Genomic DNA, 72,089 nt, shown 5'->3' with positions numbered 1-72,089 from the left:
ACATGTCTCTTGGCATGACGATCTCACGTCTTTGTCACCAAATAACAACAGTGTCTACAGGGATTGGTGGGATGGGTGACAAACAGTTGGTGCCATGTATTTTTGTACAAGAGGTCATCTCGGGATTATCACAGATAACGCAACCTGGTGCCTTCATTGCTAAAGGTGGATATATTATATCAACATCAACCAGAACGTAATCTGAAAGCAACACGGGTGTGAATAAAGTTTATCTGCCGCAACCCGTATTATTGTTTACTACATATTGATACTTTTGATTTACACTGGGTGCAATACCTATGGAAGTATACATGTCAACGTCATGAAAGCCATATCTGAATCCATATTTTTCAAACTACAGTAAACTTCGTTTATGACAAACACGCTTATAACGAACTGACTGATATAACGAACTGTATTTTGGTCCCGTCAATTTTCTTGATTATATGCTTATAACGAACTACGGTTACAACGAACTAAAAGTAGTGGTCCCTTTGAGTTCGATATAACCGTAGTTAACCGTATTTCAATTTAAGTAGTTGGTTATAACTGAAGGATGAGTGCACTTTAAAATAACTTTAGTAGAATACCTTAACCGTTAAGAGTGAGTTAGTTGTGTATTTACGCCGCTTTTAACATTCCAGCAAAAATATCACGGCGGGGACACCAGAAATGAGCTTCACACATTGTACCAATTATGGGAATCGAACCCAGGTCTTCTGCGTGACGAACGAACGTTTTACCCATTAGGCTACCCCAGCCCAATCTTAACCGTAAAGAAAAAAAGTACGAAACAGTATGGGTTATCTGTAAGTCCATGCCTTCATTGCGTGGGTATGTCATGGGCATCTATCAAATTAGGTTACACAGCAGGTCAGGGGTTGTGATATATATATGCACCTCATCAGTTTGTCACGTAATACTAAAATACTAAAATAAGGTTTAAAATCAAAATAACCATCTCTGATTAAAAAACAGCATATTTGACGGCCTAATCACCGCGGAGGCCAATATACATATATATATATATATATATATATACATATATATATAGAGAGAGAGAGAGAGAAGAGTATATATATATATATGCCTAAAGAAGAGTTTTCATATATATATCGTATATATATATATATATATATATATATATATATATATATATATATATATATATATATATATATATATATATATATATATATTTATATATGAAAACTCTTCTTTCCGAATCAATTATGATGTGTACGATAATAGGGTACAAATGAAGCACTGGATTCAGCCCATTTTATGGTAGAATAGTATCTACAGGTATCATAGCTGCCTCCTTATTAACATTTTAGTCGACTTGATGTGGTCCTAAATAAAACAACTACTCCTGGTAAATGCTCCCTTTGTCAGTTACATCTATGCAAAAACGAATCGGCCAAATATACTACTAAGATTTTGTAATACGACCAACTACATGTAATTAAAGGGGTATTCACCCGGTACAAGTTGTACCAACTAGTTGTACCGTGTTAATGCTGCTTAGGAAAATATTGACTTTAAAGTATCCTGAAATATTCTGAACTAAAAACGCGCTATGTGTCTTTACTGGCATTTATTATACATGCACAATGTTTCATTCTTCTCCTGATGAAGGTACACGAAGTAGCCATGAGTGAGTTCGGTTTAACGCCGCTTTTAACAGTATTCCAGTTATATCACGGCGTGTCAGCTTAATTTCGGAGGAAAGCCCGAAGAGATGCAGGTCTCAGACGTTTACCACTTCGGTGAAACCAAAGAGCACGGGTATGGTGCTGACAAACCTAGAAACATAATCGGGGCGAACCGGGATTTGAACCCACAATCATAGGTTTCTGGTGTGCCCAAGGGACGCAACTCTGCACAGCGAATCGCCACCCGTGCCCCCGACGTAGCCATGAAGTGTTCTGTATGTAAACTGACGTCCAATAGAAACTTTACCAGAGTTGGAAATCACTCTTGCTAAAAAACAACAAAACATACATGCATGAAGTAAAGTGTATTGAGAAGATCAATATATTAACATGATCAACACTGAAAATGACAATCATACCGCGACCGAGAATGACGTCAGAGCCCCCAAAAGTTGGGTGTGATACAAAACTCGAGCTGTCAGAATCATGGACAATAGGCAGAGTACATAAACAATCGCTCACGTTCAATAACAAGTCATTAGTAGCGTGTGTGACCACCAAATGCCTCAATGCACGCAAAAACTCTTCGACGCACAGAAAAAGTCAGTCGTCTGATGAGGTCACGTGGGATTTGACGCCATACATCTTGGAGGGCCAAGATCAGTTCTTGCCGGTTGGCTGGAGAGTGTGGTCGTTGTCGAACACGACGATCCATCAAGTCCCAGAGGTGTTCTATGGGGGACATGTCGGGTGAGCGTGCAGGCCACGGCAGGACGTTGACGTTGTTGGCTGCTAGGAAGTTGGTGACAAATCTTGCTGTATGGGCTCTAGCGTTGTTATGCTGATAAATGACACCAAGTGGCTGCTGTTGGAGAAATGGTGGGAAAACTGGACGAAGAATGTTATCCATGTAACGCTGAGCAGTCAAGTTTCCGTCAACGATGACCAGCGGTGTCCTCTCCTGCCCACAGATCCCTCCCCACACCATTACACTCCCTCCACCATATGGTACGACCTCCTGCACGCAACACGCAACACTCCCTTCGGCGGTAAACACGTCGTCTTCCATCAGCCCTAAACATACAGAATCGACTTTCGTCAGTGAAGACAACCCTCTGCAAGTCACGTCGTTGTCAACGTCGTACAGTCCAGGCCCATCATCATCGCAGACGACGATGTTGCGCTGTCAATAGCTGTCCTCTGTATGGTCTAAAAGCCCTGATTCCATGAGCCATGAGTCTCCTGGCCACTGTCCGTCGACTAACCCTGTGACCTAAGGCATTTGTCGCCGATGACGTCACTGTCAGGAAGCGATTTCGGAGGTGCAAGGTACGCAAGTTACGGTCATCATAGGGCGTGGTCACCCTGGGTCCGCGATGTCTGTCTGTAACGTTGCATCACGTTGGTAACGGCAACACGGGAGCAACCAAAGGTTCGTGCAATATTGGCGTGGGTGGCTCCCATCTGTACCATACCCAAGGCTCGTTCAGGTTGTTCGACTGTGAGTCGTGGCATTTCTTTCGTGGTTTTTTTTATCACTGTGGATGTCTGAATTGCCGTTGCAATCGTTTTATACCCTTACCCGCACGTGGATTTGCAGTTGCCCGTGGTGCACGTGTTTTTCACTTTTTCGCGTGTTATCTCTCAAAACATGTAACAGACGATTAACATTTTCTGCATACACTATTGTTGTATTTAGGTTATGTGTTTTAGATAGACTTCATCGAAAAAAAAATTATACTTTGTCTGAAATTTATATTTTCAGTTGGTAAAGTTTCTTTTGGACGTTCTTAAAGAAGTGTGGCGTTTGTTTGCTGGTTTGTTTGTTGTTTAACGCCGCACTCAGCAATATTCCAGCTACATGTATATGACGGCGGTCTGTAAATAATCGAGTCTGGACCAGACAATCCAGTGATTGATATCATGAGCATCGACCCACGCAATTGGGATCGATGACATGCATCAACAAAGTCAGCGAGCCGTTAGTCGCCTCTTAGGACAAGCATGGGTTGCTGAGGACCTGTCCTACCCCATATCTTCAAGGGTGGGTGGCGCTAGTAGCTCTGAGTAATGACATCGATAGCTCAGTGTTATGGTACTGGTAGTTCATGGTTGCGGCGCTGGTTCCTCGGAGTTGTGAAACTGGTAGCTCAAATGAGCTTCTATACCAAATAATTTTGTGATGTTCATGAGTATGCCAGCACCATGCGCGGACTTTCAACCGACATTTACAAATCTCATAACATGACATGACAGTGGGGCACATGTGACACTTGGCACTGGGGGGGAATAGCATTATTTAACTAAATTTATATGATTTGCTTCACTGTGACAGGAACTTTAGCAATCCAACCGAACGCTCTCTGTTTAAGGCATGTATGTGATTCAGTCTGGACAAATGTTAGGTCAGATGAAGACAGAGTTGACTTTTTTCAAAATAAGTGCTTGCTTGCACACCAACATAGAATCGCATGTAAGGTGAAGGTCAAGCAAATCTTGTACCAAATTCAAAAGTGTTTTCATAAAACACGTTTCAATCAAGTGACCTTGAGATCATTAAAGACATACAGTTTAAGCCCAGGCCCTGAAGATGTCGTGTACCAAGTGTCATTGACTTTCTGTAATTGCTTCTCCAATTATCAGGTAAACAAACCTTGAAGCTCTTTACAAGTGACTACTGTGTGGAAAATTTATTTGATTTAAATGGAAATATCATTGACAAAATCATGTCGATTAATAAATAGTATGGTACATTAATTGTCCAAATAATTCCAAGTTACAAAAACTAAACCCGCGGTGACGTTCAAATTCCAACAAAACGTTCCGTCTTCAGAAGGATTTATTAATACTGTGCGACGTCAGGCAATTCAATAAACAAACTCGTAAGAGGCGACTAACGGGATCGGGTGGTCAGGCTCGCTGACTTGGTTGATGCAACTCATCGATCCCAATTGAGTTGATTGATGCTCATGATGTCAATCAATGCATTGTCTGGTCCAGACTCGATTATTTACAGACCGCCGTCATTTAGATCGAATATTGGTGCCTGACCACCATCAAACCAAATCAGCGAGCCTGACCACCCGATCCCCTTAGTCGCCTCTTACGACAAGCATAGTCGCCTTTTACGGCAAGCATGGGTTGCTGAAGACCTATTCTAACTCGAATCTTCACGGGCCACAACAGTCAAAGCCTCTGTAAAGCAATTGTAGACGTATGGTGTTTTGATTTGACGGATGTCATTTTTTTTTGGTGTGAAATGTCATATTTAGTTCCCGTTGAGTTCGGATTTTGCAAAGAGTAGGGAAAATAACCCTATGTCTTGTCATCTTTCCTAAACTATAAATTTATTTCGATTTTAAAATTATGACACCTCCCCACCACAACCACCTAATCCCAACAACCACCAACCCACCCTCCAAACCAGTACTTTTTTAAGAATACATTTTATTAGTCAAAGTTAAGTTAACCTTTATATTCGACCACAAACTCAACGATTTATCTAAAAACTTGGTAACCCAATAAATGTAAAAATGGGCCTTTGTTCTCGTCACTGACCCAGTGGTCACAATGTAAGAGTTGACACACCTGTCTGTAATCAGTCTCAGGTTTAGTGTGCCCAATATCTGACCTCATTCCCGCCGCGTTTGCGTGGTAATACTTCTACTTTGAGTCTAGAGTGCATGAAGTTCGGGATTAAAAAACAGCATTAATTCTATTATCTCTCAACGTTAGATAAGGGGAATCAGGGTGTCCAAGACTGAGCTACTCGCTGTACAGAGTTGCGTCCCCCTACACTTCCAATATTCGCCCCGATTATACTCGTTGGTTTGCCAACACTAGTACTATAACCATGTTAATTGGTGTTGAATTGTGAACAACCTGTGGCACGTTGAGTCTCTATTTGTTGGATCTGTAGAATGCAATCCTTATTAAGAGGAGGAAAACACGCATATGTTAAAATATAATACCATACATATTGTAGAATATAAATATTTCAGGCCAAAACAAAATATAATTGTTGTTTTCAAACTGATCAGCAAACGAAATTATACCTCTCAGCTGATGTTATATGTTTGATTTATAATTGAAAATATCTTAAGTTAGCGATATCATCAACTGAACTGTACAGTACTAGCGCTGTCAGCACTCAAATAATACTTCTACATGGTTTTATTTTTATAAAATACAATTTGATTTAAAACTTTTAAATATTTTTAAAAAATTCTCACAATTCCCAACTGGTGATGGATATGTTAGATAACGTACCTTTGACAATCTTTTTATCGTTGTTGTTTTCGGCAAACATTTAAAACATTCCAGACACCTTAGGGGTCATGTGGATGCACATTCATTTCTTACCCGAGTTTTCATTGAACCAATTAAGTTTTACACAAAATTACCCAGCCAAAGGTTACTTATTTACAAACTGTTGATGGTTAAAATAGACTTACTCAAATTTAACCAGAGTTCTTTGAATATCCATTTATTAAAAAACACTCCATGTATTATATTTCCCCCCTTAGTTTATAATACTATACAGTTTGGAGAATAGACAAGTATATAAGATAAAAAGAACATTACATTGTTCTTTACAGATTTGGAAAGTTTGGGTTTCAAACCTGAAAACAAGTGTTCCAGAAAGAATATAATTCTTATTCTCCCAGGGTGCATTTAAGGAGGAATTCTCAACTCTAACAACCCCAGCGACCATGTTACAAGTGGTTTTGGTATTGGCTATTGGTAGCAAAAACACAATACACAATGTTAGCTCGATGAAATGTTTTTTTGTTTTTTTTGGCGACATACTGACAAGCGCATAAGAAATCCATTGTAGCGTTTTAGGCTAGGTGCTACTTTAGGTCTTAAATATTATCTCAATAATTATATTCCCCTTATAGGCAATGTTTAAAAAGTATAGTGAAAATCAGTCATAATCGATCTACCATAGATATTAAAAATTTCCCTGACGTGACATTTTTGCAGACATTCTATATCCATGAGAACTGGGCAGATGGGTGTAGATATCAGATAAGCCAAACGATACCTTCTGATCGGAATCGATACTGCAAAAGCCGCTGACAACCTACAGCTGGGTTCCGTGAACCAGGACAAATTAATTGTCAATCAGAACTTTCACTTTACATAAAATACCTTTTTAATTTTTAATACCTTTGTAACCTCATCGTAGTCACCGCCAGTGAGAAGTCAAATTATATTTGTACCGACTCTGATAACTTATTGTGGTAAACAAGATTTTAAATATTTGAGAGACAAACCGTTGACTTGCTATGGACAAAAGCACGTCATCTTTTGTTTTTCTTGCAATCAAATCACCGGCATTACGTTAACCGAGATAACTCAAGCATTATATTTGACAAGAACAAAATGTTTTGATTCGACAGGTTTTGGAAAATCCATAAAACAAGCTATAAAGTAAAAGCCTAACACTTATGCCCTGTTAACACACAGTGAGTGATTCAGATATGAGAGTGTATTTCTAAATAAGATCTTTAGAAGAGGATAGAGCGCTGATCAGGATATATTTTTCACAGCTATTTTGCCCTTCATGTTAGGGCATGCCATTTGTCGAAAACTGCCAGACATCAACATTGTGGTACTCAACCTGCTAGCGCAATATTGTTACAGTACTGTTACAACCATATCTATTGTACAGCGATGGTGTTTCAACGATTTCAAATTCAATATTACTGCAGTAGTTCAAATGTCAATTCAAGATATATTGAAGTATTTGCCGTTTAAGGGGGGAATTCATAACATGAGGATATTGTAGGTGGAATTGTCCTCTTACATAATCAAGCTGAATGAGTACTTGTAAGGGAAGTAGAAAGGGATATAACAGTCAGTGCTGACTACAGTTGTAGAGAAGTATGGTTGTGTATTCTTGTTGCAAGGTAAGGAAATCAACTGTAAAGTGTTGCAGGTGCAGATTGAGGAATATTGTGGTGTACTTGGGACAACAGAGATGAATAATGGTGTGAGGGGATATAAATAAAGCGACAAAACTCTTTCCATATCCAATATCTGCGTAAAGCGATTCCGACTATGTCATGAGCATGTGTTTATGAGTTACAATCAAAAAGTGATGATACTAGGTGTTCGCGAACAGGTGAGCGTATCCTGCCCCACTGTTGGCACCCATCATAAACACATGCAAAGGCAAGTCAATTGTTCACCTGGAAAAACACATGTCTACAATAAAACTTTTTGAAAGCTTTACTGAAGTCTTGAATGTTGTATCCTTGATCAAACAACTTCTGAGCAAGAGTGGTATTCAGAAAGCGGTAACATGGCCTTCGAAAGGGAATGTCATATGCTTTGAGGGGGAATATGTCTGATTCAAGATGGACTGTAGTTATCTGTAAGTAGATAATGCTTAACACTTTATTCTTCTGAAATGAACATATTCTAAAATTACATTTTGTCTTATAACATGTAATAGAGAGGACATCGTAGAATCTCTTCTTTCATTGACTGGAATTTGTTTTTGGACACTTTTGTTTCAGGGTCTGTATCAGAAAGTAAAGACATATACTAATGCTACTCCATGTTCATGCAGGAACACCAATGCCAACCAATGGGAAATGCGTCTTGGGCGCCATGACCTTTCTGCCACTGAGACCAGCACAATGCAGCACATTGGTGTAGATCAGGTCATCCACAGCCCTTCCTACAGCTCGAACACGTTGAGCTGGGACATTTCCCTGCAGCGGTTGGCCTCCAACCCAACTACCAAAGACTACGTGAGGCCTGGATGTTTCCCGATTGGTGACATAAGTCCTGGGGAAAATTCCTTCGTCAGCGGCTGGGGCGCCCTCACAGAGGGTATGGATCTGATCAAAAGTCATTCAAACTTAGTCCATTTCCCGTTTGTGAAAGTTCCTTTATATTAATCACAAAGCACAGAAAGGCTTCCAGGACGTCTACGAATAGATGGTGGATGTGACTCCGTAAAATGTCTTGTTAATCTCCAAATGTTTTAATCTTTTTGACTAGATTAGTGATCGGGTGAGTTTCGTTTTACGTCACTTTGAACAGCGTGTCATCCCTGAGGAGTGAGTGATTATGGTTTTACGCTGCTTTTAGCAATATTCCAGCAACATCAGCCGAGAAATGGGCTTCACACATTGAACCCATGTCGAGAATCGAACCCGGGTGTTCGGCGTGACGAGCGAACGCTTCAACCACTAAGCTACCCGACCGCCCCAAGCCCTTAGGAAGGAAAGCCAAAAGTTTCCCCAGATCGTAGATGTTTACAGTGGTACGGTTGCTAACCAACCAAGGAGCGAATTAGCGGCATTTGACTTTATATTCACTATAACTTTCAAATGATTTAAAGCCGACATTGTTGTTGCAGCTGCACGTTTGGTTACTCGCAGAAATAACGAGAGATATCGAAGTCGCGGGTTTTCTCCTAAATGGATACAATGTGTACGCCATTCTTGGCCGTGTGATATTGCTGAAAGCAGCGTAAACTCACTCACTCACTCAGGCACGCACGACGACTTTAATTTTGTTTCGATTCAGGTGACATGTACTTCTGTTTAAATTACCGGCGGTTCATCACCAGACAAGCTTCAGGTTGTGAATAAGCCTATTCTCACCCACCAGACATGCAGAGACCAACTGGGTTCCAACAGCTACTACGACAGCAACATGCTTTGTGCCGGTTTTGATGCAGGCGGTGCTGATGCCTGCCAGGTAACATCTGGAATCCGCACCCGACCTCCATGTCCTCTCATGAGCCTAGATGCGTGTGACACGAGGAATAATGTCACCAGTGACATACTGTAACGATCTGTGTAGACTGCTCATTTTTCGTTCTTAGGCCTCAAAGTGAGATCGACCATTCTGCTAACCTAATATGACATCGCATACGGCAGCTAAAGACACCATGACTAATAATATGACCATGTTGATCAGTTCCGAGAGTGTATGTAATTGATTCAACATTTCTGATAAATAAATGTTATGGATGAAGGCCCCTCGTCTGACATGTTTGCAGGTACAGATATTATTTGTAATGTACAGGCGGTTCACTAACCCATTGTCTACGTTATGTACAGGCGGTTCACTAACCCATTGTCTACGTTATGTACAGGCGGTTCACGAACCCATTGTCTACGTTATGTACAGGCGGTTCACTAACCCAATGTCTACGTTATGTACAGGCGGTTCACTGACCCACTGTCTACGTTATGTACAGGCGGTTCACTGACTTCTAATCATGGACCCTACTCAAGTTTCTTCTAATAATGGGTCTCACTGAAGTCACTTCTAATCTTGGATCATATTCAAGTTACTTCTCATCATGGACCCTTCTCAAGATACTTCTAATCATGGGTCCTACTCAAAGTACTTCTAATCATGGACCCTACTCAAGTTACATCTAATCATGGACCCTACTCAAGTTACTTCTAATCATCGGTCCTACTCAAGTTACTTCTTATAATGGGTCTCACTAAAGTCACTTCTAATCATGGACCCTACTCAAGTTACTTCTAACCATCGGTCCTACTCAAGTTGCTTCTTATAATGGGTCTCACTAAAGTCACTTCTAATCATGGACCCTACTCAGCGTACTTCTAATCATGGACCCTTCTCAAGTCACTTCTAATCTTGGGCCCTACTCAAGTTACTTCTAATCATGTACCCTTCTCAAGTTACTTCTAATAATGAGTCTCACTTAAGTCACTTCTGATCTTGGGCCCTACTCAAGTTACTTCTAATCATGGACCATTCTCTAGTTACTTCTAATCATGGACCCTTCTCAAGTCACTTCTAATCTTGGGCCCTACTCAAGTTACTTCTAATCATGTACCCTTCTCAAGTTACTTCTAATAATGAGTCTCACTTAAGTCACTTCTGATCTTGGGCCCTACTCAAGTTACTTCTAATCATGGACCATTCTCTAGTTACTTCTAATCATGGACCCTTCTCAAGTTACTTCTTATAATGGGTCTCACTTAAGTCACTTCTGATCTTGGGCCCTACTCAAGTTACTTCTAATCGTGGCTCATACTCAAGTTACTTCTAATCATGGACCCTTCTCAAGTTACTTCTTATAATGGGTCTCACTTAAGTCACTTCTGATCTTGGGCCCTAGTCAAGTTACTTCTAATCATGGACCCTTCTCAAGTTACTTCTTATAATGGGTCTCACTTAAGTCACTTCTGATCTTGGGCCCTAGTCAAGTTACTTCTAATCATGGACCCTTCTCAAGTTACTTCTTATAATGGGTCTCACTTAAGTCACTTCTGATCTTGGGCCCTAGTCAAGTTACTTCTAATCATGTACCCTTCTCAAGTTACTTCTTATAATGAGTCTCACTTCAGTCACTTCTGATCTTGGGCCCTACTCAAGTTACTTCCAATCGTGGCTCATACTCAAGTTACTTCTAATCATGGACCCTTCTCAAGTTACTTCTTATAATGGGTCTCGCTTAAGTCACTTCTGATCTTGGGCCCTAGTCAAGTTACTTCTAATCATGGACCCTTCTCAAGTTACTTCTTATAATGGGTCTCACTTAAGTCACTTCTGATCTTGGGCCCTAGTCAAGTTACTTCTAATCATGTACCCTTCTCAAGTTACTTCTAATCATGGACCCTTCTCAAGTTACTTCTCATAATGGACCCTTCTCAAGTTACTTCTAATCGTGGGCCCTACTCAAGTTACTTCTAATCATGGACCCTTCTCAAGTTACCTCTAATAATGGACCCTTCTCAAGTTACTTCTAAACATGGACCCTACTCAAGGGACTTCTAATCATGGACCCTTTTCAAGTTACTTTTAATAATGGGCCTCACTGAAGTCACCTCTAATCATGGATTATACTCAAGTTACTTCCAATCATGGATCATACTCAAGCTACTTCTAAGCATGGACCCTTCTCAAGTTACTTCTAATCATGGATCATACTCTAGTCACTTCTAATAATGGGACAGACTCAAGTGTCGTCTAATCATTGATCCGACTGATAAACATGTCACAGCGGGAAACACCTGAATGGGCTTATCTCCATGTGGAGAATCATCTACACGGTTATCTCGCTCGGGTTACTATCTCTCCAGTTAGGGTTAGTTAAATGTGTATAGTTTTCAATATTTCACAGTCCTCACTTCGCCACTCAAGTGTCAGAACCTGACATATTTTTGATATTACGGCCTGTCCACAAGCAACGGACTTCACACGTTGGACCCATGGGAGGAATCAAACCCGGGCCTTCAGCATGACGAGCGAACGCTCCAACCACTAGGCTACCCCACCGCCCCAATATAATCTTGGGTTGGAAGTCTTGAAAATGATCTTGGCTGACACGACAGACATGACCAACGAATTTGCCATCATTGGCTATCAAACGCAATGTCATAAACCGTTTGTTTATAAAAGTAACTTTCACAGGAATATAAAAGGTCCCTCATACAAGATACAGTTATCCTCCAGACGTGAGACTGGTTATATGCTTCAAGTGAATTCCTGATGAAGGTCCGTAGAAAGATTAAATTTAAAACGTCTCAATTATCCTACAAAACAGATTATGTTGAGCGCAAAAGGCGAAATAGCGGTGAAAGGCCTTCAGCGTGACGAGAGAACGCTATTACCACTTGGCTATCCCACCGCCCAAATATAGTCTAGGGTCGTTAGTCTTGAAAATACCCTTGCTGACACGAGAGACATACATGGCCAACGAATTTGTCATCATTTTCTATCAAACGCAATTTCATAAACCGTTTGCTCATAAAAGTAACTTTTACGGGAATATAAAGGGTCTCTCATACAAGATACAGTTATCGTCCAGCGGTGGGACTGGTTTATGCTTCATGTGTATTTTTGCTGTAGATACGTAGACATCAAGGCGGAAGAATAACCAGTCTCGATTATCCAACAAAACAGATTTCATTGGGCGTAAAAGGCTAAATAGAGGTAGGCATCGCATGACATCCGTGATGACACCTTCAAATAACTTGTCCTCGGATTTACCCAAGAAAATAACTTGTTCATTACACGTTCGGTGTTCTCAAAGTAAAAGTGTGTTGTGGCATCCGTGATGACACCTTCAAGAAAATAACTCGTTCATTACACATGCTGGATGTTCTAAAAGTACAAGTTTCCTAACCTCAGACTTTCTAACCCTTGTCACTTCGATCTTTTATATTCGCGTGTAATTATGCAGGGTAGAATTCAGATATCCACGTGGTGTGTACCATGTAAATATTAGCGACAAAACCCTTTCCATTTTTATCAGAAAGCTCTACCAAAAGCAATGTCGATTGTATGATTCCGACCATATATACCATGAGCATATGTTTTTGAATCCATATCAAATAGTGCTGAAACCGTTTGAGCGTATCATAGTTTTATAGGTCTGTTTGTATCTACCTGAGAAAACGTCAGACGGAGCCGTGGCTGTAATGGACCAATGAACAGCGTGGAAAAAACATTACGGCTATAAATACGATACTCAATACCATTCCGTGTGTTTCAGGAATAAGGATTAACCTGTAGACATGACCACGTACTGTCTCATCGCATTCCTTGTTGCGGCAGGTGAGTTGGGACAGTGGGGAGATAGGCCATTGACAAAGACAGTGTCAGATTTCAGTTTTGAGAAGAATGTTTACTTTCAGTGAGGGCATTTTTTGTTTGACAAATTTTGAAAAGATTGAAAAGGTTCATGAGTCATATTTCTTGCAATTTGAAAATTTGCTTCGAATAATGGCAAACATATATCTGATGTCAGAACATTTTCCTTTGGTTTTTCCTGTTAAGTTACCCAAGAACTAGAATTAGTTATCATTTGATTCTACCTTTAAACAAAGACTCATCGATATTTCTGTTCAAGGTTTGTCAGAAAGTATTCGATCTCGGTTTCTTTCAAACTATGCTTCCATAAATTCTGTGTTTGAATCTTAGAAATATTCAATATTAAATAACAAAATCATTTCTACGAGCGATTTGTAAGTTTAGAATTTCTTTACAAAGAAAACAATGTTTGCTACATACTTACGTCAATCACCAAGTGATGTACAATTTACTTAACTCCAAGTATGTAAATACCTTTAAGTCGGTAGCTATCTTATCAAACACATGTTCTATAAGATTTCTAAGCGTTGTTAGTTCAGTAAATGCCCCGTCAGTTAGGTGACTACAACTATTTTTTTGTTTATACAATCGTAATCAGGGCCACATGCCCGAAATAGTGAATAAACACGTCTGTCTCAAAGAAAACAGCTGAGTTTGAGAATCTGTTTGAAAATTCAGCTGTCAATGTATTAATAAGAGCTAATTATTGAAGGGTGATAAATATTTCTGTTACTTCATCATGATGTTGTCTCACAGTTTGTTATTTCTGGCAACTATTTGACCTACACAGCCAACTCTGCCTTCCGATGATACTGTTCCTATAAATATAAAACGACAACACCAGAGAATACCCAGTCTCGATTATCTGCCGAATTAGGTTCCATTGGGCGTAAAGACAAAATTGTGGTGAACATTATATGAATGGATCACTTAAATTAGTGATGTCAGAAGGATATTAAAATCATTGTGTTATATACACCGTGTCATCCCACACCAACATAACCACTACATCTACGCTGAACCCTATTCTTTGGGCTAAATATGTGTAAATGTCGTTAATATATATCCAAGATATTTTTTTACTCTAGCGGAGTTGCCTCCCATAGCCCTACCAGGATCTGTTGGGCATGCGTTCGAATCTAATATTGTCAGCAACACACTCGCTGTACAAAGATGGTACCACCAACAGCCTTGGTCGAATTGGTCTTTAATTCCACAGAAAGTCTCACACCGTCACATATTGTTACCTGAACAGTGGTTTGATGCTCACACTATCAACCACTGGGTTGTCTGTAATATTTAAGAATTACCTAATTTACCTGCACATGATTACTTATTGAAGGTGGTAGTCATTTTATTTTGTTTAAATCTATCCCCACATAGAGTAAGTGTTTGATTTGTGTAAGAGATTATTCTGCTTGAAGATATCTTGTTCTTATCTTCTAAGCGTTGCTGAGACCCATGTTTCAATGTCGTTGTTGTTGTGTAACCGCGTCAAATAGATGGCGCTGTCAAGGACAACTTGGAGCGCTGGTATGAGCTGGTGTTGCAATACCTGAAACCATCAATGTGTGATTTTGCATCAACATATACATATGAAATGTAGATTATGCAATATATTTAATGAGATTGTCCAACACATTGTCAGTTGATGCCCAGCTTTGGCACAAACACAGCCTCAGACCTATCCAGACCAACAAACCTGATCTTGTCCTTTTCTATAAATCCAATGAAGTCATTTACATCATTGCGTTTTCTGTCTCTTTTGACACTAATGTGATTGACAAGATTCAGGAAAAACATGGCAAATATGCGGACCTCGCTTACGAAATGTCACGCTTGCATCTCAAGTACCAAGTTGTCCGACTCCCCTTTGTTCTTGGTACCTCCCAATCTGTTGACTGGCTTCGGGAGAGTACCCGGGTTTGCTACCAGGAATACAGCCCTTCTGACAATCTGATTTATGCAGAAGGCTGCAGTGTTGGGGAGTCTTCACATTCTCCGAAAAGGTCTCGGTGGATTTGACTAGGCAGCGCTTCCTGGGAGAAGTCCCATTCGCTGTCTGGGCTGCGTGTATAGAGGGCAAGGGCCCTGAGCTGATAATGAGCCTGACCAGCCTGACTGTCAGGATCACCCAAACCCTCTTTGCTGCATTTTTTATATTTATCTGTAAATGATAATAATAATCAGTGGTATATGATGTAAATACTTTCCATTTGAAAATGTGTTTCAGTCAGCACAAAACACACGATTGTCTGGTCAAGACTTGGTTAATACAGACGGTCGTCGTATAAAAGAAAGCATACACTTTGGATTTGACCCAACATTTACAAACATTATTTGACGGAAAACACTGCAAACTTTATGTCTATAAAACACAACTATAATACCCGTATGAACTACATCACCAGCAAATGACAACGTCTTGCTTGTTTCATTTTGAGCCACCATTAAACATGGCTGTATACTTTCTTTTCTCCGGCAGTTTAGGTGGAATATGTTTGAGTACGGCATTAAACAACAAACAACGAACAAACAGATCAAAACATTTTATATGGGACTAACACCACATTATTTGTCAGCACATCCAGCTTGAGAAAATGAGAACAAATAATATTATACAGAATTTTCGGGAACAGATTATTGTTAATCCCAGTCCCTAAGCCCCTTACTCAAGCATATAACAGTCGTTTACATGTCACAAGACAGCCTTGCGACAGTCTTTACCCAAAAGTAAATGTTCAAAGTGTCCAAAGAAATTCTATATCTTATTTCGTTTTCAGTAAGCAGTTTCCCAAATTGACCGTTATGTTCTGTGTAGTTATGTGAATACGGTCGAGGTTTTCAGCAATTCGTTGAGTAACACTTCTCCACTGCTGCTTTTGTAAAGGATACATCCGGGTAAACTGGAGTTGTAAATAAAAGCGACAATACCGTAACCACAAGTAATCTCTGCTAAAAGCAGAGTGGATTGTACATTTCCGACTGTGTCATGACCATGTGTTTATGAATCACTATCAAATTGTGATGATACCAGGTGTTGGCGAGAAGGTGAGCATATCATGGTATATAGGCCGAGGCATTGCTGAAACTTTAGCATCAGTTTGAAGATAATTTCGAAGGTACATGCATCTCCTTCGTTGAACATGTGCTTAAGTAGACGAAGCGTTACGGTGGTTCTTTGAAGCAAAAGTAAATGAAGCGTTTCAACGTAACGGATCAGATTCCAAAAACATCATTTCTTTCCATCGGCAGCGCGCGTCTGTCTACATTTAGGTGTAAGTTTTCAAACCTAAGTGAGATGCATTAAAATACATGGGAAAATTTGAACCCGGTATCGGCGTGTAAAATAGACACTTTAACCACAAAGTAACCGCTTATCTAGTTATAGTTATACATGTATGATGTGACATAAATAAGTGCAAAACACTAAACAGTAACCAATGTGGTGTGTTATTTACAATTTGTAATAAAGATATAGTGTCCAGGAGGTCACTTCAATTATTTTAGGGCCTCGGTTCTTCATCCACTGAAACTCATTGTATTACATCTGTGGCGTCTTCTGTTCGGCAAACAGAATGAGATGAGACTGTGATTACAGAGTCTTCCAGTCCCTGATAGTCACTTTGTGGACACTTCATGGAGTTGAGAAGTACAATAAGATGTGGACTGATCCTGATCCTGTAATAACTGTTAGCGCTATGAGCATAAAACATAAACGCAGCCATTTGGAAAATTCTCTTCCAATTTATGTTCTATGAGAAATGTTTATATATGCTGTGAAAACAGATATAGGGTTGCTCTTATTAATTTTTAATTTCTCTTTTCATATCTGAATTCTAATATTTTCAAATCTTGCTTCTCTACTCAATATGTGTCTGATGTTACTCGATTAAATCTACTTTTACCATTATAGACAATGCATGGAGTTACTTTTATTTGGCTTGCAGAAAAGTTTGTTGGGTTTAACTTTTTAACCCTAGATAGAATACATGAACCCGAAGTAATGAAACTCATCATTAACTTGCCCGGAAACAGCCACAAATGCACCAAAGTGGAACACAAGCCTAAAATTCACGATACGATCAACTGATATGGCTACATCAGGGTGAGAAAACACTGTACTGATGACACTATGTTATTTTCACAGTGTCAGCCGCGCCCTCAACGTGGGACATTAACGCTCCTGGTTGCGGCAGTAACGTTGTCAGCTACAAGTACCCCGACCACTACATTGTAGGTGGGCAAGAGGCTGCCAAACACGCTTACCCATGGATGGTGAGTGTTAGAATTGTCAAACATTTAGCTAGAAGTTGGTCACTACAGCTTCCTTTGAATGTGCCACAAAACAGACTAAGTGCATGTTCAAACAGTTATAAACAGCTTGGTTATGGAAGTAATGTTGTCTGTCATGTTTGCCACGGGTTTGCTGCTGCAAAAACAAGAAACGAGGGTGAATCTGACATTGGAACTCATGATATCTTATCTGAATTATATCTTCCCCCAAACAACAATGTTAAAAACAAATTATACAAAGCGAAATGCGGCTTGTGGTACCAACCTATATGTACGTATGTCTCAGAGTGTTAACAAAATGGATTTAATAAGGTAAGATCAATATTATCAGATCCAGCGTGGGTAAGGGACAAAACACTAGACAGCTAGTTGCAGCGCCTTAGACCACTGCAAATGAATCAAGTGAGTAACTCTTTAACGCTTTGGACAGTATTCCAGTTATATCAGGGCGTGTCAGCGGAATGTGGAAAGCCCAAAGTGATGCAAGGGTGAAATCTGCGAGGACAGGTTATGGTGCGGCCGAACCTAGAAATATAATCGTGGTGAACAGTGATTCGAACCCACAATCAAAGGTTTCTGGCATGCCCAAAGGATGTAACTCAAATAGCGGTACCGTGCCCCGAAAATGGACCAAGAGGAAGTTTGGTAATCAGCACTGTGTTTCCTTTCTAGGTCGCCATGTACTACCGTGGATCCTTCAGATGTGGAGGTAGTCTGGTCCAGGGAAGTGGCAGCAGAAGCTACGTCCTCACAGCAGCCCATTGCACAGTGTAAGGAGATGTGACAAGTTTAGAACGGATATTGAAATGTATAGAAAAGAAATCCGTGCCTGTGTAAATGGACATTGCAGAGTTGGAGGTTGAAGGGTTGTAGGGGCTGGTCTGGTAAGTCCTGAACTGATTACGAGTGTAATTAGAGTATTATGGGTGCACGTTTAGTGAAGCGGGTGTCGGGGTGTATTACATGTATGTAGGGGTGATTGCAGGTGGGATAGGGGCGGAAGATGTTACAGATCGAGGGGAATGTTACAGGTGGGAGAGGGATGGTCACATGTGTGAAGTGGTACATGTGCATCTGCATCTCTGAAGTGAGCAGGAGGGACATTGTGATGCTGGTATAAGATATATTGTTAATTGGGTATTAAGTAACAAATATAGCTGTTTCTGTATTGTTGAAGTGGAAACCAACAGGGACTTTTACTGAAGTGGTGAAAGACTTTCGTGACATTCTCCATGCAAAGTTCCAGCGTCAGTGCTCATGTGGTTTCGAAAAGGCAGAACCAGATGAGCTCAACCTGACCCAGAAAACACCTTCTTCTGAATATGCTTGCAGGAACACCAATGCCAACCAATGGGAAATGCGTCTTGGGCGTCATGACCTTTCTGCCACTGAGACCAGCACAAGGCAGCACATCGGTGTAGATCAGGTCATCAACAACCCTTCCTACAGCTCCAGCACGTATAACTGGGACATTGCCCTGCTGCGGTTGGCCTCCAACCCGACTGTGAACGACTACGTGAGGCCTGGATGTTTCCCGATTGGTGACATAAGTCCTGGGGAAAATTCCTTCGTCAGCGGCTGGGGCGCCCTCACAGAGGGTATGTTATTCATTCCACATTTCTGACAAACAAATGTCATGGATGAAGGTACACCATCTGACCATGTTTGCAAGTGCAGATATTATTTGTAATGTACAGGCGGTTCACTAACCCACTGTCTACGTTATATATAGGCGGTTCACTAACCCATTGTCTACGTTATATATAGGCGGTTCGCTGACCCATTGTCTACGTTATGTACAGGCGGTTCACTAACCCATTGTGTACGTTATATATAGGCGGTTCACTAACCCATTGTGTACGTTATATATAGGCGGTTCACTAACCCATTGTCTACGTTATATATAGACGGTTCGCTGACCCATTGTCTACGTTATGTACAGGCGGTTCACTAACCCATTGTCTACGTTATATATAGGCGGTTCATTAACCCATTGTCTACGTTATATATAGGCGTTTCACTAACCCACTGTCTACGTTATGTACAGGCGGTTCACTAACCCAATGTCTACGTTATGTACAGGCGGTTCACTAACCCATTGACTACGTTATGTACAGGCGGTTCACTGATCCATTGTCTACGTTATATATTTGGGCCCTAAATATTTCGTTACCTCCCAAATATATAGGCGGTTCATCACCAGACAAGCTTCAGGTTGTGAATAAGCCTATTCTAACCCACCAGACCTGCAGAGACCAACTGGGTTCCAACAGCTACTACGACAGCAACATGCTTTGTGCCGGTTTTGATGCAGGCGGTGCTGATGCCTGCCAGGTAACATCTGGAATTCGCACCCGACGTACATGTCCTCCCATGAGCCTAGATGCGTGTGACACGAGGAATAATGTCACCAGTGACATACTGTAACGATCTGTGTAGACTGCTCATTTTTCTTTCTTAGGCCTCAAAGTGAGATCGACCATTCTGCTAACCTAATATGACATCGTATAACAACAGCATAATGGCTTTTTAACACATAATATAATGTTATAAACAGTTCTTGAACAATGGCAGTGTAAGTGTATACCAGTTCTCAAAAATTAACAATTTGGATGTTTAACAGTTCCTAAACAAAAGCGATGTAGAAGGTTAACAGTTACTGGATAATAACAGTGTATCGTGTGTGTGTGCGTGCGTGCGTGCGTGTGTGCGTGCGTGCGTGCGTGCGTGCGTGCGTGCGTGCGTGCGTGCGTGCGTGCGTGCGTGCTTGCGTGCGTGTGCGTGTGTGTGTGTGTGTGTGTGTGTGTGACCAGTTCTTTATTAATAGTATGTATGTGTATAACAGTTCCCTCAAAGATGGCACTGTCAGTTAGTATATACCAATTCTCGAACATCAACAGAGTCAGCGTATGCCAGTTCTTGAACAATAGCAGTGTATGTGTATTGAAGCTCTCGAACGATAGCAATGTGGGTGTTCGTGAACAGTTCGTGAACAATTACATTAACATTAACAGTGAAGATGTTCACCTGGGTCTATTTCCAGAAAGCAACCTTAGCCCTACGACTGTCGTAAGTCTATGTAAGTGGGTTAGGATCGTCTTAGTGCTAAGGTCGCTTTATGGAACGGAGCCCAGTCCTTTAACATGGTAAGAGTTAGAAACAAATGAAAGTCTCTGGTATGTCCAACGTAAATAAACGTATGTCTCTGTACTTTACTTATTCTGGCGAGTTCTCTGAAATGATAAGCTACCAGCTAGGCTTAAATCGATACATGAACGCGCAATTACGTTGGAAATCTTTTCTTTATCTATTCCCAAAACACAAGACGGTACATATACACTGTCTGCATTTTTTTCGACAGGGAGACAGTGGTGGACCTCTGATGGCAATCCGTGGCGGAAGAGTTGAGATTGTCGGTGAGTGAGCCATGCATCGATACGTACCTTTACGCTATATGAAATTATGAAATTTCTTGAGCACTAATCCAAGCACTGCCGCTGAAGAATAGAGTGACGCTTATTCGGAAGGGTAATTTTAAAGCAGAATAAAAGGGAAACCTTAAACGTTTGGTCTGAGGGACCATTCGATATTCGGGGTTGAGGGTGTGTGTGGGGTGGGGTGGGGGGTGGGGGGCGGGAGGGGGGCGTTGGTAGGTGTAAGGGTGAGGGGGGATGTTTCCGATTTTGTATGCAGACTAGATATTTTTAAGCTACAGCTGCAACCAGAATATCAAACGGTCGGACCCTAAACAGGTGAAAAGATGCATTCCTTAACCAAATGGCATTATGGGGATAAATGCCAAATTCCAAACTCTCTGTTGTCTCCAAAACGTAAATACTTTCCCTTTGTAGATTTCTGTCGTGTTTTCTGCACAAAATGTATTGCCACACATCCTTTGAATATTGTAGTAAGTGCATCCGTGCATTTTGTAACCTGTAATTGTAGATATAATTATTTAAATATGCCTACCGACAATGACTGAAAATAGTACTGATCTATGAATATTAGCTTCCGCGGTGATTCGGCCGTAAAACCATCTGTTTCAATCAGAGGGGGTTTATTGTGATTAAATAGCCTCTGAATGACCAATCAGAATCGAGTAAATTCCAATTTCCTGGTAGAATGTTTCTTAACTCTCATATTTGTTGGATTTGTTTGAAACTACTGACTGTAGTACGTGTGCCACGTACGTGTGCATGCAGTCTGATCGTGATGAACCTGAACAATTCCCTTATGATTTCTCCAGGTGTCGTAAGCTGGGGATACGGATGCGCCAGACCCGAGCGTCCAGGTGTCTATAGCAACTCGGTCAAGTCCAAGAACTGGGTTAGCGGCTACATCAACGGCAACTAGAGCCTCACTGTTATCACAGATGATAAATTATTCACCTCAGAATAGTTAGTTTTAATTCTTGTATGACATCTTGTGTTACAAATGTACAATACTTATACAGTGTATAAGTCATCGTATGTGCTAACTGGATATTGAATATTGGAACTGAATATGATTTACACCGTGATTAACAATATTGCAGTTGTATGATAAATAAAAGTAAGAATGAGATATACGGATGAACAACTTCTTTATTACAATTAGGAGCGATGTTTCAGTGTAGGTTCTAACGCGGTTATCAAGCAAGTGATGTACAGAGTATGGTTGACAAGTTTATAAACAGGATAGGAGGTAGTGTTTATACAGTTGAGTAGGCTTAATTGTAATAAAGAAGTTATTCATCCGTATATCCTATCCTTACTTTGTACTAGAACTTCTAAATGCCTCTCAAGGAAGATAAATACAAGTGAGTGAGTGAGTATGGTTTTACGCCGCTTTTAGCAATATTCCAGCAATATCACGGCGGGGGCACCAGAAATGGGCTTCACACATTGTACCCATGTCGGAAATCGAACCCGGGTCTTCGGCGTGACGAGCGAACGCTTCAACCACTAGGCTACCCGACCGCCCCAAATACAAGTGAAAAAATAATTTCCATTGCCACAAGATATCGAGAGTCGAGTGTACGATTCCGACTATGTCTTGGGCATATGCTCATAAATCACTATCAAAGATCTAGAGTGATTACACAAGGTGTTCGCGAAAATGTGAGCGCATCCTGCCAAACCACTGGCACCCGTCACAAATACATGTAAAGGCAAGACAACATATGGTACAAGTCAAACTAGGGAATTGAGTCGGATATCATTTTTGTCACTGATGCGTCAAATTTGGAAATGTCGTCCACATGTCTACCAGAAATCACTTTGAACGTTTTACTCAGGATATAATGGCAATGTCTCAAACAACTTTGGAGCAAGAATCATATGACGCTCCTTGAAATCTTCGTAGAAAGAACATGATCGATTGTGCAATGTAGACACCAAGGGCTGGCGCTACGACAGGGAACTCTAAATACTGGGTTCACCACGAACGTTGAGAACACAACCCTGGTTTGGGACACTATCAGCGAACCAAACTTGCCCACCTTTAACATATGTTTTATTTGGGATTACATTTTATTCAATGTCATTTAGTTATCGAACAAATTCTAGAACTTTTTAAGGTTGAGTCCCGTCCCCATCTTTGAAAACTAATGTAGTGTAAAGTAACTTTTGTAGAAGTGTTCTTCTTTGACGCAGAGTTGGTTTCTCAAGTCGGGCGATTAGTACCAGAAGGGATTTTTCCAGTGACATAATGAGTGTGCGCATGTACATGTAGTCTATTCTTTAAGGTTTAAAAAGACATAAGGTTATTTAAACAATATATATTTCCAAAAGGAATGGGATTGGTAGACAGGAAAAACGTATTTAAACATCTCCCTACAAGGTCATTTAACAATTAATAAAAGTAAACTTTTCATGAATAATCAATTTAGATTAACTGTACCTACTGTTACGAATATCAGGATCCAATTATAAACATCACACATACATACACACACGCATATACCAGCACACAACCAAACCGGTACATCCATGCGCATAAACATATACACACGTGGCTCCATATACAAACAACTATTAGATTGATGTAATTGTGTTACAATAATCAAGCCAACAGATTGTATAATAACAAGATTATTATCAGTAGATAATTTAGCATTTCCATATAATACTGAATAAAGCTATTATCATTTTATGTAGAGGTACATTTTATTACGAAGATTACAATACAAATACATTACAAATGAGTGAGTGAGTGAGTTGGGATTAACGCCGCCCTTATTAGTATTCCAGTTATATCGCGGCGTGTCAGCTTAATGTGGGAGGACGTTAACCACTTCGTTGAAACCCACGAGCACGGGTATGGTGCTGACAAACCTCGAAACATAATCGGGGCGAACCGGTATTCGAACCCATAATCATAGGTTTCTGGCGTGCCCAAGGGACGCAACTCTGCACAGCGAATCACGGCGCCACAGACGACTGGGCCACCCGTGCCCCCAATTTCAAATGAAAAAAAGTAAGATCGTCATAATGGTATCCCCAAGAGCAGGTAGTAGAATCATGAACATGTATGTAAAATTTGTGTACATTTAAATCACTGCATCCTTATTTGGGGCGAGAGAGGAAACGGGTACCACAGTCAAATTTAAACCCAAAAGTTCTGATGGAAACGATTTGGGGAACAATGGAAAATATTGAGAAATTAGCTTTACTGTCAGTACATTTGAAAATACCCCGCTTACAAGTTCAACACGTCAGAATCAAATGTTGAGATTTGTTTGTGTGCATTGTTTCCAACATGTATTTGGTACACAAGGCTGGGAACCCGTGATAGCATACCATTTACTGTGTCTAAAACTAAGCGTTCTCCCATTCATGTCCATCAGTATATTTTTAGATTTTCAGATGGGGTGTTAATTCTGGTGAAACCATAAACACTATTTTATTTTTTTTATTTTTTTTTTTATATATATATATTTTTACCTTCAACAAGAGGGCGGTCGGGTAGCGCTCGCTCGTCACGCCGAAGACCCGGGTTCGATTCCCGACATGGGTACAATGTGTGAAGCCCATTTCTGGTGTCCCCCGCCGAGATATTGCTGGAATATTGCTAAAAGCGGCGTAAAACCATACTCACTCACTCACTTCAACAAATACATGAAATGCAGAACCCATCGCTCCTTTATCCAACTGATGTCAATTGAAATTAAGAGAAAGCTCACTGATATGATGACAGATGTTAGATATGATGAAACGCTTTGCGTACTGGCCGAGGGACTCAAATAAATAGAATATGACTTCTTTTAGAAGAACAATACAAAACAGAAGAAGCAGTCACAACCTGGGACATCGACGCTGACAACTGCGGCGACTGTATATACAATACAAATACAAATACATGAAATGCAGAACCCATCGCTCCTTTGTCCAACTGATGTCTAATATCATTTGAAATTAAGAGAAAGCTCAATGATATGATGACAGATGTAAAATATGATGTAACGCTTTCCGTATTGGCCGAGGGACTCAAATAAATAGAATATGACTTCCTTAAGAAGAACAATACAAAACAGAAGAAGCAGTCACAACCTGGGACATCAACGCTGACAACTGCGGCGACTGGGGGCAGGTAGCCCTGTTCATATCACATTCCTATCCACCGGGCCGCCTCCGTAGTCTTGTGTATAGAACGTCTGACCGTAGAGAGGAAGGTCGGCGATTCGATCTCCGCCAGCGTCATACCAAAAGGGTATAAAACAAGCACTAGTCTTGTCGGAGTCGGTCTTTAGTGTCTGAGTGGAATATCTATGTTAAACTGCGGCATGGTATCACATTGGGCTAGCACTATATAACCGGCATTAGCCCGGACTAGTACAAGCAGCCGCACACACACAAGTATGCACGTCGCTACATGAGAGTAATAATCTTGAAGGCGACGTTTTCTCCTTACCACCTTTCCACGGATTCAATGCCATTTTACTGTTATTTAGTTTTGTTTATCATTTCGTAGTTTCAAAATACGTTAGCAGTAGCTGTAAAGCGGAAAGGCCAAAGAACGAATACATCCGGTCTGTTTCTGGCGGTTGGCCTAATGGTCGTGATTATATACACGTTAGTGCAAATGTCCCAGAATTCAAATATATGTTGCTTGTAGGATCCTAGATTTGGACTATGTACTTGTGCAAAGGTTTCTAATAGTCTTCGATATAGGTTACTGCGAGCTTTGTGTGAAACTAAAGGGTAAAGCGTGGCTCGAGTGCTATATGTTAGGTATTGTAAAACCCAAGAGTGTGTGTGTGTGTGTGTGTGTGTGTGTGTGTGTGTGTGTGTGTGTGTGTGTGTGTGTGTGTGTGTGTGTGTGTGTGTGTGTGTGTGTGTGTGTGTGTGTGTGTGTGTGTGTGTGTGTGTGTTAAAATGTATATACTTTCATTTTTGTGCTTAGATCCAAATACGAAACAGATTTATATGTATTGCTAATTCAGGTGGGTACATCAGTGTCAGGGCAAACGAATAAGATTTGACAAAAACAATACAAACGTAATCAAAGCTTTGATTTAAGCATAATTGTATACGTGACTCTTAATATTACTCATGAATATTCATGACGAGATTCAAAACGAGGCGGACTGTGCAAAATATACCGGAAGTGATTGAGTTGAAATGGCGCGCACTTCGAAAGAAACACCCACCGATCTTCCATGTGTTCCATAGCTTACATTTGCTCTATGTCGAGAAGTATCTAGACGATAATTGCAGAAGTTCGGGGGGAAAGAACCTGGACAAAGGATTTATGTACTATAGCGAAGGATATATACGTAGCATACGCAGTAAGTAAATGTCATCATGCTGCCTAGTCACTTCTGATATTCACGCGGGTACGGGTTCCATATCTCCCAAAACGCACCCTGTTTGGTTGTGTTTTACGGTGCTAGGTAACGACGAGGTGCAGACAGTTCGCTAAAACAACGTTTCAAATCAAGGTCTTGGAATGCATGAAATAATCCAGTGATAAGTGATACAAACATTCATACGATGGGCTCGTCAACCCTGTTTCAAACAACATAGCTGCTGTCAACATTTAAGAAATGACGGATGTCTTGTGGCTCTAAAACTTCTCATCACCGGTATCTGAAACAGTTCGTCTGCTTGTTTATGCACATGTGTTGGACATATCACATATATTATGTAATCGCAATTCATTGGCCCAGTGTAGGTCAAAGGTGGTTTATCGATTAGATCCCTAAAAAAATGGCCGCCGGCAAAGAAGTTCCCGAAGGTTACCCTGTCGATAGAAGAAATGATGTTGACTGTTCTTTAAACATTGAAGTCTAGGCATGTATATTGAGAGTTTTAGAAACACATTGTATAACAAAGAAACACTGATATTGTCTCCGGGAAAAGTTCACTTATTTTCAAATTCTATTATCTTATCAGAAGTAATGTAAACTGTGATTAATAATAAATTTGTAAATCATATCAAAGTAAATGGATTTGAAGTCAGTTATTAAGAAATCTAGTTCACAACTACCTACATCTTTGACAACAATGACATTAAATTAAAATATTGACCTCTTATTTAACTTTGCAATGATAAGACAAACATTCTTATATTAAATAACATTTTAACATATTTAAAAAGAAAATTGCTCTAAATATTCTGATAATGGTGAAAAGGTAATCTGAGTAATCTATGACAGTGAACAGAATTATTTTCATTCATATTTTTTCAATGATTAACTTGACAGATAAAGATACATTTGCTAAGCAACTAAAGACTTCAAGAGAAGGCATCAACTTGAGAGTTGGACTGGATAATGAACCTGTTGCAGAACTTGCATACTGTCAGGTAGCAGCAATGTCAAACTATAACCATAGTTATTGTCATTCATTTCAACTGGTTAAGTAGATTTTTCCAAATACATATCAACATATCCAACAATCACATTAAAATCAGATCTTAGCTCTCGCTATCGCTAAACAAAGATCTGAGGACATCCCATTACGGGTTACGTCAGAACGACCTTTCACCCAACCAATCAGAGCGTGGCTTACCAGATCATGAAAGAGACGGCCGGGATGTGTTTTCTAATCAACCTCGAAACATGTAACAGAGAACATTCCGAAGGACAGTTACGTTTTTTTAGTATATCCTTACAATCTAGGCACATCTATAAGTCATTCCAGAATGTTCTTTTCATCAGTTTTATTTTTATGTTTCGTAACAGTTTGAAACGTGTGTCATAAAGCTCGAGAAAGGTGCCTTCTGATTGGCTAATGACGATTTCTTGTCAGTCATTTCATTGATCGGTCAAAGTTCGAGAAAGGTCGTTCTGACGTGACCCGTTCTGGGATGTCCTCAGATCTCTGTTTAGCGGTAGCGAAACCTAAGATCTGATTTTAATGAGTTTGCAATGTCAACAATCATCAAATGTGTCCAATTTATGAGTTGTCTCCCTTCCACAGTGAATATGTGGTTTTTTCCTATGATGCACTCCATTTCCAATTGCAGTAATGAGGATGTGTATCTGAATACAAAGGGTTTTTTTTCTACGTTCCTGTAAATACATTTATTTTTTAACAAGGAGGTCAACATCTACCTATGTGGCATTGTGATTCAACCCAAGGGCTATTGGCTTGCTGCATGTCCTGATCGGAAAATATATCACCCTTTCTCTGACCCCCCTTTTGGTCTCTTGGCGATAAGTGTTGTTGATCCTAACTTGGACAATGTAGCATATTTGGACAGGAAAATGTCTTTAAAACAAAACCACAATCATTATTTCCAGGATCACATCGAGCTGGCTGGTACAGGACTAAAGTGGTGTGATTTGTTTGGTCCCGACAGGACATTCGTCTGGAAAGAATAGCATTTAATTCTGATTGGCGGTGCAGCACTCAAGCAAACCTTGATGCATTTTGCCTTGAGTGTCATTTGAGCAAGGCATTTGTATACTAAGAATTTTTAATTCGGACGAAATATCCAGTGCTTTTTATTTGTTCAACTAGTAATTAACCATTCACTGTCAAGTCTTCAGGCATCCCATTTATCCTGAATACAGTATAGCTTCAATACTATATTAGAGTATTACTATAGAGAGAGATAGACTTCATTTGAGGATATTCATACATTTTTAACAGATACCAATTTTATCTCACCATGTGAAAAAATACTATTTTTTGCCGGAGTGGCAAAAACGCTTTTCTTCACTCCATAACATAAATGTGATACCATTATTTGTTTTGGTGCAGTTATTCCACTGATTCTACACATTTTGTTAGGGATTTGATATTCCTGTCATCAGGTAGCGACATCTATTGTTTGCCGGCATCATTGTAGTTGAAACAAGGTTATTGTTTCTACTGTGGCGATAGCTGATGTCACGTTGTCGTCATTTAACAGATAATGATTGTTACATTCACTGATAATTTAGGCTATTGCACCACCAAGTATGTGATAAAATATACACTTATGTATTTCTTTCAACAACAACCTATTCACTCTAGGTGACCACCAGCGGTGGTACATGAGCAGTACTTAATCATATCAAAAGTATATTTGATAATTGATAAACTTTTTAAGTTTGCTAGACTAATGACCGCCTAACGCATATCTGTTATCAAGCAATTATCGAAGTTCGTCGTATTCCCGAATATTCATTTTAGTGGACGATAGATCCATTGTGTTGCTTGTACCTTAGTAACTGACAGATTATAGTTGCTCGCAAAAATAAATAATACACTTGTCCTTATTAATTTTCAAAAAATGGGAAAATATGACCTACAAGATCACTTACTGTTATTGCATAACATATTTTCTGAAACAATGTAACACTATTTGCATTATGTTTAGAGTTCTATGTTTGTCTGAAAATTATTCGTTGCAGTTTATCCCAAAAGAATTAGCTCAATCATTGTGTTTATGTACTTATGCCGTGGCATAACACAAGTATTCAACCACGCCTTCTACAACTGACGCTGAAATAACCAGTGTGCATCATGCCTACTACATGCATTACGTGTGACGCTGACATGCCAGTATTCAATACTATTTACTGCCATTGACAATAACATACCAGTCTTCAATCATACTTACTACCATTAACACTGACGAACCAGTATTCAATAATATTTACTGCCACTGACGTTGCCATACTGGTATTCAATCATACTTACTGATATCGATGCTGACATACAAGTATTCAATCATACTTACTGCTATCGACGCTTACATAGTAGTATTCAATCATACTTACTGTTATCGACGCTGACATACTAGTGTTCAATCATACTTACTGTTATCGACGCTGACATACTAGTATTCAATCACACTTACTGCTATCGAAGCTGACATACTAGTATTCAATCATACTTACTGTTATCGACGCTGACATACTAGTATTCAATCATACTTACTGTTATCGACGCTGACATACTAGTATTCAATCATACTTACTGTTATCGACGCTGACATACTAGTATTCAATCATACTTACTGTTATCGACGCTGACATACTAGTATTCAATCATACTCACTGTTATCGACGCTGACATACTAGTACTCAATCATACTTACTGCTATCGACGCTGACATACTAGTACTCAATCATACTTACTGATATCGATGCTGACATACTAGTATTCAATCATACTCACTGTTATCGACGCTGACATGCTAGTATTCAATCATACTTACTGCCACTGACATACACGTACTCAAGTAACTTCTAATCATCGATCCTAAAGTGACTTCTAATAATTGATCTCACTGAAGTTACTTCTAATCTTGGTTCACACTGAAGCTGCTTCTAATTATAGATCCTACTCAAGTTAAATTCTTTGAAGGGCATTTCGAAGTTATAAAAACATGAATACATGACACTTTTTATGGATACCATTTTCTCTTATTCTTTGTCAGGGTGTTTCATAACTACTGCTTGCTCCTTTATCGGGTGAATGCTGAGTGAACACTCAAGTTACATCAAATAATGGCTCATACTCAAATTACTTCTTAACATGGATCCTACTCAACCTACGCCTAATCATGGGTCCTACTCAAGTTACCTCTGATCATGTGACATATTCAAGTTACTCCTAATAATGGGACACACTCAAGTGATGTCTAATCATGGGACATACTGATGCGTATGTCATGGAAAGCAACTTCTTTTATTCTTCGTCAGGATGTTTCAGAGCTACTTTATGCTCCTTTAGGGTGGCCCTGTCGCCTAAGACGCCGCGATTCTCTGTGCAGACACCTATGGTTGTTGGTTCGAATCCCGGTTCGCCCTGATTATGTTTCTAGGTTTGTCAGCACCATACCCATACTCGTGGGTTTCGCCGAAGTGGTACACGTCTGAGACCTGCACCACTTCGGGCTTTCCTCCCACATTAAGCTGACACGCTGTGATATAACTGGAATAATGTTAAAAGCGGCGTTAAACCCAACTCACTCACTCGTCCTCCTTTATCGAGTGAATGCTGATGGAATACTCAAGTTACTTCAAATAATGGGTCATTCTCAAGTTATGTCTAGTCATGGCACATACTGATGAGTAGGTCATGCGGGAAACAGATGAAATGGGCTAGACCCCATGTGGAGAACCAACCACAAGTTTATCCAACTGTCTCGAATCGGTCATTGACGTACTGTGTGTACCGAGTAAAATGCAGTGAAAAGTCACACAGAAAGAAATGCTCGATAGTTGTCTGTGAAAGTAAACATATTCCAGTTTGTGAGTTGGATTTTAAGCCGCTTGTATCAGTATTCACAGTGGGCAACGCCAGCAATGGGTTTATTTTCATCCAGTTCAGTAGATGATGTAACATACTTTCACATAAGTAACATGACATGTAGTATTATACTTATATTCTGATAATTCCTCTCCAATGCAAGTGGGATCAATTTTGTGTCTTCTCTAAAATGTCTCCAATACATCTTTACAGCAAGGGTTAGGTAAGTGTGTGTAGTTTTCAATATTTATTCCCAATATTTCAAAGTCCCGGCTGTGCCACTCAAGTGTCAGATCCTCACATAATTTGATGTTACTTCCTGTCCAACAGCAATGGACTTCACACATTGTACGCATCAAACCCGGGCCTTCAGCGTGACGAGAGAACGCTTTAACCACAAGGCTATCCCACCGCCCAAATACATTCTAGGGTCGATAGTCTTGAAAATACCCTTGCTGACACGACAGATATACATGACCAACGAATTTACCATCATTTTCTACCAAACGCAATTTCATAAACCGTTTGCTCATAAAACTTTCACGGGAACGTAAAAGGTCCCTCATACAAGATACAGTTATCGTCCAGCGGTGGGACTGGTTTATGCTTCATGTGTATTTTTGCTGTAGACATCAAGGCGGACGGATAACCAGTCTCGATTATCCAACAAAACAGATTCCATTGGGCGTAAAAGGCGAAATAGAGGTAGGCATCGCTTGACATCCGTGATGACACCTTCAAATACCTTGTCCTTGGATTTACCCAAGAAAATAACTTGTTCATTACACGTGTTAGGTGTTCTCAAAGTAAAAGTGTGTTGTGGCAAAAGAAATGGTTTCAATCCTCTTTCGATGTATGTTGTTTAATCTCAGCCTTTTAACCCTTGTCACTTCACTCTTTTATCTTCTTTTAGTTATGCGGGGTAAACTTTTGATAAACACGTGGTGCATTCCGCGTCAATTAAAGCAACAAAACCCTTTCCATTTTCATCAGAAAGCTCTACCAAAAGCAGAATCGATTGTTCGATTCCGACTACATGTATATCATGAGCACATGTTTTTGATTCACGATCAAATAGTGCTGATAACGGATGTTCGAGAAAAGGTGAGCGTATATTGCCCTATGTCCCACCGTCGGCACCGTCACACACGGAAACATATCGTAAAGGTTTTGGTTTGGTTTGGTTTGTTGTTTAACGCCGCACTCAGCAATATTCCAGCTACATGACGGCGGTCTGTAAATAATCGAGTCTGAAACAGACAATCCAGTGATTGACAACATGAGCATCGATCAACGCAATTGGGACCGATGACAGGCATCAACCAAGTCACCAAACCTGACAACCCCGATCCCGTTAGTCGCCTTTTACGACAAGCATAGTCGCCTTTTACGGCAAGCATGGGTTGCTGAACACCTATTCTACCCCGGAACTTCACGGGCCTATAGTAAAGGTCAAAATAGGGTCAAAATAGGGACTTGCATCGGACATCATTTTGGTCACTGATGCAAATGCAAGTCAAATGTTCACCTGCCAAATATATATTTGTTGTTTAACGCAGCACTCAGCAATAGTCCAGTTATATGACGACGGTCTGTAAATAGTCGAATCTGGACCAGACAATCCAGTGATTGACATCATGTGCAGCAATCCAACCAATTGGGATACGACGGCATGCAAGATCAACCAAATCAGCGAGCCTGACCACCCGATTCCATTAGTTGCTTCCTACGACAAGTATAGTCGCCTCTTACGGTAAGCATGGGTTGCTGAAGACCTATTCTCTACCTGGATCTTTTCGGGTCGAGTTTGAAATGCCAATAGTGGGAATGGTTAAGTTAACCATTGTGCGATGCTATTTTTAGTTTAAATGACTTAGATAAGATTGCATAACGTTGTAAAGTAACTATGTTTTACATAATCTGTCTGTATCTACCTGAGAAATCGTCAGAAGGAGCCGTGGCTGCAATGGACCAATGAACAATTTGGAAAAACAATTAGGGCTATAAATACGACTCTCAATACCATTCCGTGTGTTTCAGGAATAAGGATTAACCTGTAGTCATGACCACGTACTGTCTCATCGCATTCCTTGTTGCGGCAGGTGAGTTGGGACAGTGGGGAGATAGGCCATTGACAAAGACAGTGTCAGATTTCAGTTTTGAGAAGAATGTTCACTTTCAGTGAGGGCATCTTTTGTTTGACAAATTTGGAAAAGATTGAATAGGTTCATGAGTCATATTTCTTGCTATTGGAAAATTTGCTTCGAATAATGGCAAACATACATGGGCATCTGATGTCAGAACATTATTATTTTATTTTGTTTTTTTCCTGTTTTAATTGTCCAAGCTGTTGGGGATAACCTATTGATTCTACCTTTAAACAAAGACTCGTTGATATTATCGTTCAAGGTTGTTCGGAAAATATTTGATCTTATTTTCTTTCACATTTTGCCTCCATTACATCTGTGTCTAAACCTGGGTAGTATTTAACATTAAATAACAAATTCCTTCTGCGAGCGAGTTGTAAATTTAGAATCTCTGTCCATTGTTTAAAAATAAAAGATATTAGGAAGAACAAAGACTATTCCAAGTTTATTTGTACATGTTGTTAATATGGGTGTATTGAAGACGGGTTTCAAGCCTTGTTAATCTGCCATGCCCTTGCTTCCCAAAGAAAGAAATGTTTGTCACGTTTAGAAAATACTTACGTAAATCACCAAGTGATGTACAATATATTTAACTCAAAATATATAAATACTATTAAGTCGGTAACTATCTTTATCAACCACATTTTCAATAATATTTCTAAGCGTTGTTAACTTAGCAAATGCCCTGTCACTTACGTGACTGCAACTTTATTTTTTTTATTCATTAGTACTCAGGACAACAAGCCTGAAATACTGAATAAACACGTCTGTCCGTTTGACTGTCTGTTTAGCACGAAAATGTGTCTCAAAAGAAAACAGCTGAGTTTGAAAATTCGTATCGCACTGTCACGTAATGTCGCCTACAATAAATAAGAAAAAGAAGAAGAATCATGTCAGAAAAAAGATCCCACCACCCTCACTCTTCCCACAATCGCTTAAATTTACCAATCATAATGGGATCACGTGGTTTGATTAATGTGGAGGCTCTTCGTGACAGATTGTATTGTGCACTTTGGCACACATTTATTTGTCTTATGATCCTCTTGTGAAGCATGTGAAGACTCATGATGAAAACAAGTCATTCCACAGTTTTCTTAACGAGCCAGGTATGCGGGACATAATCTCAATGTCAGTATTGATATTGTTGATGGTTCTGTACTGCTGGACGGTACAGAAATGAGTGTCAACCAAGCGAAGTGCCATATCGGCCCAGACTATCTGAACGACCACTGCATCGAGTTTATGTGCAGTGAGTTGAGAAGATCAGCAACCCAGCAGTGTCCTTCGCTTGGATGAAGTCGGCTAGCCTGAAGAGTGAAACAGAAGGCTCTCTGTTTGGTGCTCAGGACCAGTCACTGCCCCTTCGAAACCGCCAATGTGTGATTTTGTTTCAAAATGTAAATATGAAATGTAGATTATGCAATGAATTTAATGAGACACAACACATTGTCAGGTCATGCCCACAAACACAGTATCTTAATCGACAAGATGGACTGGCTCGATCATTTTTTACCGTCTTCGCCATGCTTGTGGTTTAGTCACAGAGGTCCATCTATGGTACGGCCCGGAATATGTAGAGGGCATCATGGAAAATAATAAATACGAAATTCTTTGGAATAGGCCCTCATACCTATCCAGGCTAACACACCCGATCTTGTCGTTTCCGATACATCCAAAAAAATCATTTATAGCATTGAATTTTCTATCCCTTTCGGCACTAATGTGTCAAGATTCAGGAAAAACATGGCAAATATGGGGACCTCGCTGTCACGCTTACATCCCAAGTACCAAGTTGTCCGACTCCCCATAGTTCTCGGTACCTTAGGTTTGGTACCTCCCAATCTGTTGACTGACATTTGGAAAGAAGAGGCGATTGTAAATTTCCGACTGTATCATGATCATGTGTTTATGAATGACTATCAAATAGTGATGATACCAGGTGTTTGCGAAAAGGTGAGCATATCATGGTACAGTAAACTACGGTTATAACGAACACGCTTATAACGAACTGACGGATAAAACGAACTTACTTTTTTGGTCCCGAATATTTGCTGTAGTTATTCTGTATATATGCTTATAACGAACTACGGTTATAACGAACTAATATTAGTAGTCCCCTTGAGTTCGTTATAACCGTACTTTACTGTATATAGGTCGTACATTGCTGAAACTATAGCATCAGTTTGAAGATAATTTCGAAGGTACATGTATCTCCTTCGTTGAACATGTGCTTAAGTAGACGAAGCGTTAGGGTGGTTCTTTAAAGCAAAAGTAAATGAAGCGTTTCAACGTAACGGATCAGATTAAAAGAAATCATTTCTTTCCATCGGCAGCCCGCGTCCGTCTACATTTAGGTGTAAGTTTTCAAACCTAAGTGAGATGCATTAAAATACATAGGAAAATTTGAACCCGGAATCGGCGTGTAAAATAGACACTTCAACCACAAAGTAACCGCTTATCTAGTTATAGTTATACATGTATGATGTGACATAAATAAGTGCAAAACTCTAAACAATAACCAATGTGGTGTATTATTTAGAATTTGTAATAAAGATATAGTGTCCAGGAGGTCACTTCAATTATTTGAGGGTATCAGTTCTGCATCCACTGAAACTCATTGTATTACATCTGTGGCGTCTTCTGTTTGGCAAACAGAATGAGATGAGACTGTGATTACAGAGTCTTCCAGTCCCTGATAGTCACTTTGTGGACACTTCATGGAGTTAGAAGTACAATAAGATGTGGACTGATCCGCTGACCTATGTAATAACGCTATAACTGTTAGCGCTATTAGCATAAAACATGAACGCAGAAATTTGGAAAATTCTCTTCCTGTTTATGGCGGTTCTACAAGAAACGTTCATATATACTGTGAAAACAGATATAGGGTTGCTCTTCTTAGTTAGTTTTTTTATATTTCAAATCTGGATCTTACTATTTTCGCTGCTTGCTTCTCAACTCAATGTGTCTGGTGTTACTCAATGAAATATACTGTCAACATTATAAACAATGCTTGGAATCACTTTTATTTTGTTTGGGTTTAACTTTTTTCATAATATAAAAACCTTTTATAGAATACTTGAAGCTTAAGTAAAAACACTAACTTTAACTTGCACGGAAACATCCATTAAATGCTCCAAAGTCGTATACAAGCCTGAAATACATGACACGATCAACTGATGTGGCTTCATCAGGGTAAGAAAACACTCAACTGATGACACTATGTTATTTTCAGTGTCAGCCGCGCCCTCAACGTGGGACATTAACGCTCCTGGTTGCGGCAGTAACTACGTTAACTACAAGTACCCAGACCGCTACATTGTAGGTGGGCAAGAGGCTGCTAGACACGCTTACCCATGGATGGTGAGTGTTAGAATTGTCAAACATTTAGCTAGAAGTTGGTCACTTCCGCTCAATGGTTTTCATTTCACTGTGCCACAAAGAAGAATAAAGAAACAAACTGCGAAATGTGGCTTATTGTTGACCTACCAAATATGTACGTTTGTCTCGGAGTGTTAACAAAATGGCTCTAATATGAACGGCCTAATGCTAACAGATTCAGGCGCTGGTAAGAGGCATAATCCTGGACAGCTAGTTGCAGCGCGTTATACCACTGCAAATGAATCAAGTAAGTGAGTGAGTTGGGTTTAACGCTGCTTTGGACAGTATTCCAGTTATCCCAGGGCGTGTCATCGGAAATCCCAAATCGATGCAAGGGTTAAAACTGCGAGCACGATAATGGTGCTGACAAACCGAGAAACGCAATCGTGGTGAACAGGGATTCGAACCCACCATCAAAGGTTTCTGGCGTGCCCAGAGGATGTAACTCTGCACTTCGAGTGGCGGTGGCGTTGACGACTGGGCCACCCGTCACCCGCAAAAGGATCAAGAAGAAGTTTTGGTAATCAGTGCTGTGTTTCCCTTCTAGGTCGCCATGTACTTCCGTGGATCCTTCAGATGTGGAGGTAGTCTGATCCAGGGAAGTGGCAGCAGAAGCTACGTCCTCACAGCAGCCCATTGCACAGTGTAAGGAGATGTGACAAGTTTAGAACGGATATTGAAATGTATATAAAAGAAATCCGTGCATGTGTAAATGGACATTGCAGAGCTGGGCTGGTATGTCCTGAGCTGATTGTGAGTGTAATTAGGGTATTATAGGTGCACGTTTAGTGTAGTGGGTGTCGGGGTGTGTTACATGTATGTAGGGGTGTCTAACGGGTGTACATGGAATGTTACAGGTGAGATGGGAGGGATGTTGCATATCAAAAGGAAAGTTACAAGTGGGAGAGGGCCGGTTACATGTGTCAAGGGGTACATGTGCATCTGCATGTGACTGGAAAATGTATCTCTGAAGTATGCATGGGATGCAAGAGGGACACTGTGATGCTGATATCAAATACATTGTTAATTGGGGATTAAGTAAAAAATATAGCTGTTTCTGTATTGTTGAAGTGGAAACCAACAGGGACTTTTACTGAAGTGGTGAAAGACTTTCGTGACATTCTCCATGCAAAGTTTCAGTTTCAGTGCTCATGTGGTTTCGAAAAGGCAGGACCAGATGAGCTCAACCTGACCCAGAAAACACCTTCTTCTGAATATGCTTGCAGGAACACCAATGCCAACCAATGGGAAATGCGTCTTGGGCGCCATGACCTTTCTGCCTCTGAGACCAACACAAGGCAGCACATCGGTGTAGATCAGGTCATCAACAACCCTTCCTACAGCTCCAGCACGTTAAACTGGGACATTGCCCTGCTGCGGTTGGCCTCCAACCCGACAGTGAACGACTACGTGAGGCCTGGATGTTTCCCGATTGGTGACATAAGTCCTGGGGAAAATTCCTTCGTCAGCGGCTGGGGCGTCCTCACAGAGGGTATGTTATTCATTCAACATTTCTGACAAACAAATGTTATGGATGAAGGTACACCATCTGACCATGTTTGCAGGTGCGAATATTATTTGTAATGTACAGGCGGTTCACTAACCCAATGTCTACGTTATGTACAGGCGGTTCACTGACCCATTGTCTACGTTATGTACAGGCGGTTTACTAACCCATTGTCTACGTTATGTACAGGCGGTTCACTAACCCATTGTCTACGTTATGTACAGGCGGTTCCCTGACCCATTGTCTATGTTATGTACAGGCGGTTTACTAACCCATTGTCTACGTTATGTACAGGCGCTTCACTAACCCCTTGTCTACGTTTTTACAGGCGGTTCACTAACCCATTGTCTACGTAATATATGGGGGGTTAACTAACCCATTATCTACGTTATATATGGGGGGTTCACTGACCCATTATCTACGTTATGTACAGGCGGTTCACTAACCCATTGTCTACGTTATGTACAGGCGGTTCACTGACCCATTGTCTACGTTATGTACAGGCGGTTCACTTACCCATTGTCTACGTTATGTACAGGCGGTTCACTAACCCATTGTCTACGTTATGTACAGGCGGTTCACTGACCCATTGTCTACGTTATGTACAGGCGGTTCACTAACCCATTGTCTACGTTATGTACAGGCGGTTCACTAACCCATTGTCTACGTTATGTACAGGCGGTTCACTTACCCATTGTCTACGTTATGTACAGGCGGTTCACTAACCCATTGTCTACGTTATGTACAGGCGGTTCACTAACCCAATGTCTACGTTATGTACAGGCGGTTCACTAACCCATTGTCTACGTTATATATGGGGGGTTCACTAACCCATTATCTACGTTATGTACAGGTGGTTCATTACCAGACACGCTTCAGGTTGTGAATAAGCCTATTCTCACCCACCAGACCTGCAGAGACCAACTGGGTTCCAACAACTACTACGACAGCAACATGCTTTGTGCCGGTTTTGATGCAGGCGGTGCTGATGCCTGCCAGGTAACATCTGGAATCCGCACACCATCAACATGTCCTCCCATGAGCCTAGATGCGTGTGAGACGAGGAATAATGTCACCAGTGACATACTGTAACGATCTGTGTAGACTGCTCATTTTTCTTTCTTAGGCCTCAAAGTGAGATCGACCATTCTTCTAACCTAATATGACATCGTATACGGCAACTAAAGACACCATAACTAATAGTATGACCATGTTGATCAGTTCTTGAACAACAGCATAGTGGATATTTATCATCAATGTTGATACTAAATCGAATAATAACAATGTGAGTGTTAAACAGTTCTTTAACAATGGTAGTGTAAGTATAAATAAGCAATTTGGATGTTTAATAGTCCTTGAACAAAAGCGATGTAGGTGTTTGACAGTTATTGGACAATAACAGTATATCTGTGTGTGTGTGTGTGTGTGTGTGTGTGTGTGTGTGTGTGTGTGTGTGTGTGTGTGTGTGTGTGTGTGTGTGTGCGTGTGTGTGTGTGCGTGTGTGTGTGTGCGTGTGTGTGTGTTAGTCAGGGTGTATATGATTGTTTTAACAGTTCTTGAACAATAGTATTGTATTCGATAACAGTTCCCTCAACAAAGGCACTGTTATAACAATGTGGGTGTTTAACTGTTCGTGAACAAAAGTAATGTGGGTGTTTGACAGTATCCCATCAATAGCAGAGTGGGTGTATTCAAAGTTCTCGAACAATAACAGTGAAGATGTTCACCTGGGTCCATTTCCAGAAAGCAACCTTGGCGCTAAAGCTATCATAAGTATATTTAAAGGGGTTAGAATCGTCTTCGCGCTTAGGTCGCTTTATGGAACGGAGCCCAGTCCTTTAACATGGTAGGAGTTTGAATCAAATGAAAGTCTCTGGTATGTCCAACATCAATAAACGTATGTCTCTGTAATGTACTTATTCTGGCGAGTTCTCTGACATGATAAGCTACCAGCTAGACAGAAATCTTTGGCGATATTTGAAATCGCAATTACTTTGGAAATCTATTTTGTATATTTATTCCCAAAACACAAGACGGTACATATACACTGCCTGCTTTTATTCGACAGGGAGACAGTGGTGGACCTCTGATGGCAATCCGTGGAGGAAGAGTTGAGATTGTCGGTGAGTGAGCCATGCATCGATACGTACCTTGACGCAAAATGAAATTTTTGAAATCTATTTTGATATTCGGGGGTGAGGGTGTGTGTGTAGGGGGGTAGAGTGAGGGGGAATGTTAGGGATTTTGTATGGAGACAATATATTTTTTAAGCTGCAGCTCCAAATGCAATTATAAATCCTATATCCTGAATATCGAATGGCTGGGCCCTAAACAGGAAAAGGTGCATGCCTTAACCAAATGTCATTGTTTCTTAACTCACATGTTTGTTGGATTTGTTTTACATGAAACTACTGACCGTTTCAATCAATACCACGTACGTGTGCGTGCAATCTGGTCGTGATGAATCTGAACAAGACCCTTATGATTTCTCCAGGTATCGTAAGCTGGGGATTCGGATGTGCCAGACCCGAGCGTCCAGGTGTCTATAGCAACTCGGTCAGGTCCAAGAACTGGGTTAGCAGCTACATCAACTAGAGCCACACTGTTATTACAGATGATAAAATATTCACCTCAGAATAGTTAGTTTTTATTCTTGTACACACTCAGGTGTTACACATGTACACCACTCAGTGTATAAGTCATCGTGTGTGCTATTTGGATATTGAATATGTGAATTTGATTTACTCCATGATCAGCAACATTGCAGCGCAATGATGATAAGTAAATGTGACAACATCATTTCCATAGCAACTAGCTATCACTGCTAAATACAGAGTTGAGTGTACGATTCCGACAATGTCGAGGGCATATGTTCATGAATCACTATCAAATAGTGACGATACCAGGTGTTCGCGAAAATGTGGTTTTACTCAAATGTGAATGTAATGAAAATGACACAAACGACATGGAACAAGAGTCACATGATACTCCTTGAAATCTTCGTATAAAGAACATGTTCGATTGTACCTCACAAGTTGAAATGTAGACACCAGGTGATGACGCTACGACAGGAAACGCTAGGTTCTGGGTTCACGACGAACGGACCGCCTCCGTGGTCTTGTGGTAGAGCGTCCGCCCGGAGAGCGGAAGGTCCAGGGTTCGATCCCGGGCCGCGTCATACCAAAAGACGTTAAAAGATGGTACTTGTTGTTACCCTGTCTTGCGCTCGGCATTAAGGGGCTAAAACAAGGACTGGTCGGCTCGGAGTCAGTATACTGTGTCTGAGTGGGGTATTCATGTTAAACTGCGCCATGGTATCTCAGTGAGCTAGCACTATAAATCGGCATCAGTCCGGACTAGTACAAGCAGCCACACACACACATACACGTGCATGTACGTCGCTATATAAGTGCAATAATCTTGGACGCGACGTTAAACCCAATTTCACCTCACCTCACGACGAACGTTGAGAACCCAACCCTGGTTTGGGACATTATCAGCGAACCAAACTTGCCCACCTTTAACATATGTTTTATTTGGGATTACATTTCATTCAATGTTATTAAGTTATCGAACAAATTCTAGAACTTTTTAAGGTTGAGTCCCGTCCCCAGCTTGGCAAACTAATGTAGTGTAAAGTAACTTTTGTGGAAGTGTTCTTCTTTGACGCAGAGTGTCTTTCTCAAGACGGGCGGTTAGTACAAGAAGGACTTTTTCCAAATAGCATAAGGGTGGGTAGCCTAGTTGTTAAAGCGTTCGCTCGTCACGCCGACGACCTAGGTGCGATTCCCGACATGGGTACAAAGTGTGAAGCCCATTTCTGGTGTCCCCCGCCGTGGTATTGCTGGAATATTGCTAAAAGCGGCGTAAAACCATACTCGCTCACTCAGTCAGTTGCATAAGGTGATTTGAACAATATGTATTGGCAAAAAAGGAATGGGATTGGTGGACAGGAAAAGCCTATTTGAACACCTCACCCTACAAGGCCATTTAACAATTAATAAGATTTAACAATACATGAATTTAGACCCAATTTAATTTTTAGACCAAAAAACGAATTGGGGAACAATGGAAAATATTGAGAAATTAGCTTTACTGTTAGTACATTTGAAAATATTTTTTTAATTTGAAGTTAGCACGATATCCGGCTTTTCCATTGGACGAGAGGTCGGTCACATGACCGCGAATTTGACGTTCATAAGTGTATGAACGACACAATTTGACGTTCATACGTTTTTCACGAGATCGTGTTCTTGAAATGACGTCAACACTGACGGACTACTTCCACATTCCTGGGGAAACCCCTGGGGATTCGCAAGCTCCGACGTTAGTACAGTTTGGCCCTGACTCTATGAAGGTTCATACTCCAATGAACTCACACAAAGTGAAGGTCAATTCTTAATTGCACGCATACAAATTCAACGCGTCAGAATCAAATGTTGAGATTTGTTTGTGTGCATTGTTTTCAACATGGAAACCCACGATAGCATATCGTTTCCCTGTGTCTAAAACTAAGTGTTCGCTTATTCATTTCCATCAGTATATTTTCAGATGGGGTGATACTATCAGTGAAACCATATACAATACATTTTTATACCTACAATGGGACACAAGGTCGCAGTATATACTACAAATACAAATACATGAAATGCAGAATCCATAGCTCCTTTGTCCAACTGATGTCTAATATCAATTGAAATTAAGAGAAAGCTCAATGATATGATGACAGATGTAAGATATGATGAAACGCTTTCCGTATTGGCCGAGGGACTCAAATAAATAGAATATGACTTCTTTTAGAAGAACAATACAAAACAGAAGAAGTAGTCACAACCTGGGACATCAACGCTGACAACTGCGGCGACTGGGGACACGTAGTCCTGTTCACTTCATTGTTAAAGGTGCAGTGTCCACATCACATACCTATCCACCGGCCGCCTCCGTGGTCTGGTGGATAGAACGTCTGACCGTAGAGAGGAAGGTCGGTGGTTCGATCCCCGGCCGCGTCATACCAAAATACGTTAATAGGTGGTACTTGTTGTTACCCTGGCTAGCGCTCGGCATTAAGGGGATAAAACATGGAATGGTCGTGTCAGAGTCAGTATTTGGTGCCGGGACTCCATGTTAAACTGCGGCATGGTATCCCTTAGCACTATATAACCGGCATTAGCCAGGATTCGTTCAAGACCGCCTCCGTGGTCTAGTGGTAGAGCGTCCGCCCGGAGAGCGGAAGGTCCGGGGTTCGATACCCGGCCGCGTCATACCAAAAGACGTTAAAAGATGGTACTTGTTGTTAACCTGTCTGGCGCTCGGCATTAAGGGGCTAAAACAAGGACTGGTCGGCTCGGAGTCAGTATACTGTGACTGAGTGGGGTATTCATGTTAAACTGCGGCATGGTATCTCAGTCTATAGCACTATAAATCGCCATCAGTCCGGACTAGTACAAGCAGCCACACACGTACATGCACGTCGCTATATAAGTGCAATAATCTTGGACGCGACGTTAAACCCAATTTCACCTCACCTCACCGTTCAAGCAGCCACACACACACAAGCATGCATGTCGCTAAATAAGAGTAATAATCTTGAACACGACGTTCTCTCCTTTCCACGGATCCAATGCCATTTTACTGTTAGGTTTCAATTGTTGCTATTGTGTAGTTTTGTTTATCATTTTCATAGTTTCAAAATACGTTAGCAGTAGCTATAAAGCGGGAGAGCCAAAGAAAAGATCCGGTCTGTTTCTGGCGGATGGCCTAATGATGAACATAAACATGGCTTCACGTTTAGGTGTGTCGTGATCAGATACACGTTAGTGACCCGTGAAGATCCGGGGTAGAATAGGTCTTCAGCGACCCATGGTGACTATGCTTGTAAGAGGCGACTAACGGGATCGGGAATGATGCGTAGAATGATGCTCATGATGTCAATCACTGGACTGTCTGGTCAAGACTCGATTATTTACAGACAGCCGTCATATAGCTGGAAAATTGCTGAGTATGGTGTTAAACAACAAACAAACACATATACTCCACTATATGTCCTCTGCAAATTCTAAAAGTTTCGAACAACATATATTTTATTAAAAGGTATGAACGTTACAAAATATTATGGCTTTTAAAAGACTCTAATGACGTACATATATTCTGGTTTATTAAACCGTAAAGAGACTACTAGTATGTTACTCCCACACAATTTAATCAGTTAAATACCAACGATACCAAGTTATTTATGCAAAATCCAGCACATATTTTGATCTCAGCTACATGTATTTGATAAGATTGTAATTCCTCCTTTTTTCTAAACACCTTAAACTTGAACCAGCTTTAAATATTAAAGCCTGTTTCCTGTTTAATGTTTAACGTCGCAGTAAGCAATATTCCACCTATATTCTGTATCTAATTGTAAAATCTTACTTAAAACTTAATAATTTGCAAATAAAAGATATATATTTTTGTACAAAAGAAAATGTTAGCATCAGAGATGTTCAATACTGTTGCAACATAAATAAGCGAGCACTGCTGTAATGCCTACAGTAATTTTACTTTTAACCGCGGGTAGAATAAGGGTTATCGTTCTTGTTTGAAGTAGTTCTCGTGTTCAAACGCCAATATGGAAACCTTCGAGAGGGACACGAGTCTACATTCGGCTTGTCCCAGAATGGGACGATTTGGTCACGAATGTGTCGAAACAAATTTTCGATTTACCCACGTGGTACATTGTGTAAAGCCCATTCTAAGTTTATCCTGTCGAAATAAGATTTCAATTTACCAACACAGTTACAATGTGTAAAGTCCATTCTACGTATCCCCTGTCGAAACAAGTTTTCGATTTACCAACAATCCGGGATGCATTGCAAACCGCCAATCGCTTGCAAGCGACGTACAGTAATTCGCCTAACAACGGGGCGCTAACTGTCAGCACCTTCAGCGTACTCATCGCTGACTGGGATCGCTTCCCTCTCGAACCAAATGACGGTCATAAATTTCATGAGTTCGTCATCGAGCCTCTCCTATTACGTTCTTCATTAAGGCAAGGCAACCAAGCGGTAGTTGCGCTGCCATTTTGGAAGAGTGCGCAAGCGCTTCGAACTGTTGCAGACCCCGGGGTGAGCGATTAAGTTTCTTACTCTAAGCGATTCGTGGCTTCCAACGTGTTCCCTACTGAGACGGGGTCGCCTGTGTTGTATACCATTGCTAATACACCTGTCAGGTGATGTGGAATCGAACCCTGGTCCATTCAGTAAGGGGCGGACCATTTGATATTTAAGGGGGGCTGTTGTTGGGTTTTTTGGTAGAATCCTGGTGCATTTTTCTTCATTTTGGGGGGCTTTTTTTTATTCTGAAAAGAGAGCTGAGATTGTTTTAGAACACACTTCAAATTCAACCTGTGGAACGAATGTTACAATTTTCTCAGTGCTCACTAAAATATAATAACTATACAGATGTAGGCTATTTTAAAACAGAACAATGGTAATAGCAGTATAATAAAGCATTTTTATAAAAATAAAAAAACATACGTAAGATCCAGCGACGTAAGAAGGACATTATAGATAGCATTATGGGTCCTGTCCGGAGACGTAGATTATAGACGCCTCAATGCCAATACTTACCCCTCTATCACGTTTTGTCGTTCTTTATGCAAATGCCACTCCATCCAGATACAAAACACAAGTCATTACACCTGATGGTGTTTTTGAATGGAGTCGGCTCCCTTGCGGCCTAAAAATGCTCCTATGGCATTTCAGCAAACAATTTCTGGCACTAAACGAAATGAATAAGCGTTACATATTAATATATGAAAATGACATCATTATAGTTTCTAAAACGTTTTCAGAATATTTGAATAACCTCAAGGCAATTTTCAAAAAGATAAAAAGCAGGACTCAGTCTAAAACCAGGCCAATGTAAATTCGCGACAAAACAAGCCACCTGCTTAGGGTATGTCTTCAGCAAAGATGGCATCCATGTCGATCCTTCTAAAATGGATTCAGTCACACAGATCCCATCCCCTAAAAATGTCCATGACATGCGTCATTTCTTAGGTTTGGCTTCGTATTATCGCAAATTTGTAGCAAACGTTTCTGGAATCGCCTCCCCTATATACAACCCTTTATATGTCTTTCGAAAAATCCAACAATTTCCAACAAGCTAAAGCAAGCCCTTACAACAGCCCATCCTTGCATATCCCGACCAATACAAACCCTTCATCCGCACAACTGATGCGTCTCAAACTGCTATAGGGTACTTTTAGGACATCTTGATTCTCATGGTATAACTTGTAATGGTGTTGGTAATTCATGTCTTTTGACAATACAAGTATCTTTCTTGATATTGGTCCTGTTCTGTTTTTAGGATTAAACAATGTTGGTTGGTAACGTTTCTTTTGCTCGTCAGTAAAGGTTACTGCAATAAACTATTTTTATTTATATATATGTTTATGTTGTACTTTTTTCCAAGTAAGGGTAAATGGTGCTTAATGACCGTTTCACATCACAGTTAACAACTGTTTCAATCATATCATGTAAGGCATTCAACATTGACACAAGTCACGAGTCACAACAGCAATACCTGAAAGTACACGTCATTCAGGCATTGATGGTCATAATGTTTGTTTGTTTGTTTGTTTACTTGTGGTTCAACTCCGCACTCAAAAATATTCCAGCTATATGACGGCGGTCGTTTTTCAGAGAAGTTTGAATCACTTGTAGAAAAAACAGTTCATGCCGTATTTACAAATATTGATGAAAGCATAGAATTGGTGGGAGCGGGGGGTGAGGGGTTGGGGGTTGCGGGGCTGGTGAAGAATTGAAGAAAGTGTTCCACATTGATAAGAAAGCAATGGTTTGATGTGGAATGTGGAAAGTCAATTACTAAAGCAAGAGATATGTACGTGCCAAAACATATCCAGACGAGAGACCGCCTCCGTGGTCTTGTGGTAGAGCGTCCGCCCGGATAGGGGAAGGTCCGGGGTTCGATCCCCGGCCGCGTCATACCAAAAGACGTTAAAAGATGGTACTTGTTGTTACCCTGTCTGGCGCTCGGCATTAAGGGGCTAAAACAAGGACTGGTCGGATCGGAGTCAGTATACTGTGTCTGAGTGGGGTATTCATGTTAAACTGCGGCATGGTATCTCAGTGAGCTAGCACTATAAATCGGCATCAGTCCGGACTAGTACAAGCAGCCACACAAACACACGAATGTACATGCACGTCGCTATATAAGTGCAATAATCTTGGACGCGACGTTAAACCCCATTTCACCTCACCTCCAGACGAGATAAAGATTTGCGGGTGTTGCTTTTTGCTGATGATATAGACTGGGGGGACAAATTGTAAACTCCAAGTAAACACATAAAAAGGGAAATAAACTATTAAGTAGGGGAAGATGGTCCTTCAGTCACAACCGCTACAAATTGTCACTTCTTATAAATATGTAGGGATTAGTTTCACAAGCAGATTATTGCGCAATTGTCACACCTGTGATGCAGCAATCCGGGCAAACAAAAAGATGGGTATCTTACATACTTTAAAAACTTTCACTGATCTTTCATGTGAAGAATTTTTGATGCACAAGTCAGAGGTCTGGGTTCATAATGAATACAAAGCTATTGAACTGGTCAGTCTGTATGCTTGTAAACGATACATGGGCGTAAGTAACTGTACATCGAGTGCTGTGGTATATGGTGAAAGTGGAAGTGTGTTAGAATTCTTAAATACTGGTACAAGATTCTTAAAATGCCTATTGATAGATTACCCAGAAATTGATGTCATATGATGTTATTGAATGAAAAACATGGAATTCGGAATTGGGTATATGATGTTTGTCTGTTTGTTTGTTTGTTTGTTTGTTTGCTGTTTAACGCCGCACTCAGCAATATGACGGCGATCTGTAAATAATCGAATCTGGACCAGACAATCCAGTGATTGATATCATGAGCATCGGTCCACGCAATTGGGACACGATGACATGCATCAACCAAGTCAGCGAGCCTGACCTACCGATCCCATTAGTCGCCTCTTACGACAATCATAGTCGCCTTTTACAGCAAGCATGGGCAGCTGAGGACCTATTTTACCCCGGATCTTCGTACAAGCTATGTACATAACAGTTCTAAATTGGATGCCAAGACAAAATAAGTGGTATGCCGGAGACCTAGAGAGGGGAGTTCGCACTTCAATATATTTGTAGTCCAATGTCATCATCTCATACCAGATATCGGAAATATGCTCAGAATGTGTCAGGTACACATTCTTTGAATATATAAACCTATTTTCTCATTTAGTATTTCTAAATAATCCCATACGAATGTACATACCAGTAACTTCGATATCTACAAGGACATATATTTATAATTACACGTTATTGCATCAGCACACTGGTGAGACGATCATTCAACGTCTAGTCGGAATGTTTTTATCAAAGTTAACTGCAATATAACGCCTATCGGAGAATAAAGCCTTTAATCAACGTCAAGATAACATCACACGATAGACTCGGCTAGTGTAATTCCCCTTGAACCGTCTGTTCAAAGTGTCCCTACTGTTTATTAATGTTCAGTGAAGAACGTAATAACACACGCTATCACTGATAGGGGGATTAATGAGCATCAATGTCGCCTGACACACGTTCTAGGTGTTATCGGACATGTATAAAAGTACTACCACTTCTCCCGGGGACGGAATTCGAAAGAAAATCACTCCTAACTTTTCAATATACGGTTGAAGCGCTAACGCCAAGCAGTTATCGCGTAATCCAGATTATTGAGGGCCAAAGTTATCATAAAAGACTCTTGGCATCGTTGGGTTCATTTCCCACCATCCAGCATGCAGACTGTTACTCTGGTCCTGTTATGCGCTCTATGTTACGTCAGTGCAGGTACGTGTTCATACAGCTTCATTTTTAATTGTGTGAAGTTAAACATAGGAGTGGCTCTAGAACTGTTCTTTTCACATTCTCAATTACTGGTTCTATGGAGGCACATACCGTATATAATGTAAATACCTAACCAGCAAGTCGTTTCTTCACCACTAGCTTGTGAACAAAATTCAGTGAAGAAATATTCAATATTTTGACCAGGGAACGAACTCTTCAACAACGAGGGGTAAAGAGACAGCCTTGTGCTTGTCCTCTTTCCAAGAACATCGTATCAATTACCAATTCCGAGATATTTCAGCAAGATGTATTACTCGTGGGGTGGCATCAACTCTTTCTCATCCACCTACTCTGAATGATTGGACTTTTTTATGGGTAGCTTCTTACAAATGTTTTTTTGGTTTTTTTTACTTGTTTGTTTGTTGTCTGTTGTTTAACGCCGCACTCGACGGTCTGTAAATAATTAAGTATGTACCAGATTATCCAGTGACTGACATCATGAGCATTGATCTACGCAATTAGGATACGATGACATGCATCAACCAAGTCAGCGAGCCTGACCATCCGGCCCCGTAAGTCGCCTCTTACGTGAAGCAGAGCGGTGGGGAAGACCACGGGTATAAAGCGTTCATTCGTCAAGCCATGGATTCGATTCTCGATGTTGGCAAATTGTAAGAAACCAAGTTATATAGTCCTTCGCCAAGATGTAGGTTGATTATTATTAAAGGCGGCATCAAACCGTACTCACTACCCGACTCTCATAAACGATTCCTGTAGTGTACGAAAGGACCTGAAACCGTTTTTCTGTCTGTCTATCTCCATTGATTTCTTTCGTTTAGCAAGACACGCGTTACCTTTCCCCCCGGGCTTGTTTCGCCGCCTACATTCGATTGAGGACTACCCCCGTGTGGCAGAGTATCCCCCAGTTCGGAGGAGGTTTGCGGCCTGGCTGGAGCAGTGGCGTTCAAGAAATGAAGAGTGCGGCCGCCAAGCTATTAAACCCTACATGCCTCTCTTCAGGGTCGTTGGTGGCCTTGACGCCAGGCCAGGCAGTTGGCCGTGGATGGTACGTAGCACCGGAGTGAGTGCAGGCGTGAATGGAATTTCAACATTTGCCCCGACTTATGCCCTAGGAACCGCATACGCCATCACACGTTTTATCATATAATATATCTTGGTGTCGATTCGATAAATATGCAAATGAGGTGCACTAGCAGGAACTACTTTTTATAAGGCCCATGCGTCGATGCAATGTCTACTTGCTCAATAAACTGTTGCCTAACGCTCCAATACGTTTCGGTCTCGTATCTCGATGTGTGGATCTTACTGTACATAAACATGACTTCAAATCATCTGGCACTATATGATTAATTGGGCGGTTCACTCTGGCACTGTATCCATACGCGAATGTTAAAATCACATCCTGGGTGAAATGACGTCTTAAACAGAGATTATTTTAAGAATGACATCATGTGACAAAGATATTATTACCCTCGTGCTTCAGGGCCGTATATATCATATAGCAGGAGCAGCAAATATGCATAATGCTCGCCAAAGGCAGGGTCCCACGATCGTGGGTTCAAATCCATCATTATGATCGTTGATGTGTCAATACCTTACCCATGGGCGTGGGGTTCATCAAAGCGGTAAAAATGTTTGACCAGCATCACTTTGAGATTTCATCACACATGCCGTGATCAAACTGAAGTACTGTTCACTCACTCACTCACTATTACAGATATCCCTAAGGCAAGAAACGATTGGCCAGACCTGGTGTGGCGCCACCCTGATTGACAGGCAGTGGGTGGTCACAGCTGCACATTGTTTTAATGGGTAAGTGCACTATTCCTTGTGTATGATGAGTCTACATTTCTACGTGACCCATGAACATCCGGGTTAGAATAGGTCTTGAGCAACCTATGCTTGTCGTGAGAGGCGACTAACGGGAACGGGTGGTCAGGCTTGCTGACTTGATGGATGCATGTGAGTGTATCCCAATTGCGTGGATTCGATGCGCATAATGTTAATCAATCGATTGCCTGGTCCAGACTCGATTATTTAGAGATACAGTCATATAGCTGAAATATTGCTGTGCGGCGTTAAACATCAAGAAATCAAACAAATACATTCATAAGTAAACGAAAAGAGTGTTATGCTATTTGTGTAAAGTGCCTTTGAATAAAATGAAACGAACACGAAATGCTTATCCGATGGTGATTTATTTGATACGGGTATCCTCCTTGTGTTTTGGAACTTAGATTTGCAGCGTTTCGGCGAAGCGACTGTTTTAAGCCAAGTAGCGTGTGTTAGTTTTTGCTCGGATCTAACTTTCAAGTGTCGACTTTTTTTGACAGGCATTATATTTCAAGGTTGTAATACAAGTTTCGGTTTTGGTTTATTATTGTATCGTCATTTTAATGACATATTCTGTTACGTACAAGGAGAGACAACACTAATTTGGTGGTGGAGCTTTTTGATGCACTAATGTACTGAAAAGAATTACCCTCCCCAGACGCTTGTCATATTTTTGGACGACCCTCCCCATGTCCTTGTACATTCTATTCAAGACCCTTCCTGAAAAGACAAAATGCAAAGACTATATATTTCATAATATAATGTCCATTTTATCATTACCGTCACTTCTCCATGAAGATCCGGGGTAGAATAGGTCTTCAGCTATGGTCATGCTTGCCGTAAAAGGTGACAATGCTTGTTGTAAGAGGCGACCAACGGGATCTGGTGGTCAGGCTCGCTGACTCTGGTTGATGCACGTCATCATATCCCAATTGCATGGATCGATGCTCATGGTGTCAATCACTGGATTGTCTGGTCCAGACGACATTATTTACAGACCGCCGTCATATAGCTGTAATATTGCTGAGTGCGGCATTAAACAATAAACAAACAAACAAACAAACACATATAACAGACTGATATTGTCACAACCCTTCTTGCAGTTAATACTATAAAGTATATTTGTATTTTAAATAACAAACAAAACATTACTGATCTTTGGTGATCCACGTGTGATTCCCTTGAATTATTTCAAGTGTGGCTGCCATGATAACCATGTTGAAAGTGCAATTTTGTCCGTCTATTCGGGGATTAGTGTATTATCAATTGGTAGTTTAACATGCGGCGATTGTATCTGTTGTGTAATATGTTCTGTATATTTTGATGTGGCGCCCTTATGAAGTGTTTTCATCTTAATATTTTAAATTATTAAGGGGGCACGGGTGGCCCAGTCGTCTAAGCCGCCGCGAAGTGCGTCCCTTGGGCACGCCAGAAACCTATGATTTTGGGTTCGAATGCATACTTGCTCGTGGTGTTCACAAAAGTGGTTAAAACGCTCACATTTAGCTGGCAAGCCGTGATATACGAGGGGCTTTCAATAAGTTTTGCAACTTCAATAAAAGACCAAGTCGCAGAATATCTTTTGCATTTTTCAATATAATCTCCATTCACGTCAATACACTTATTCCATTTGTCCTTCTAGCTTTTAATACCACTTTATTAGAAATCCGCAGATTGGCCCTCTAACCACGCCTCTGTGGCAGCCTTTATGTCCTCGTCATCCTTGAAGCGTCTTCCACGTAGGGCAGATTTCATTTGCCGGAACAGGAAATAGTAACTGGGGGCTAAGTCTTGGCTGTAGGGTGGGTGATTTAACTGTTCGAATCCACATTGACATATGGCGGCCTGTGCAATTCTCGACTTGTGAACCGGAGCATATAAGGAACTTTATTACAGCGCGTTGTTCATGTTTGAGAGAATCCATGATTGTGACCACCCTCAGGTGAATGAAGACATCACATCTAACTTACTGTTGTGTCTGGAATTTGTTATGACACGTGTCAACCTGGTGTTATGACTAGTGTCAGCCCTGCCACAAGTTGACATTGTTTGTGTAAACATTAATGGCCAAGTTGCAAAACTTATTGAACGCCACTCACTCACTCACTCTCTTCCGATGGTAGATGACCAGCTGCTGGAAACACGATTACGTTCATTAACCGGAACACAAGACGTGTGTTGTCCCAAGTAGGGAATGGGTACCCGATATGTGATGTGGACGTAAAAACACTCTAGCGCCTGGAACTCTAACTGGAATGTATAAGGTTCCACCGGTCGGGGAACAAATATACCGCATTTGAGCAGATACCAATACTGTATAGGTGCGGTATATAAATGTATAATGTTATATAGCAGTGTATCATATTGTTCAACAATGATAGTAACCGTGTTACATTGTTTCTGTTGAGATCCGGTAGAGGCTCATTGCATTGTGTTTGGACACTGACCAGTCGTAAGGAAGTTACTATATTTAGATGCTAGTGTCGTGTGTAAACTTCGCGGACGGTGATGGTATGTTACCGACATTTCAGTAATGTCCTATGTTGTAAGAGCTATGTGGGACTTTCCAGTGGCTTGTAAGGCTGTATATATATATATATATATGGGACAAGAGCGTGTTTAAGGTTCTCGTACACATTTTCATGACATCGGAACCAGCTTTCATGGGAGGATTGCTCATCATCCCTGTTACCCTCTATCTATCTCGGAAGCTTGACCACACTCGCCGCTGGGTGAATGTAGTCACTGACTTTTGCTATCACCACTATATTTTTGTATTTGATACTGACACTGTCATCATATCATTATACTGTAATTGAACATTGTACTATCACTCTATGTACTGCCATTGTAATTGCTGCGCTGTAATTTGTGTTGATTTGTAAAGCTACTTAATTTTGTAATACAAGTGTTAATTGTATGCCATCTGTTGGTTGGTTGTTGGTTTCACACAAGATGCTTTTACGATTTCTTGGTTAACATATTGTTTCACTTTGGGAATCGACACGTAAAAATAATGTACATAAATGCATGTGTACAGGCCGTTCTACGACCCCGAGTCGTGGACCGTGCAACTAGGGCGGCACAACACTACCCCAGGGATTGAGGAGAGTACGGGACAAGAGAGACGGATCGGGAGACTTTACAAGCATCCAGGATTCGACGAAGGGTTCGACTTCAACAACGACATTGCCCTCATTAAACTGGACGAACCTGTGGACCTCACTGAGGTCATTTCTCCCCTTTGTCTGCCAGATGCCACCGTGGAGGTCAAGACTGGAAAGGAGTGTCTTGTTGCGGGATGGGGACTCACGGGCAAAGCAGGTAGTTCTACACGAAGCGGTGATGTTATAAAAAAAAATTAAAAAGTACTCACGGAAATGAAAAAAGACCTGTTTTTTCTCAATTTAAAAATCGACACAAAGTGTTACGTAGCTGTAAATACGAAATAACAAAACAACTCGAAAAGTACTAGTCTGGATTTGCTAGTTTGATCTCAGTGAACAATACACAATGTACTTTACAGGAGGTAATTTGTCAGCACTTTCAACATTCAAAAATAAAACTAAGTCCAAATTGACATAGCAGAAACAGACTATAGGCATTATGCACCTGTTCTCACCTGTCGTCAAGGTGGCATAGGTCACCTTGATCTACTTACACCTGGTTATGCCCTGTTTCACAATAGTCTGTTTTATTCACATTTTTACACACTTTTACGTGTAAAAAGGCATAAAAACATTTGATACGCTGTATTTGTGCCACGGCCCAATTAGTACTAATTTAGTTGTTTGAATATTTACATATTTTGTATATTAACTGCATTTATTTAAGATAATTTCCGTGAGTACTTTTTTTTTTTTTTTTAGAAGTGCCAGTTGTTGTGGTAGAATTAGTAAGTGTTATAGTCATACTGGTTGTAATGATAGTAGTAGATGTGACTAGGGTAGTTGTTATGGTGGTAGTAGGTGTGGTGAGAGCAGTTGTTGTTGTGGTAGTAGTAGTTGTGGTGAGGGTAGTTGTTGTTATGGTAGTAGTAGTTGCGGTGAGGGTAGTTGTTGTAATGGTAGTAGTAGTTGCAGGGAGGGTAGTTGTAATGGTAGTAGTAGTTGTGACGAGGGTAGTTGTTATGGTAGCAGTAGTTGTGACGAGGGTAGTTGTTGTTATGGTAGTAGTAGTTGTGACGAGGGTAGATGTTATGGTAGTAGTAGTTGTGACGAGGGTAGTTGTTATGGAAGTAGTAGGTGTGGTGAGGGTAGTTGTTGTTATGGTAGTAGTAGTTGTCATGAGAGTAGTTGTTGGAATGGTAGTAGTAGTTGTGACGAGGGTAGTTGTTGGAATGGTAGCAGTAGTTGTGACGAGGGTAGTTCTAATGGTAGCAGAAGTTGTGACGAGGGTAGTTGTAATGGAAGTAGTAGTTGTGACGAGGGTAGATGTTATGGTAGTAGTAGTTGTGACGAGGGTAGACGGTATGGTAGTAGTAGTTGTGACGAGGGTTGTTGTTATGGTAGTAGTAGGTGTGGTGAGGGTAGTTGTTGTAATGGTAGTAGTAGTTGTGGTGAGGGTAGTTGTAAAGATAGCAGTAATTGTGACGAGGGTAGTTGTTATGGTAGCAGTAGTTGTGACGAGGGTAGTTGTTGTTATGGTAGTAGCAGTTGTGACGAGGGTAGATGTTATGGTAGTAGTAGTTGTGACGAGGGTAGTTGTTATAGTAGTAGTAGGTGTGGTGAGGGTAGTTGTTGTTATGGTAGTAGAAGTAGTTGTCATGAGGGTAGTTGTTGGAATGGTAGTAGTAGTTGTGACGAGGGTAGATGTTATGGTAGTAGTAGTTGTGACGAGGGTAGATGGTATGGTAGTAGTAGTTGTGACGAGGGTAGATGGTATGGTAGTAGTAGTTGTGACGAGGGTAGTTGTTATGGTAGTAGTAGGTGTGGTGAGGGTAGTTGTTGTAATGGTAGTAGTAGTTGTGGTGAGGGTAGTTGTTGGAATGGTAGTAGTAGTTGTGACGAGGGTAGTTGTTGGAATGGTAGTAGTAGTTGTGACGAGGGTAGTCGTTATGGTAGTAGTAGTTGTGACGAGGGTAGTTGTTGTTATGGTAGTAGTAGTTGTGACGAGGGTTGTTGTAATGGTAGCAGTATTTGTGACGAGGTTTGGTGTTGTAATGGTAGTAGTAGTGGTGGCGAGGGTAGTTGTAATGTTAGCAGTAGTTGTGATGAGGGTAGTTGTAATGGTAGTAGTAGTTGTGACGAGGGTAGTTGTTGTTATGGTAGTAGTAGTTGTGGCGAGGGTAGTTGTTATAGTAGCAGTAGTTGTGACGAGGGTAGTTGTCATGGTAGCAGTAGTTGTGACGAGAGTAGTTGTTATTGTAGCAGTAGTTGTGATGAGGGTAGTTGTTGTAATGGTAGTAGTAGTTGTGACGAGGGTAGTTGTTGTTATGGTAGTAGTAGTTGTTGTAATGGTAGTAGTGGTTGTGACGAGGGTAGTTGTTGTAATGGTAGCAGTGGTGAGGGTAGTTGTTGTAATGGTAGTAGTAGTTGTGAGGATAGTTGTTTTTAAGGTAGTAGTTGTGACGAGGGTAGTTGTTGTAATGGTGGTAGTAGTAGTTGTGATAATAGTTGTTGTAACGGTGGTAGTAGTTGTTCTGATGATAGTTTTCGTTTGTTTAATGGTAGTAGTAGTTGTAGTTGTGATGATAGTCGTTTGTTTAACGGTAGTAGTAGTTGTTGTTGTTGTTGTTGTTGTTGTTGTTGTTGTTGTTACGGTAGTTGTATTTGGGATCGTGACGGTATTTGTAATAGTATTAGTTGTAATTATGGAAGTAGTTGCAATAGCCGTTGTCACGGTAGCAATCGTTTCTAGGGCGGCAGCAGGAGTTTAGATGGCAGTGGGGCGTTCAGTTGTTGTAGTTTGGGGAATAATTTGATCCGTTGCATTGATTTAAGTGTATTTCAATCCAAACCTTGTAAACACATCAGTCAGATACCAACCAAATAAATATATGAAGTGTCGACAACTGTGTATTTGTTTTGGGGGGCATTTCCAAATTTGTCACATCAGTGACAGATATGATGTTCAATGCAATTCCATATTTTGACTTGTACCATATGTTCCCGTGAACAATTGCCTTGCCTTTGCATGCGTTTGTGACGGGTGCCACCGATGGGGCAGGATACGCTCACCTTTTCGCGAACACCTGGTATCATCACTTCTTGATAGTGATTCTAAACATGTGCTCATGAAATAGTCGTAATCGTTCTATGGACTCTGCTTTATTGTATATGGAAAGGGTTTTGTCGCTTTATGTATTTGTCATGATGTTTGTTTGTTTTGTCGCTTTATGTATCTGTGTGTCTCTGTCTAGGTCCCCCCGGTAGTAACATACCGCACGTCCTGCGACAAGGTATGGTGCCACTCATCTCCGCACCGGACTGCCGGACGTTTCCTGGATTCGGCTCCATCACTCCTAATATGATGTGCGCAGGCTACACTGAAGGAGGTGTTGACACATGCTTTGTGAGTCTATTTCTTATACACAATAAAGAGAGGTTATCCCTAAACACACAAGCGTGATAACCTCTTTATCATATAACGTCATTCTTCAATTCTGTGTTCGACAATCTCTTCCAATCTCTCACAAACATTACCTAAACATTGCAAGGTTTACTGGAATGTGCGCATTAATATATATTACGTCAGAAGGTTAGTGATGGGTCAGTCGGACAGTGACAGTAGCCAATATAGTTCCAACTGAAACCTGTTTCTTATTCAGTGGCGTAACTACATATATGCAAAACAACAATTGCCTACACAAATTGTTTCTCCTTGCCTTTCGCGGCAATCCATCTGTCTGTCTGACAGAATAACTGCCCTTTGACAAAGGGAAGCTACTCTAACACTAGTCTACGAAACGTAACGGCCACAGTCAGACGTTGTTGACAGTCGGCCTGGCTTGTCATAACGTTACGAATTGCAGTCAGATGTACACATGGTGACAACAAAACAAGGTGACACTTCGGGCATATTTCGGCAAAATCCAAACCGCAGAGGTCTGCAAGCACAGATATGGCAACTGATCCCGTTTGGCTAGTGTCCTTGCGAAATTGTTTCGCAATTTATATCTCCAAAGTTGCCCAAACTTGTCAAATGCCTTAGCTACGTCACAGTTAGGCACTGATTTACAGTATATTAGACTATTCTTTTGATAATGATAGCAATTATCCCAGAAGTTTCTCCAGATTCCCGATGGTTAATTCTTACTCGCGGAATGACCAGGTCGACGCCATGCTCTTTATAAGCACTGAAAGTAGTCCCATCATTATATCATTTTCATCCGTTGGCTTTATCCTGCCGAGAAACCTAACCATAAAATGATAAAACATTTTACTGTATTCATATTTTATATGCGACTCAGCCTTTATGGATATTATTTAAATGACCAGGAAACACCAAATGATTAGATACTTATATGCAGATACATGACTCGTAGGAAAAACGCCAATCTCGATTATCCGCCGAAACAGAGTAGTATTTTTGTAATATCAAGAAGGCGTGTGAGTGTAAGAACGTGTGAATGTAGGAGTGAGTGAGTAGTGTTTTACGCCGCTTTTAGCAATACCCCAGCAATATTACGGCAGGGGATACCAGTAATGGGCTTCACACACTGTACCTATGTCGGGAATCGAACCCGGGTCTTCGGCGTGACGAGCGAACGCTTTAACCACTAGACTACCCCACTGCCCACTGTGAATGTGGAAAGTTTGAAATTGATTTACGAAATATCGCGCTGATTAATCAAATAAAATGGCTGCATCTGTGCTACTAAAGTGAAAACAAGCCATTCCGGCGATAAGGAGCATAACTCACAGTTATGACAATACTCGTGAAGGTCCGGGGTAGAATAGGTCTTCAGCAATCCATGCTTCCCGTAAAAGGCGATTATGCTTGTTGTAAGAGGCGACTAACGGGATCGGGTGGTCAGGCTCGCTGATTTGGTTAATGCAAGTCATCGTATCCCAAATGCTTGGATCGATGCTCATGATGTCAATCATTGGTTGTCTTGTCCAGACTCGATTATATACAGACCGCCGTCATACAACAAACAAACAAAGTAATGACAAATTGGCAAAGCGCGCTTTTCAATAAATATCCACTGAAACTAACAAAGCGCCGGTTGCTATGGTAACGTAAGCGTAATCGTAATCGGATGGTAGCACCGGTAGGTCTGAATTGTTTTCTTCTTTACATAGTTTCATCTTCCCTAGGCAAGGGGATTAACTGACGATAGAAGTCCAGTTTTCACCCTTGCCGAACTGGGCCGTAATTTCTTGGCTCGGTCGTAGCGCCACCGGGGTCTTTACTAGTTATGTCCCTTCGATGTCCATTCTATTAATCAATCAGATTCCACCTTTCACATCACTTGTATTTGCTTCAAACACAATGGCGGCGCCCTGTTAAGACGATCTGATCGATAATCAAAATATTTATTGCAATATAATGGGTCTTACTTCACGTAAGTACATCAAATTTCTTGAGGACGTTCATTAAAAACATTGAAAAAAATGGAACATATCTGTCGACACCCAGTTGACGGTACACATGCTTCGCAAATCCTGCAATCGACCGAAATCTGCACGATGGTCGCCATGTTATTTACGAACTGGGTGTCGATTTCATTACGCGATTTTGATTGGACGATGCAAGACTCGTTAGGTAAACCAAAATAAAACCCAGAAATTACAGCCTAGTTCAGCAAGGGTGGAAACTGGACTTCTGCAGTCAGTTAACTATGTTGCCTCGGGCATATGTCAATCCGGTGAAGACTCATTAGTTTGCAGATTAGTGATTACTGTAGAGAAGTCTACATACATTTTTTTTAAATACTCTGTTCCTATGATGTGTAAATCCGACAATGGTAAATACAGATAAGGGACGTGAAGTATGCTAAGTGGCTTCTAGAAATATCTGTTCAATGTCAACATTGTTACGAATGTTATCAGACATGTTCATATGCCTCGGAAGTATACTGCGCAGATGCAATTCTAACTTGTCGTTGTGACCAGCGAATTTGTCGTCATGTGACATGAACAGGTACATAAATATGTAAGGATAAGATATATGGATGAACAACTTCTTGATTAAAATTAGGAGTGACGTTTCGGTGTAGGTTCTAACACCGTTATCAAGAAAGAGATGTGCAGAGTATGGTTGACAAGCATATCTACTCAACTGTATAGACACTGCCTCACATCAGAATATATGCTTGTCAACCATACTTTCTCACTTACTCACTCCAAAAGTTTTTATCTTTCAGTAAATAATGCAGATGTGATGGGTCATGTGACCATTATATAGAGTACGACACTGTCTGCAGTAACGAGGTATTACTGTACTCCTTTTCTCATGCTTGTGCTTGCAGGGAGACAGCGGCGGCCCCCTTCAGTGCCAAGTGGGGCATAACTGGTACCTGGCAGGTAAACAGTGGAGACGTGATGAGAAATATTATTTTTTGTTAATATAAGATAGCCACGCGTTAAATCGCAACGAACAATGAAGAACGTGGTTTATTTTACGATAAAACATTGTTCTATCATGACGTCATTTCTGGAGATTCGAACATGCGATCGCAACTTGATGACGACTTAAATTGGACAAGGTTATTTTTGAGAGGGAAGTGTCCGGTGAGTATTTACTCGTAGAAGTAGCTGGGCTAAGCAGACATACGCTATGGTCGAACGATCGCATCCAAAAGTGGGCGAGATACGACAATCGGTAATGGGAGAAAAGGTGCAGATAATCGACTTGAAAATTGTGAGAACACAAAACCTAACCTCCCTGTACATAAAAAGGACTTGTCCGACATTGCCTAGGTCGGATTGTATTCAGAGAGTCATCATTATTTACATACATGTAAATGTTTTAAAGTTTGTACATTTTATTGACATCCTTGAGAAGGCTGTACAAAATATTGAAATTTCATATAAGAAATAAACGACTCGTGGTCGTTGTTTATCGTATCATAAAACACTGCAGTGTTTTATTGCACGATAAACAACGACCACGAGTCGTTTATTTCCTAAATCTACAGTAGAACAATAATTATGGCTGACCAGGTAAACAAGAACCACACATCACACATCGAACCTGGGACATCAGTGTGGATTGTGGTGATGAGGTGAAGTGGGGTTTAGCGTCTCATTTAAGACGGTTGCACTTTGAAACGATGTGTGTTTGTAGCTGCTTGTACTAGCCCGGTCATATTGTGTTAGCCCACTGAGATACCATGCAGCAGTTTAACATGGATACCCCACTCAGACACAGTATGCTGACCCCGACCCGACCAGTTCTTATTTTAGCCCCTTAATTCCGAGCGCCAGGCATGGGAACAACAAGTACAATCTTTTAACGTCTTTTGGTATGACGCGACCGCGAATAGTACCCCAGGCCTTACGCTCTCCGGGCGGACGCTCTACCAACAGATCTTGTGGATAGTGAGCGAGTAGGGTTTCACGCCTCAGTTTGTAATATTCCATCAAGATGACGACGCAGACTCCACGAAATGGCGTCACACATTGCCTCAATGTGAACATCAATTCCGAGGCTTCAAATTAAGGAGCGAATTTTAAACACGGTGTCAGTCCGCCCCTTACGAAGTTACACTATTTCATTACATTTATATAACGTCCTGCGCCGCACACGGTTATAGCTTCTCTCACCATACATTCATCTTTCTCCGTCCACAGGTGTGACTAGTCATGGTTTTAATGGAACCTGTGCTGAGCCAGAGAAGCCCGGTATCTACACCAACCTCCTGAGATACACAGACTGGATACACTGGCACGTGTACCTGGACCCCTACTTCTAGCCGACACCTCAGCCCCTACTTCTAGCTGACACCCAGAGCCCTACTTCTTGACGACACCTTGACCCCTACCTCTAGCCGACACATGGAGCCCTACTTCTAGCCGACACCCAGAGCCCTACTTCTTGACGACACCTGGACCCCTACTTCTAGCCGACACCCGGATCCCTACTTCTTGACGACACCTCAGCCCCTACTTCTAGCTGACACCCAGAGCCCTACTTCTTGACGACACCTGGACCCCTACTTCTAGCCGACACATGGATCCCTACTTCTAGCCGACACCCAGAGCCCTACTTCTTGACGACACCTGGACCCCTACTTCTAGCCGACACCCGGATCCCTACTTCTAGCCGACACCTCAGCCCCTACTTCTAGCTGACACCCAGAACCCTACTTCTTGACGACACCTGGACCCCTACCTCTAGCCGACACATGGAGCCCTACTTCTAGCCGACATCCAGAGCCCTACTTCTTGACGACACCTGGACCCCTACTTCTCGCCGACACCCGGATCCCTACTTCTTGACGACACCTCAGCCCCTACTTCTAGCTGACACCCAGAGCCCTACTTCTTGACGACACCTGGACCCCTTCTTCTAGCCGACACATGGAGCCCTACTTCCAGCCGACACCCAGAGCCCTACTTCTTGACGACACCTGGACCCCTACCTCTAGCCGACACATGGAGCCCTTCTTCTAGCCGACACCACAGCCCCTACATCTAGCCGACACCTGGACCCCTACTTCTAGCCGACACCCGGATCCCTACTTCTTGACGACACCTCAGCCCCTACTTCTAGCTGACACCCAGAGCCCTACTTCCAGCCGACACCTGGACCCCTACTTCTAGCCGACACCTGGAGCCCTACTTCCAGCCGACACCTGGAGCCCTACTTCTAGCCGACACCTTGACCCCTTCTTCTAGCCGACACCTGGAGCCCTACTTCCAGCCGACACCTGAAGCCCTACTTCTAGCCGACACCTTGACCCCTACTTCTAGCCGACACCACAGCCCCTACATCTAGCTGACACCCAGAGCCCTACTTCTTGACGACACCTTGACCCCTACTTCCAGCCGACACCTGGAGCCCTACTTCTAGCCGACACCTTGACCCCTACTTCTAGCCGACACCTCAGCCCCTACATCTAGCTGACACCCAGAGCCCTACTTCTTGACGACACCTGGATCCCTACTTCTTGACGACACCTCAGCCCCTACTTCTAGCTGACACCCAGAACCCTACTTCTTGACGACACCTGGACCCCTTCTTCTAGCCGACACGTGAAGCCCTACTTCTAGCCGACACCTGGAGCCATTCTTCTAGCCGACATCTGGAGCCCTTCCTCTAGCCGACACCTGGAGCCCTACTTCTAGCTGACACCGGATCCCTACTTCTAGCCGACACCACAGCCCCTACTTGTAGCCGACACCCGGATCCCTACTTCTAGCCGACACCCGGAGCCCTACTTCTAGCCGACACCACAGCCCCTACTTCTAACCAACACCTGGACCTCTACTTCTAGCCGACACCCGGACCCCTACTTCTAGCCGACACCCGGATCCCTACTTCTAGCCGACACCCGGACCCCTACTTCTAGCCGACAACTAGAGGCTCTGCTTCTAGCCGACACCCGGATCTCTACTTCTAGCCGACACCTGGACCCCTACTTCTAGACGACACATGGACCCCTACTTCTAGCCGACACATGGACCCCTACTTCTAGACGACACCTGGATCTCTACTTCTAGCCGACACCTGGACCCTAAAACAAGTCGACACATGTACCTTCACAACTAGATTACGGACTGCTGACACACTGCAAGACACCATACCCCACACAGCCAGATTAGTGACGGTTGACACACTACCGTGTGATACTGATAGAGGTGTCTGCACCCACACACAATATGAAAATGTCAGTCTGAATGGCCACATGACGTCTTAGTGCCCCCGACTACATATATCAAAGGCATGGCAATGATCAACATGGCAGACAAATATATATCTTAACAAATATATAACTATATCAACATTTTATCAGAGTTTACACCAGAACAAGGATAGCTACACAGCGTGTCAGTCTCAAAACATCAAAACGGTGGTTATTATTGCAACTGAATACTCTATGGTTCAAAATACTATGTTTACTGTGATTTAACAAATAGTCTCATAGCCCCCTGTTTCAATAAACAACAGTTTGTTAATACCTCTCTGTTCACTTTCTCTCTGCAAGGATCTACCTTATGGCATAATGTTTTTTGATAATATCTGTATACTCTACTTCAAAGACTCCACCCGTGAAGATCCGGGGTAGAATAGGTCTTCAGCAACCCATGCTTGCCGTAAGAGGCGATTATGCTTGTCGTAAGAGGCGACTGACGGGATCGGGTGGTCAGGCCCGCTGACTTGGTTGATGCATGACATCGATCCCAATTGCGTGGATCGATGCTCATGATATCAATCACTGGATTGTCTGGTCCAGACTCGATTATTTACAGACCGCGGTCATATAGCTGGAATATTGTTGAGTGCGGCGTTAGACAACAAACAAACAAACCTTCGTTTCTATATCGCCCTCCGTCATGTTCTTACAAACACTTTCACGAACTTTGTAATCAGCATGAAACCATCTCACTTCTCGGTACGAACGATCGAAACATTCGAGGCAGCATATCTGGCTCTGTATCTACAAAAACGAATGTAAATGAACCGTTCCAAATGGGAAATAACAAGGGTGTGGATGTTTCACACCTTGTCGTTTCAGTCGCATCTTTCAAATCCAATGCGCTTCACAAAGCCGCCAGAGTTTCATAAAGCTAAAGAGAGGCACTCTTGTATTCGTTTGGCGGTCAATGTCCACCTGACATGTCATCCTTTTTATAGAATAAAACAAAACGTTTGGAAACACACACACACACACACACACACACACACACACACACACACACACACACACACACACACACACACACAAAACAACACACTCTACACATAAACACACTCCACAAGCATGCACGCACGCACACACACACCACACACACACACATATATATACACACACACTCTCCAACACACATACACTCCCCATACACACACGTATACATACACTCCACGCACACTCAACACTCACTCTCTCTCTCCACAAAACTTTAATATTCCAATCTCTGATAAACACGTGCGCGTGCTCTAAGCAAAGTTAGCACAATTAAAAAACCTAGATCACAACAGTCGACATATTTATAAATAGGTTGATAAGAGCATGAGTAAACATCACTCCTTGCTTTTTGTCACGTGACTAATCACGTATAGGTAGCTATGCAACCTACATTAGCGACATGATAGGAAATTATCTGCCATACAGACAGTGCCTGACCACCCCGTGAAGGACAGATACAGGAAAACCAACAGTTTACAGAATGGCCTCCTCTGAGGTACACAATAAACATCCATCCAATTACATTTGTTTGCACATCTATACGCCTACATTTGTCATGAAGAGGTAGTTGCACATATTTGCTTAAACGGGAAGCACTAGCTCTCCCTACTGTAACTACGGTCTTTTAAACTGTAATCGTTCCCCATACAGTCATGGAAGTTGAGTCATTGCTTGCACACAGTATACCAATGACTGTAATCGTTCCCCATACAGTCATGGAAGTTGAGTCATTGCTTGCACACAGTATAACATTGACTGTAATCGTTCCCCATACAGTCATGGAAGTTGAGTCATTGCTTGCACACAGTATACCATTGACTGTAATCGTTCCCCATACAGTCATGGAAGTTGAGTCATTGCTTGCACACAGTATAACATTGACTGTAATCGTTCCCCATACAGTCATGGAAGTTGAGTCATTGCTTGCACACAGTATACCAATGACTGTAATCGTTCCCCATACAGTCATGGAAGTTGAGTCATTGCTTGCACACAGTATACCAATGACTGTAATCGTTCACCGTACAGTCATGGAAGTTGAGTCATTGCTTGCACACAGTATACCAATGACTGTAATCGTTCCCCATACAGTCATGGAAGTTGAGTCATTGCTTGCACACAGTATACCAATGACTGTAATCGTTCCCCATACAGTCATGGAAGTTGAGTCATTGCTTGCACACAGTATACCAATGACTGTAATCGTTCCCCATACAGTCATGGAAGTTGAGTCATTGCTTGCACACAGTATACCAATGACTGTAATCGTTCCCCATACAGTCATGGAAGTTGAGTCATTGCTTGCACACAGTATACCAATGACTGTAATCGTTCACCATACAGTCATGGAAGTTGAGTCATTGCTTGCACACAGTATACCAATGACTGTAATCGTTCACCATACAGTCATGGAAGTTGAGTCATTGCTTGCACACAGTATACCAATGACTGTAATCGTTCCCCATACAGTCATGGAAGTTGAGTCATTGCTTGCACACAGTATACCAATGACTGTAATCGTTCCCCATACAGTCATGGAAGTTGAGTCATTGCTTGCACACAGTATACCAATGACTGTAATCGTTCCCCATACAGTCATGGAAGTTGAGTCATTGCTTGCACACAGTATACCAATGACTGTAATCGTTCACCATACAGTCATGGAAGTTGAGTCATTGCTTGCACACAGTATACCAATGACTGTAATCGTTCACCATACAGTCATGGAAGTTGAGTCATTGCTTGCACACAGTATACCAATGACTGTAATCGTTCCCCATACAGTCATGGAAGTTGAGTCATTGCTTGCACACAGTATACCAATGACTGTAATCGTTCCCCATACAGTCATGGAAGTTGAGTCATTGCTTGCACACAGTATACCAATGACTGTAATCGTTCCCCATACAGTCATGGAAGTTGAGTCATTGCTTGCACACAGTATACCAATGACTGTAATCGTTCCCCATACAGTCATGGAAGTTGAGTCATTGCTTGCACACAGTATACCATTGACTGTAATCGTTCCCCATACAGTCATGGAAGTTGAGTCATTGCTTGCACACAGTATAACATTGACTGTAATCGTTCCCCATACAGTCATGGAAGTTGAGTCATTGCTTGCACACAGTATACCAATGACTGTAATCGTTCCCCATACAGTCATGGAAGTTGAGTCATTGCTTGCACACAGTATACCAATGACTGTAATCGTTCACCGTACAGTCATGGAAGTTGAGTCATTGCTTGCACACAGTATACCAATGACTGTAATCGTTCCCCATACAGTCATGGAAGTTGAGTCATTGCTTGCACACAGTATACCAATGACTGTAATCGTTCCCCATACAGTCATGGAAGTTGAGTCATTGCTTGCACACAGTATACCAATGACTGTAATCGTTCCCCATACAGTCATGGAAGTTGAGTCATTGCTTGCACACAGTATACCAATGACTGTAATCGTTCCCCATACAGTCATGGAAGTTGAGTCATTGCTTGCACACAGTATACCAATGACTGTAATCGTTCACCATACAGTCATGGAAGTTGAGTCATTGCTTGCACACAGTATACCAATGACTGTAATCGTTCACCATACAGTCATGGAAGTTGAGTCATTGCTTGCACACAGTATACCAATGACTGTAATCGTTCCCCATACAGTCATGGAAGTTGAGTCATTGCTTGCACACAGTATACCAATGACTGTAATCGTTCCCCATACAGTCATGGAAGTTGAGTCATTGCTTGCACACAGTATACCAATGACTGTAATCGTTCCCCATACAGTCATGGAAGTTGAGTCATTGCTTGCACACAGTATACCAATGACTGTAATCGTTCACCATACAGTCATGGAAGTTGAGTCATTGCTTGCACACAGTATACCAATGACTGTAATCGTTCACCATACAGTCATGGAAGTTGAGTCATTGCTTGCACACAGTATACCAATGACTGTAATCGTTCCCCATACAGTCATGGAAGTTGAGTCATTGCTTGCACACAGTATACCAATGACTGTAATCGTTCCCCATACAGTCATGGAAGTTGAGTCATTGCTTGCACACAGTATACCAATGACTGTAATCGTTCCCCATACAGTCATGGAAGTTGAGTCATTGCTTGCACACAGTATACCAATGACTGTAATCGTTCCCCATACAGTCATGGAAGTTGAGTCATTGCTTGCACACAGTATACCAATGACTGTAATCGTTCCCCATACAGTCATGGAAGTTGAGTCATTGCTTGCACACAGTATACCAATGACTGTAATCGTTCCCCATACAGTCATGGAAGTTGAGTCATTGCTTGCACACAGTATACCAATGACTGTAATCGTTCACCGTACAGTCATGGAAGTTGAGTCATTGCTTGCACACAGTATACCAATGACTGTAATCGTTCCCCATACAGTCATGGAAGTTGAGTCATTGCTTGCACACAGTATACCAATGACTGTAATCGTTCACCATACAGTCATGGAAGTTGAGTCATTGCTTGCACACAGTATACCAATGACTGTAATCGTTCCCCATACAGTCATGGAAGTTGAGTCATTGCTTGCACACAGTATACCAATGACTGTAATCGTTCACCATACAGTCATGGAAGTTGAGTCATTGCTTGCACACAGTATACCAATGACTGTAATCGTTCACCATACAGTCATGGAAGTTGAGTCATTGCTTGCACACAGTATACCAATGACTGTAATCGTTCACCATACAGTCATGGAAGTTGAGTCATTGCTTGCACACAGTATACCAATGACTGTAATCGTTCCCCATACAGTCATGGAAGTTGAGTCATTGCTTGCACACAGTATACCAATGACTGTAATCGTTCCCCATACAGTCATGGAAGTTGAGTCATTGCTTGCACACAGTATACCAATGACTGTAATCGTTCCCCATACAGTCATGGAAGTTGAGTCATTGCTTGCACACAGTATACCAATGACTGTAATCGTTCCCCATACAGTCATGGAAGTTGAGTCATTGCTTGCACACAGTATACCAATGACTGTAATCGTTCACCATACAGTCATGGAAGTTGAGTCATTGCTTGCACACAGTATACCAATGACTGTAATCGTTCCCCATACAGTCATGGAAGTTGAGTCATTGCTTGCACACAGTATACCAATGACTGTAATCGTTCACCATACAGTCATGGAAGTTGAGTCATTGCTTGCACACAGTATACCAATGACTGTAATCGTTCCCCATACAGTCATGGAAGTTGAGTCATTGCTTGCACACAGTATACCAATGACTGTAATCGTTCACCATACAGTCATGGAAGTTGAGTCATTGCTTGCACACAGTATACCAATGACTGTAATCGTTCCCCATACAGTCATGGAAGTTGAGTCATTGCTTGCACACAGTATACCAATGACTGTAATCGTTCACCATACAGTCATGGAAGTTGAGTCATTGCTTGCACACAGTATACCAATGACTGTAATCGTTCACCATACAGTCATGGAAGTTGAGTCATTGCTTGCACACAGTATACCAATGACTGTAATCGTTCACCATACAGTCATGGAAGTTGAGTCATTGCTTGCACACAGTATACCAATGACTGTAATCGTTCCCCATACAGTCATGGAAGTTGAGTCATTGCTTGCACACAGTATACCAATGACTGTAATCGTTCCCCATACAGTCATGGAAGTTGAGTCATTGCTTGCACACAGTATACCAATGACTGTAATCGTTCCCCATACAGTCATGGAAGTTGAGTCATTGCTTGCACACAGTATACCAATGACTGTAATCGTTCCCCATACAGTCATGGAAGTTGAGTCATTGCTTGCACACAGTATACCAATGACTGTAATCGTTCACCATACAGTCATGGAAGTTGAGTCATTGCTTGCACACAGTATACCAATGACTGTAATCGTTCCCCATACAGTCATGGAAGTTGAGTCATTGCTTGCACACAGTATACCAATGACTGTAATCGTTCCCCATACAGTCATGGAAGTTGAGTCATTGCTTGCACACAGTATACCAATGACTGTAATCGTTCACCATACAGTCATGGAAGTTGAGTCATTGCTTGCACACAGTATACCAATGACTGTAATCGTTCCCCATACAGTCATGGAAGTTGAGTCATTGCTTGCACACAGTATACCAATGACTGTAATCGTTCCCCATACAGTCATGGAAGTTGAGTCATTGCTTGCACACAGTATACCAATGACTGTAATCGTTCCCCATACAGTCATGGAAGTTGAGTCATTGCTTGCACACAGTATACCAATGACTGTAATCGTTCACCATACAGTCATGGAAGTTGAGTCATTGCTTGCACACAGTATACCAATGACTGTAATCGTTCCCCATACAGTCATGGAAGTTGAGTCATTGCTTGCACACAGTATACCAATGACTGTAATCGTTCCCCATACAGTCATGGAAGTTGAGTCATTGCTTGCACACAGTATACCAATGACTGTAATCGTTCCCCATACAGTCATGGAAGTTGAGTCATTGCTTGCACACAGTATACCAATGACTGTAATCGTTCCCCATACAGTCATGGAAGTTGAGTCATTGCTTGCACACAGTATACCAATGACTGTAATCGTTCCCCATACAGTCATGGAAGTTGAGTCATTGCTTGCACACAGTATACCAATGACTGTAATCGTTCACCATACAGTCATGGAAGTTGAGTCATTGCTTGCACACAGTATACCAATGACTGTAATCGTTCCCCATACAGTCATGGAAGTTGAGTCATTGCTTGCACACAGTATACCAATGACTGTAATCGTTCACCATACAGTCATGGAAGTTGAGTCATTGCTTGCACACAGTATACCAATGACTGTAATCGTTCCCCATACAGTCATGGAAGTTGAGTCATTGCTTGCACACAGTATACCAATGACTGTAATCGTTCCCCATACAGTCATGGAAGTTGAGTCATTGCTTGCACACAGTATACCAATGACTGTAATCGTTCCCCATACAGTCATGGAAGTTGAGTCATTGCTTGCACACAGTATACCAATGACTGTAATCGTTCCCCATACAGTCATGGAAGTTGAGTCATTGCTTGCACACAGTATACCAATGACTGTAATCGTTCCCCATACAGTCATGGAAGTTGAGTCATTGCTTGCACACAGTATACCAATGACTGTAATCGTTCCCCATACAGTCATGGAAGTTGAGTCATTGCTTGCACACAGTATACCAATGACTGTAATCGTTCCCCATACAGTCATGGAAGTTGAGTCATTGCTTGCACACAGTATACCAATGACTGTAATCGTTCACCATACAGTCATGGAAGTTGAGTCATTGCTTGCACACAGTATACCAATGACTGTAATCGTTCCCCATACAGTCATGGAAGTTGAGTCATTGCTTGCACACAGTATACCAATGACTGTAATCGTTCCCCATACAGTCATGGAAGTTGAGTCATTGCTTGCACACAGTATACCAATGACTGTAATCGTTCACCGTACAGTCATGGAAGTTGAGTCATTGCTTGCACACAGTATACCAATGACTGTAATCGTTCACCGTACAGTCATGGAAGTTGAGTCATTGCTTGCACACAGTATACCAATGACTGTAATCGTTCACCATACAGTCATGGAAGTTGAGTCATTGCTTGCACACAGTATACCAATGACTGTAATCGTTCACCATACAGTCATGGAAGTTGAGTCATTGCTTGCACACAGTATACCAATGACTGTAATCGTTCCCCATACAGTCATGGAAGTTGAGTCATTGCTTGCACACAGTATACCAATGACTGTAATCGTTCCCCATACAGTCATGGAAGTTGAGTCATTGCTTGCACACAGTATACCAATGACTGTAATCGTTCCCCATACAGTCATGGAAGTTGAGTCATTGCTTGCACACAGTATACCAATGACTGTAATCGTTCCCCATACAGTCATGGAAGTTGAGTCATTGCTTGCACACAGTATACCAATGACTGTAATCGTTCCCCATACAGTCATGGAAGTTGAGTCATTGCTTGCACACAGTATACCAATGACTGTAATCGTTCCCCATACAGTCATGGAAGTTGAGTCATTGCTTGCACACAGTATACCAATGACTGTAATCGTTCACCATACAGTCATGGAAGTTGAGTCATTGCTTGCACACAGTATACCAATGACTGTAATCGTTCCCCATACAGTCATGGAAGTTGAGTCATTGCTTGCACACAGTATACCAATGACTGTAATCGTTCACCATACAGTCATGGAAGTTGAGTCATTGCTTGCACACAGTATAC

The 72,089-nt window shown here is 41.4% G+C and overlaps 4 protein-coding genes and 1 long non-coding RNA gene across 5 annotated transcripts in view; all 5 read left to right on the top strand.

The window, feature by feature from the left end:
* Positions 1–242, top strand: part of LOC125378029 — a 1,000-nt gene extending 758 nt beyond the window's left edge. The window contains exon 2 of the long non-coding RNA XR_007219989.1: positions 1–242. This exon is cut by the window's left edge and continues 79 nt beyond it. This is a non-coding gene — a long non-coding RNA (uncharacterized LOC125378029).
* An 8,018-nt stretch (positions 243–8,260) lies between these two features.
* Positions 8,261–9,470, top strand: LOC124122137 (trypsin-2-like). The gene is made up of 2 exons (XM_046485255.2): positions 8,261–8,501; positions 9,247–9,470. Exons 1-2 carry the CDS (start codon positions 8,261–8,263, stop codon positions 9,468–9,470), a joined length of 465 nt encoding a protein of 154 aa, XP_046341211.2.
* Positions 9,471–13,075: 3,605 nt separating this feature from the next.
* LOC124122138 (trypsin-2-like) lies at positions 13,076–21,950 on the top strand. Its single transcript, XM_046485256.2, has 7 exons — positions 13,076–13,223; positions 17,410–17,537; positions 18,228–18,325; positions 18,888–19,153; positions 19,744–19,889; positions 20,917–20,971; positions 21,802–21,950. Exons 1-7 carry the CDS (start codon positions 13,184–13,186, stop codon positions 21,906–21,908), a joined length of 840 nt encoding a protein of 279 aa, XP_046341212.2. The 5' UTR covers positions 13,076–13,183; the 3' UTR covers positions 21,909–21,950.
* An 11,219-nt stretch (positions 21,951–33,169) lies between these two features.
* On the top strand, positions 33,170–40,897 carry LOC125378028 (trypsin-1-like). Its single transcript, XM_048392709.1, has 7 exons — positions 33,170–33,327; positions 36,608–36,735; positions 37,301–37,398; positions 37,980–38,245; positions 39,114–39,259; positions 40,329–40,383; positions 40,755–40,897. The coding sequence occupies exons 1-7, from the start codon at positions 33,288–33,290 to the stop codon at positions 40,853–40,855; spliced, it is 834 nt and encodes a 277-aa protein (XP_048248666.1). The 5' UTR covers positions 33,170–33,287; the 3' UTR covers positions 40,856–40,897.
* Positions 40,898–48,914: 8,017 nt separating this feature from the next.
* On the top strand, positions 48,915–64,052 carry LOC124122145 (chymotrypsinogen 2-like). The gene is made up of 7 exons (XM_046485265.2): positions 48,915–49,138; positions 49,975–50,201; positions 50,874–50,968; positions 54,030–54,313; positions 57,351–57,502; positions 60,405–60,459; positions 61,729–64,052. The coding sequence occupies exons 1-7, from the start codon at positions 49,087–49,089 to the stop codon at positions 61,848–61,850; spliced, it is 987 nt and encodes a 328-aa protein (XP_046341221.1). The 5' UTR covers positions 48,915–49,086; the 3' UTR covers positions 61,851–64,052.
* The last annotated feature ends 8,037 nt before the right edge of the window (positions 64,053–72,089 follow it).

Source organism: Haliotis rufescens, unplaced genomic scaffold, assembly GCF_023055435.1.
Source record: "Haliotis rufescens isolate VD_foot unplaced genomic scaffold, xgHalRufe1.0.p SCAF_11, whole genome shotgun sequence".
Classification (NCBI taxonomy): Eukaryota; Metazoa; Mollusca; class Gastropoda; order Lepetellida; family Haliotidae; genus Haliotis; species Haliotis rufescens.
This window is presented reverse-complemented; position numbering and strand designations above follow the sequence as displayed.

Excerpts from the sequence above, each read along its gene's own strand:
- LOC124122138 (XM_046485256.2), top strand. The coding sequence starts at position 13,184 with ATGACCACGTACTGTCTCATCGCATTCCTTGTTGCGGCAG. Across the intron at positions 13,224-17,409 it reads CGCATTCCTTGTTGCGGCAG|TGTCAGCCGCGCCCTCAACG; the intron begins GTGAGTTGGGAC and ends TTATTTTCACAG. Across the intron at positions 17,538-18,227 it reads AACACGCTTACCCATGGATG|GTCGCCATGTACTACCGTGG; the intron begins GTGAGTGTTAGA and ends TTTCCTTTCTAG.
- LOC124122137 (XM_046485255.2), top strand. The coding sequence starts at position 8,261 with ATGCGTCTTGGGCGCCATGACCTTTCTGCCACTGAGACCAGCACAATG. Across the intron at positions 8,502-9,246 it reads CTGGGGCGCCCTCACAGAGG|ACAAGCTTCAGGTTGTGAAT; the intron begins GTATGGATCTGA and ends GTTCATCACCAG.
- LOC124122145 (XM_046485265.2), top strand. The coding sequence starts at position 49,087 with ATGCAGACTGTTACTCTGGTCCTGTTATGCGCTCTATGTTACGTCAGT. Across the intron at positions 57,503-60,404 it reads GAGGTGTTGACACATGCTTT|GGAGACAGCGGCGGCCCCCT; the intron begins GTGAGTCTATTT and ends TTGTGCTTGCAG. Across the intron at positions 60,460-61,728 it reads GCATAACTGGTACCTGGCAG|GTGTGACTAGTCATGGTTTT; the intron begins GTAAACAGTGGA and ends CTCCGTCCACAG.
- LOC125378028 (XM_048392709.1), top strand. The coding sequence starts at position 33,288 with ATGACCACGTACTGTCTCATCGCATTCCTTGTTGCGGCAG. Across the intron at positions 36,736-37,300 it reads GACACGCTTACCCATGGATG|GTCGCCATGTACTTCCGTGG; the intron begins GTGAGTGTTAGA and ends TTTCCCTTCTAG. Across the intron at positions 40,384-40,754 it reads AGGAAGAGTTGAGATTGTCG|GTATCGTAAGCTGGGGATTC; the intron begins GTGAGTGAGCCA and ends TGATTTCTCCAG.